Here is a 72,089-nt window from a genome sequence, read left to right as displayed (position 1 = left end):
AATGCCCCTTCCACCTGCCCAGCTCCATTCCCCAAACTAAATCCAAAACCGCCCCTTCTCGTGTTGAACTTGTTACATACGGACTAAAAAGTTCTCTTAAATGCATTTTAAGAATTCCGCACTCTCTATACCCTTCACACTATATTTGTCCCAATTAATATTAAGATAGTTAAGATACTATTACTGCCCTATGGTTTTTGGACTTCACAGAAATTTGTCTACATATTTGCTTTTCTTTCTCCCTCCCACTGTTTGGGGGTCTATAATACACGCCCAGCAGTGTGATCGCTCCAAGTGTCGACCGGAGCTCTTAGCTCATCCGCCTTATTCGTTATACTCCTTTCATTAAAATATATACCATTTAGCACCGGAAGACCTCCTTGATTACTACTTACTAACCCTCGTTTCCTCCGTCTTACAGATTCACTTTCTACATTCTTGCTATCCAATTTCAGCTTTACTTCCTTCCCTATTGAATTTGATCTCGGGTTCCCACCCCCCTGCCAAGCTAGTTTAAACTCTCCCCAACAGCACTAGCAAAACTCCCAGTGAGGATATTGGTCCTGGCACTGTTGAGGTGCAACCCGTCTGGTTTGTACAGGTCCCATCTCCCGCAGAAGCGGTCCCAATGCCTCAGGAATTTAAAGCCCTCCCTCCTACACCAACTCTCCAGCCTCTCTATCCTTCTATTCTTGTACTCATCAGCACGTGGCACCAGTAGTAACCCAGAGACTACCTTTGAGGTCCTACCTTTTTAATTTTCCTCCTGGCTCCCTAAATTCTGCCTGCAGGACCTCAGCCCGCTTTCTACCTAGGTCATTGGTCCGGATATGGACTGCGACCTCGAGCTGTTTACCCTCTCCCCCCAGAATGCCCTGCGTCTGCTCGGTGATATCCCTGACCCTGGCACCAGAGAGGCACCATACCATCCTGGAGTCATGTCTACGGCCACAGAAACGGCTCTCTGTTCTCCTAACTATTAAATCCCCTACCACTACGGCTCTTTTATTCTTTGTCTCTCCCCCCTGTGCAGCTGAGCCACCCATGGTGCCTTGAACTTGGCTCTGGTTGCACTCCCCAGAGGCACCATTGCCTTCACCGGTACTCAAAAGAGAATGGAAAGCGAGATGGACTCAGGGTGGGACTCCTGCACTACCTGCTTAGCGTTCTTCATCCGTCTAAATCTATGATCGCATAGCCAGATATTCCTGAAGGTCCCAGGTTTACTCCTTAGCCAATCTTGGGCTAGGGCAGTATGAAAGTACAATTAACTTCAGTATTACCACACCAGAAAAAGGGATACATTAGTTGCAGTAACCACTAACTTATCCAGTATAGTTCATTTCCTTCACTCTTCCTCTTCAGGCAAATAGCCCGGCACTGTTGAAGCGTTCAAAGTACAACCACAAAAGTTACTGGAGAAGTCCCATGGCACCACATTACAATGTGAATTGGTACCTTCAAGAGTGCTTAATGAGGGAATAATGGGCAAGAGGGGCAAATCCCAGATCGGCCAAGTGCTAGACTGGTGCTGGGTAGAAAGAGTTTATGGACTAAAAATTCGGCAAAAATTTTGGCGAAAAACGGTGAACCGGGAAAGTCTTGTGCAGTGGTTTTTAAATACCACTGGGGAGAAGACCGCCGGCGTGCAAGACTCAAAATAGCACTTGCACCAAAAATTTGGCGCACAATGCACCCGTAGTTAGAGCGAAAAAAATACCCGGAGAAAACCTGCGTTGCAGCCCTTGGAACAGTGGTAGGTATGAAGGACCTGTGAAAAAGGCAAGTTACAGTTTTTATTTTTAATTCTTTTGCAGTGATTCGATAATTAAGTGTCTTGTGATTTTTTGCATTTGTTTTTGGTGTTTGCCCCCTCCCTAGGCCCAACTCGCAGCGATATTGGCCTCGGAGAAAAGTTGTAGAAAATTCACGGTCTGCGCCACAAATCCTTGTGCAATGCTGATTTTTACCGTTGGGCGAACTGAAGCCCGAATTTTAGGTCTCGTAATGGTAGCAGAGTCATAGCGGTATTTCTGGCAAAAAAAATACCGCTATCACCACCAAAAACTGAATTTTTAGCCCCATGTTTTTTCACTTTTTAGGAACATAGGAACAGGAGTTGGTCATTTAGCCCCCCGAGCCTGTTCGACTATTCAATGAGATCATAGCTGATCTGCGACCCAACTCCATATTTATCCCATATCCCTTAATACTTTTGGTTAACAAAAATCTATCAATCTCAGATTTAAAATTGACAATTGATCCAGCATCGATTGCAGTTTGCAGAAGAGTGTTCCAAACACGTTTTTTCTAAATTTTACTCCTGAAAGGTCTGGCTCTAATTTTTAGACTATGACTCCCTGTCCTATCTGTTCCCCTTAATATCTTGAAAGCTTTGATCAAATCACCCCATAACAATCTAAATTCCAGGAAATACAACCCTAACTTGTGTAATCTCTCCTCATAACTTAACCCTTGGATTCCAGGTATCATTTTAGTAAACCTATGTTGCATTTCCTCCAAGTCCAATATATCCATCCTAAGGTGTGGTGCCCAGAACAGCTCACAGTACTCCAGGTATGGTCTAACCAGGGCTTTGTATAACTGCAGAACAACTTCTACCCCCTTGTATTCTAGTCCTCTAGATATAAAGGCTAGCATTCCATTTGCCTTTGATTATTTTCTGTACCTGTTCATGACATTTCAATGATCCATGTATCTGGACTCCCAAGTCTCTTTAGGCTTCTGTTTTTAGCTTTTCACCATTTAGAAAGTACCCTGCTCTATTCTTTTTTGGTCCAAAGTGGATGACCTCACATTTGCCTACATTGAAATCCATTTGCCACATTTTTGCCTATTCACTTAATCTATCAATATCCCGTGGTAATTTTATGCTTTAATCTCCACTGCCTACAATGCCATCTATCTTTTTGTCATCTGCAAATTTGGATCTGTGGCTTTCATTTCATCATCTAAGTTGTTAGTAGATCACTGCAGGACATTACTAGTCACATCCTGCCAATTTGAATACCTGCCCATTATCCCTACTTTCTGTCTCTTGAGGCTCAGCCAATTTCCTAATCGGTCAATAATTTGCCTTCAATTCCATGGACCTCAATCTTAATTAAGTCTCTTACGTGGGATTTTATCAAATGCCTTCTGGAAGTCCATATAAATAACATCCATAGATATTCCCCTGTCCACTACTTTCAAAAAATAGAATCAGGTTTTATTTTACATACAAGTAACTATGCTAGTTATCAGTAAATTACATAGAAAACACACTTTGTTTAATACTGTATTTGCTAGAATGAATTACCCAATGCACATCTCAGTTTTGGTTGAAGCAGCTGGAAGAGCTTCTCCCGGGCATTGTTCAGTATTAATTCTATCTGTGCAAGCATTTTGGGGGGAATCATCCACAAACCATTACCTGCAAATACAAGAATAGTTCAATGAGCCTCCAGAAAGAAAAAGTCCTCAAAACAGGTGGCAATCAAAGGATCTAAAATTAGTGGAATTTTTGCTTCTGTATCAGTGAGAACAAATTGAAGTGGAACTTAATTTAAAACAAAATATGCAGCATGTCACAGGGAATCATCAACATTAACATGTCTGTACAGTGTAGTCTGGCTTCATTTTTTCATCCTTACACATGCACAGATCTGCTGTGGAGATGATTGGGGCGAGTTTTAGAACAATAAGGGCAGTACATAATGTATCATTAGATCTGTCGATTTAGTGCAACTGATTCAGCCAAGTTCAGTTAGATTATATGGTACTTTTACCTGTGTTTTGGAGATAGAATTCAACAATTTTCTGTGAAATGAGTGCCCTTGATTTTATATTCCTTCAGCCATTTAATTAACTTTATCTCCTTCCTTAATGCTCAGAAAAAAACTAAAGCATAACAGGTAAGATGCTTGCAGTTGTAGGTAGGTTTGGGTGATGTGCCACATCAGTGGATAGGAATTGGTGGATCCGGAATTCAAGCAGCGCTTGAGGGCTGTGGGGGTGATGTTGAGGTTGATCAGATGAAGTTGCCAGAACTGGCAGTAGTGTGATCAGGCATTATACTTTTCAGTATGGAAGAGGGGGGGGGGGAAATGAGTGCTGGGATAAGTTAGCAATGTAGGATGGTGAAGCATGCAAATGCTGTCGGTGGAGGTTTGTGGCGGTGTTGCAGTGCGGTACAAGAGGGAGGACTCAAAAATGTTGAAGTATCATGGGGGAGGGGTTGCTGGTACGGGATAGTACCAAGAGAGGGCTTCGGTTATCAGGAAGCACTGGTTAGGTTGCAGTGAATACAGGCCTGGAAGAAGCAGGGGAATGTGTTTGTGGAATATATAAGCATTGGATGAAGTGATTGCTAGGATCTGAGTATTGAGAATGGGGGTCTGTAGGTCAGGAAATATGTCCCAGGTCTGGGATACTGTGTCCTGTGGGATCTGTTAAGAGGTAAAAAAGGGGATTAACGGCATATGAAAGTAGAGTCGAGAGTGTAGATTGCGACTTTATGCAATCGTGTAAGATGGGCGATAGTGAATCGGCAGCTTGTTTTACATATCTCCTGATTCTTATTTCCATTCAAAATCTGCCCCAGGATTGCCAGAAGGACTCTGCCTCGTGAGAGAGGAGTAGTTTGAGTACCAGGTGCAAGAGATGCCTGGGTCTAGGGTTGTGGAATCATGGAAGGTTCAGGAGGGGTACTTTGTAAGTTTGGTAGTGGGGAGCTGGGCCATGAAAGTAGTCCTGTGTATTGAGAGCACTGGGTGTCAGGATCTGAGCAACAGAGGAAGTGATGGGGTTTGGGAGGGAGGTACAAGTGCTGAAGGGATGGTTCTGGGATGCTGGAGTACTGGGGAGGGCTTAAATCAGAGGAGTGCAAAGATTAGGCAAAGGGATCTCCGGGAGACTGAATGAAGAGGACCTAATTCCATTTTGGGGGATGGAGGAGGCAGCAATTCTGGGAAAGAAGAGAAGTGGGGGGGGGGGGGGGGGGGGGAAAAAGAGGAATTTACTACCTTTGGAGGTACCGTTTTTCAATTTAGCACCTTAAAACTCTTCGCAAGATTTCAAAAGTAAAACCAACTTAGTCAATCATTGATTCCAACATGGACCATGACTTTTGGCTGCTTTTCCTTTTATTCACCTTCAACTTGGCACCAGAGAAACTATAAAATATTTGTAAGTCTTGATCATGGTTGTAAAAAAGCACTGGTCACTGACTATAGAATCTATGAGCCTTTCAGTGCACCCGCCCCCTCAAGCCGGCAATCAGTGTAATCAGGGAAATCAGTGAAAGTCAAAAATGGAGGCTTTTCTGCAGTAATATCGCTGCTAAATACCCCATTAAAAGTCAAGTCTTGATAGATTAGGTACAACTGGGGTTTTAACAGCTAAACAAACATTATGGCCCTAAAAAATGAATTTTAATTTTGTGGAGTGTCAAATTTTATACATTATAGAAAAAACAATTTAAGAAACTTAAATTTTTTTTTAAGGTTTGTTCACATTTATTTCAGGTTTACCTTTTCCTCATGCTAGAGCCCCAATCTTTGTTTTGCTCTAACAGTTTTAAAAAGTCAGAATAAAAGCAGCTTGGTTCACTTCCTGGTTCCTGGACTGAGAATTCTGTATTGCGATTGACTGCTTACAGCTTACTGACTTCACAGCAAAGCGCACTAGAAACTCCCAGTATCCTGCACTGATTTCAATTGAACGCCGAAAAGGCCAAACTACAGAGATCGCGAGATCTTTGTGGGCAGCTTTCTTCGAGGCCAGTGGAGAACGTCTTTGCTTTGCTGCTGACCACAAATACGGGCCTATAACTACTGTATCTATTGAGCAGTTTAAGTGACTCAGGGATCCCTGCTGCCGGCTCCAATCTGCAGTCCAGATCAAATTTACCTTAAGGGTCCTCTTAAGCCCGTCCAACGCATTTCCCAGCCCAATTAGAGGAAGCAGGTCTGGTGACATCATTCATGATGCGTCATCAGCCGGTTTCCTTAAAGGGACCATGGACAACCTTCTTTTGACATCCATGCCATCAGTGTTCTACAGCATGGAAGTGCTGCAAACACTGATAATCACTGCACAGAGATGCAGGCTGTACCCAGGTTCGCCCATGACTCCTCCATATGCTCACAGAGGGAGTCAGAGCACGCAAGGAGGTGCTCTTCCCTTCCAATGGGCAGAAGAGACCGCCCCTGGAGACCAAAACAGGCTGGTTGCACATTGCACAGGAGGGCACAAGCAGGGTTGTGGTCAGAAGGACCTGGGTGCAGTGGCGCAAACATTTCAATTATATTAGATCATGAAACGTCAGTGCAAAGCAACACTCAACCTCATCCTACTGTGCCTCTCATCACATTCCCATCACTCTGCCTTCCCTACTACACCAACTTACCGTGTACTTTTACCTAGCTCTCTCTATCACATCCCCATCTCACTAGCCACCCCTCATTCACCCTCATGCAATCATGCCAACTAACAACACACAAGGGTAGACACATGGGTGTTTTATCCAATGTTTATGTAAAGTTTCTACTAATGGGCTATCAAACATTGAAATCTTTATTATCAACACTTTTCGGTCTTGCACAGATTTGTGTGAACCTTTGGAAGTGGCTTAGTGAGTTGCAGTGAATGGTGTGACATAACAGTACCTCCCTCAATAGTGATGTGTGAAAAGAATGGCTTGGTCATTGTAGGGATGCTTTATGGTGCTGGTGTGGGATGATGTCAACCTGACACCTCATGTGGCAGCCAGGGTGTACAGCGTCAAGTGAAGTAAATCTGGTCATGGCGAGGCCATCCCTTGGTTCCCAGGCAGCAATGTGGTTGGGTGCTGACGCCCTCTGTCCTGTGATTACGGAGAAGGTTGGTGCTGCTGGTGTTGAGGCTCATCGTGGTCCAATTCGGAGGACCAAGATGAGACAGTATAAACGGCACCCATATTGGCAGGTGAAATACAGATGACAGAAGCGAACTGTCAATGGTGAGAGAGATAATGAGGTGAGGCTGGATGGAAACTTGTGGAAAGACTTGCAGCATGCTGAATCTGTTGTGGAAATGCAGTGAGGAACAGCTTGTGGCTGAGGAAAGTGATCTCTGTCAGGTGGGAGCTGTCAAGTAATAAGCTGGAGCAATGGCCACTGAACTCCCGCCTCAGGTTGACAGACGTGGTATGCAAACAGTGTGGTTCCCATGGCCATGAAGTTGAAGTTAAAAAGTAAGGTAAAAAAAAGCCTGTTAAGGACCTGGTTAAGTACATTATAATGAGTTTAATTGGGTCCATGACACACTGTTTAAAAAAAACATTCCCACCTGACCCATGACCGATCCCGCCTGCTGACACCCCAGAAAGTTCCGGCCTATGAATCGAGAGTGTCCCACATAATCACACTACATATACATCACAAGGGTTCTCTATTCTGCGATCATTCCAACTTAAACATGGATAGTGCAAACTGCCACTCGTACCAAATTCCTGCAAGATCCACACTCTCCCTTTACACTTTATAGCTGCATTACTTAGTTGCCTAGTCTCTCATGCATTACATAAGAATTTTTAAAAATTTAAAACTAAAATTCTAGTCCTGGCCCTGAGTGCATCATGTCAAATATTGTCAGAATCATTTTTTGGATTGGAATTGGGCAATACTTCCTCCCTGAATTGCACACCTTTGTCGTTCACCAAAAATATATATATATTTTTTTAATTTGGTATTTGTAGGGAAAGGATGGTAATTTTAGTGAGCGGGGAAAAAAAATCACTAACCTGCCCTTGCCTTTCACTGACTCCTTACACAAATCTAGTAATGAGCTGGCACAGACACAATGGGCTAAATGGCTACCTTTTGTTCTGCAAATTTCTATGGTTTTATAGCGTTAGATTAAAAAATCCCAAGATTTATCTCCTCAAATCCTGTCCAACTCAGGAAATATAATTTGCCCACCCACACCAGCTCAAAGTGACTTCTTATGCAAGTGAACATTTATAGTAATCCACATTTATACAGGGCTTTATGTTCCACAGCAAATTAAACAAATCTATTTTTGCAGAAAGGATTGGGAAAACTAGAGAACACTTTTGATAATAATGCAATGGAACTCTAAGTCCACCTGAACATGCATTTGGGACAAATTCAAAATACTGCGGATGCTGAAAATCTGACATAAAAACAAAATGCTGGGAATACTCAGCAAGTCAGGCAGCATATTGGGACTATGGTTTAACATCGTATTTGAAAGATAGCACTTCCAACAATGCAGCAATCTCAGAACAGCACGGAAGTGTTAACCTAGATTATGTACCAAAGCCCCAAAGGGGGCTTTAACACACAATATTCTAACGCAAGACAAGAGCGCTTCATCTTTGTCATCACTTTCCCAAAGACAAAATTCTAAAAAAAACATTTATGAAAATGTACTTTGATAGAAAAATATATCTACAGTTCTATTATACTTAGTTTGTATTCTCAATAGTGTAAGTGACAAAGAATTCTAAGTTTTGTTCAAAATATACCTCTTCTCCCCTCCCCAAAAGGGATGGTCAAGAAGAATTAGGCTTTGCTTGTCATGGGACATAGATAGTGAATGTTTTTTTTTGAATAGTATTATTTTCAAAGCAGGTGGTGACAAGTAAACAGCAACGTAAGATATTGCCTAACATTTAAGGAAATCACAACTGTTCATGTACAAGTAACATAGGACACCAGATATCAGTTCCTACCTTTTCTATGACTTTGGCAGTTCGATACTTGTGCACATGCCTGATCATATTCTGTGCATAGTTTCTTAACTGGAGATTCCATTTCTGTTCCAAGATTAAGTACGACTTTTCTGATTGCTTTCAAGTGAACCAAAGCTGTTAATATGCAGTCTAGCCAGCAGAGAGCATACGTGTTCTTCCACTGAAGAAATAACTGTTCAATATACGATCCCTCATTTGGGACTTCCAATCTAGTCTGACCAGAATTTTCAGATTCAGTTGGGGGCTCCTTTCTCTTGCCACATAATTGACCAGGGACCACAATAATTGGCTTGTCTGGGACAGCCAGGCCATTCGTATCGCTAGAATTAACGGACTTATGATTGCTTCCATTTTTTGAGCAAGGGACAAAATTGTCAATTCTATTTAAGCTATTTTCTAATGGCTGAAATGTAGCTTCCTGGGTTGCACCACTGAAACTATCCCAAGTATCTTTATTATCATTACAATTAAAAGTTTTTTGTCGTTTTATAGTCTGTTTGCACAGCGGAACCAGTGAACCTGATCCAAATGTGTTCTTCGCAGCATAAACTGACGATTGTGGACTCGGCAAGGTAGGTGAAATGAGGATCTCACTCAACGGTTTACATCCCAAAGGAAAGACACACTAAAAAAAGATTAAAGCATTCTTAGTTAAAATCAGAAATTTAATGAATGACTCAACAAATGCAAATAACTGGCTTTGTGTCTAATCTGATACCTAAAAATCTGGCCATGTATAAATTTGTCAGATCAGTCAGCATATTACAATTGTATAGTTGGAAAAACAAGATAATTTTTTTTTTTTTTTAAAACTGCATATCAATGCCAGAGTAAATCATACAAGGGACATGTGAACTCTGTTGTTAGTGTAGATTTAATAAATAACTAATACTGTCTAATAGTGTTGAATAACCACTGAATTTAACAAGTTGACTAATTAACCTTAAATATGGCTAACAGCATTCTAGCAGCTCAATAGTATGGAAAACATTCTAGCCGGATTCCTAAAATTCAAACTAAAAATTTCCAGTACCTGTGGACTTTCACAAAGAAGAATGGATTCCTCTAAGCTTATACAGTATCTGCGTAAAGCTTGCTTTTTTCCTTTTGTTGCACAGACAGGACAGTATTCCTGTAGACTGAGTGAGATGTTTTCAGAAAACTGCGCAGAGAAAAAAATGGGAGCAAGAGAAAAGTTAACAGTTTTGTTTACAATTTTTAGCGTTTAAAAAAAAAAATCTAAATGTTAAAACTGTTCCATGCCATTCATCTGTTCATGACCAGCTAAGAACTTAAACCCATTTTATATAGTATTTTCATCCTCAGACAACTAAAGTGGAAATGCACACTTAAGAGTTTAAGTTGGACAAATATGAAAAAGTATTGTTTATGCTAAGTTTACTTTCATATTCTACTTTTCATTTGAAAGTAAAACTCAGTGTCCTCAGGAGCATTTTTCAACAACTACTCCATACTTAGAGGATTACCATGGTAACCATGTTTTCACTTCAGACAAATCTTTCGCCATAGCACTTTGTGCAAGATTTCCGTGTCACTTTGAGTGAGTTTAGAATGTTCCACATTTCTTGACCTTTTTCAGAAAAGACAATAGATTCAAAATAATTTGAAAATATAATTAAAATTTAGAACTTTGCTCAGTTTAGAGAGGAATAAACAGTTTTACTGACTTTTCCCAAATACCCCACCATGTGGATGGAAGACACATTTATATCACTGTCTGGATCACTCAGTGGCAAACCAGTCTGGGTCTTCTGTTTGTCCGCCATGCTGAGCCATAGGCTAACCTTTACCATCTCACCGGTGATTTGAAGCACACCATCAGGAACTTCTCAGATAATGCTGTTAAAATAAAAGTTGAAAATATCATTAGAGGATATACAAAACCTTTAAAATATTTTCCTAGATTGTAAATAACTAGTAATTAAAACTTTAAGCACCCGCAGTTAATATACTGAAAATATATACACACGCGAAGCACGAATTCAAAGTGACATTTTGGTTTATGTTTTAAATGACAATTCCAGAGCAATCAAAGCCACAGTTAACTACTAATCTACTAGCAGCTCACCAGAATTTTAAGTCAAGACTGATCCCATTGCCATCTTAAGGACAGCTATAGCCAAGTTTTAGTTCACTCAATAACATGATCCAACCCAAGTACCTCCCCAAGAAGCTTTACAAAAGGCTACTAAAATAAATAGCTACAATGCAACTTGCTTCTACCAAAGATTATTCCCAAGATTTCTTTAGAACTACTGCTTCATCCCAAAGACAAACTACAATAATTTGTACTAGTCTGCGTAAGCCTGATGAGTTGATTGACCAAAGAGTTGTTGGGATGGTGGGGTGGGTTAGAAAGAGAAGAGAGAACTAAAATCATCCAAGATTGTTATGCAGTGAATCCTAATGACATGGACACTAGATGAGAATAGGATTATTTTGTAATCAAACCGCCTGACAACACTTGCTGTCTGAGCTCACATACAAGGAATGGCCTCTTCAGTGATGTACCAGAGGACTGCTGGCACCTATTTAACGGTCCTTCTGGATGGAAGTAGAAAATTGGGGTGTGAGGGAAGAGAGACAGAGAAAGAGAAAAATGAATAAATTTGTAACAATGGCTTCTTTGGTTTATTGGAATGTATTAGGAAGCAAACTCTTGGTTTATATAGAATTACAATTAGGACAAATGTGTCCTTTTGGCAATAAATATTTGTGCTCAATGAAAGGGAAATTCTGTACCCTCAGGTCAAATGCAGAGTAAAATGTCCTTCATTCTGACTTACATAACACCAGTGTGAATTTTACATTTCCCACATCAAGCCTCACTTAAATTTAAAAATCTAATGCAATAAAATAAAAATTTGCAATTTATAATGAAGACCATTGACAGCTTTAAAAATGCCTTTCAAAAATTGAAGCATTTTGCTTCAAGTTTGTTAGACAACATCTTGTGCTGAGGATGCAGTTCTAGAACCATTTAAAAAAAATTATATAAAAATACATTGAGTTCAGTGAATTTAACATGTTACAAAATATTTACACAGCATGATGTAGGGATATCCAAAAGTTTGAATTTGCTATGGCACTCACCTAAATTTTGCATCATACCAATAAGGAATCATTTTACAGCACTATGGAATGTAATGTGAAAATATTTTGAGAAGCCAACACAACAGGGGGAAAGAGAGTTAGGCACATCACCCGCAGGGTGCACTTACAAACCTCCGAAAGCATGGCTACACAAACGTTGAAATAGAAACAAGCAGGTCAATGTTCTTGTAGTAAGAGTTGGAGAATATCAAAACAAAGAAATCACATGTTGGCACACTTGCAAAGCACAACACTTTATACAGGGTGAAACTACAATTCATGGATCAAGCAAATACATACCTGAATTTTTAACAAATATTAACAGCTTTTGGTTCAAGCAAAAGTCAGAAAAGAATGTTCGAATGGACTGACATTAGTAACACGTGCAGATCAGAGTGTTTTACAACTGTAATTACCATCACCAAAATAAGAGTTTTAAAAATCACTCACCTTGTTTAAGAAATGCAATAATCTGCCATCTGTATCCTAATTCCATCCAACTGCAGTCAGAGTAACAAGTAGTTCTCCCACTGTTATGCCAGATATCAAGTAACCACTAATCAACCCAACTTTTTAAAACCATAAATCGGTACACTTTTGAGAAAATAAGGTTTCATACTGTATACAGAAATGCCCAGACAATATACCACAATAATTATATTGCACAAGACTTGCAACTTACCAATCTCCACCATTGTTCACATTTGTCCCCCCTATGATTTGCTGTTATATTGAATAGAAAGTGGTCTATTGATACTCATCCACAGCCAGTTTTTTAATATAAAATGATTTGCTTTATTAGCACTCATTTATTTGCAATTTATTTTAGATGGACTAAAAGGACAAAGGCTGTTGAGCCATTTTATATAAAATATTTTAATTTTTCAAAACAGTTTTACCCTCTTGCCTCAGTGGATGCTTCTTCCACCAATAGGGAGCACAGTCTGAAGCGACAGATTTTGCGACCAATACTAATGGTGTAATAAAATTAATAATAATAAACTTTTATTTATATAGCACCTTTAACAGGACTGGCTGACAAATGTTCTCTTTTAACAAGACTACAAGTGTAACATATAAAAAGATTCAGAGACTTGTAAAATAAAGGTAGATACTGAACCACTGGTAAGTTTTATTCAACCATAAGTTCCACAACGACACTAACCTTTTCCTAAAACCTTGGAAAAATTGGTTGACTGTAGACTGACAAAATATTTCCCCCCTAAATCTTTGTGTTATGATTAACCACTCCAGTTTTACCTGCTTTGCATTTCTAAAGAATGAAGGCATTGGTCTCAAAATGATGTACATTGAGATATACTTCCAAACTTTCTACCCATTTGAACTGGTCGTGAAAAGCAGTCATGATGCTATATGATTGCAGAAAATGTTACATTACCACAGGAATATCAACATAATAACAAATTCCAGTGGGCAAAATACTCCCAAACATGCATATGTGCACTGATAAGACCATGAAAAAGTCAAGTAAAATTTAGCTGCAGCAGGATAAACATGGAAGGGGGAATCCATAACTTATCAGCCCACATCATTGCTATCCAGTGAAGCACGTTGGAAAGTTTCATGTGAAAATCGGCACTAGGCTGAGCTGCGATAATCCCACGAGCAAATAGTCCAGGTTCATACATAAAGGTAAGACATGCAAGATACTGAGGGGGGTGGGGTAAGGAAGAGAAAGAGCGCAGGGAGCTCTTAAGCATCCATGTATGAATCACAAACTTCAGGGCAGAGCAGGTATAGGGAGTAAATCAGTAAGGAGTGACAAATAAATGGCTTGAGGGCTCACACACAAATCGGTGGAATTCCTTAATTTCCATATTTTAGGGAGGAGATAGTGAATAGGAGTTAGAGCCCATCACATGGCCTCTGCGCAGAACCCCAGCCCAAATGCATCATTCCGAGTACTCAACCAGGGAGACGTTAGGGGTGAGAGTTGTGCTGAAAGTGGTCGGTGCCAAGGCGAGGTTTCCCAAAAAGACAAGCGATTGGACAGGTCTGGCAGCACCCCGAGCTCACACACGGCACAGCTGAAACTTCTGCCCGCACGTTAGGGGCCTGCGTGCGTAAGCGGGCGCCGCAAGCTCGGCGTCCCTCGCCCCACAGAAAGGTAAACTCACACTCTCCAGCACCCGAAAGTCCGCAATGCGAGTGTCCGCATGCCCAGAATCGGGGCTCTGAACGCAGACATTAATGATTTTACAGGGGATGGGAAGGGGGGCGGGGACCCGCCGCCCCTCGTGCGAAAACACACATGGAAACTTCGCGCGGAACCGAGCCTAACCTGTGGTGCCGCTGCTGCCGCCTTTCTCTCCGCTCCCGGGGTTCTGCTGTTGCCGCTCGCCTTTCGCGAGCCTCGGCTTCCCACCGCTGCAGCTCCGACGTCTGCCCAACGTCTTCAGTTCTCCACTTCCGGCAGTGGCATTCTGTATCCGGTCCAACTGCAACACATGGGGCGGTCGAACTTTCCGCCCGCGGTTTAATACGTGAAAGAAAAGAAAGACGTGCATTTCAGTAGCGCCCATTCACAACCACCGGACGTTCCAAAGCGCTTTACAGCCAATGAAGTAATCTTTTGAAGTGCAGTCACGGTTGCAATGTAAGAAACGCGGCAGCCAATCCGTGCAAAGCAAACTTCCACAAACAGCAATGTGATAATGACCAGACAATCTGTTTTTGTTATGTTGATTGAGGGATAAATATTGGCCAGGACACCAGGGATAACTCCCCTGCTCTTCTTCAAAATAACGCCAGGATTTCTTTACGTCCACCTGAGAGGACAGGTTTAGCGCGGTTTAATGCCTCATCCAAAACACTGCACCTCCGACAGTGCAACACTCTCAGTCCTGCACTGAAGTGTCAGCCTAGATTATTGTGCTCAAGTCTCGAGTGGGTCTTGAACGCACAATCTTTTGACTCAGAGGTGAGGCTGCTACCAACTAAGCCACGGCTGACACGTGAGATGTTTGAGGCCGTTGGCCACAAAAAAAACCAAAACAAATAAAATAAAGCACGGGAGCGAGTTAGGAAAGCCTCCGTCTCTGTGCTTCTATGAAAAGCCTTGAATTAATGGAGGTTCTCAGAACTATTAAACCCTCATTTTCATCTGGGAGACACTCTTTTTTCAGACCATTGTGCGACACAGAGCAAGCGCAATGTGACCAGCATATTCAACAACAACAACCCCTTGGAAGGAAGACAGGCCTGTCCAAATTAAAAACGTGCATAGTACATTTTTTATACCACAGTTTTATGAGTTTGACCAATTGAAATAGTCAAATATATGTCAACTGTGGCTCAGTGAGTAGCACACTCTCCTCTGAATCAGAAGGTTGTGGATTCAAGTCCCACTCCAGAGACTTGGGCACAAAAATCTAGGCTGATACTTCAATACAGTACTGAGAGAGTGCTGCACTATTGGAGGTGCTGTTTTTCGGATGAGATGTTCAACCGAGGCCCTGTCTGCCCTCTCGGGGATGTAAAAATTCCCATGGGAGTTATCCCTGGTATCTTGGCCAATATATATTCCTCAATAAACATAACAAAAACAGATTCTCTGGTCATTATCACATTGTTGTTTGTGGGAACTTGCAAATTGGTTGCTGTGTTTCTCAAATTATAACAGTGATTACACTCCAAAAGTACTTAATTGGCTGTAAAGCGCTTTGAGATGTCCGGCGGTTGTGAAAGGCGCTATATAAATGCAAGTCTTTTTTTCTTTCTTTTCAATTACCACTGGTCATGGAATCTTTCAAGTGAGTCAGTGAGCATCACTTGTTTGTATTCTCTGATCACCCAGACGCGCACCAGAGGTTGAAACATGGGAAGTCGGAGAGATCCTTTCCCACAATCTTATACTTCTGCATCCTGGATCTGCGCACAGATTTCTCCAAGCCCAGATGCAGACTCACCAGTCGATCCTCTGATCTGCTCACCCTGTGCACCAGGTGACCAGAAATAAACACAGTTAGTTAGCGGGAGACATTAGATTGCAGTTACAGCTCCCAGCAAGTACAGGTGCTTGAAATACAATTCACAAAATTAGTTGACACCAAAGACTAACCATTGACAGAGTGCCAAGGCTTGTTTGAAAGCGCCTTGTATCTTTTACTACTTTAAAGGTGCTATATAAATGCAAGTTGTTATTGAAAATCCTGTCTCCTTTGCACTCTTCTGCATTGATGAAAAATTACTATGGATGAAATCCTCCAGAGAAGACATTATTAGAAATAGTTAAAGTAATTTGATTTTGTTTTTCTTTATAAAGCATGAAAAACAAGTTAAAACATGGACTGTTCAAATTTTTGAGTAATATTGAAAACAAAAATAGTGTATACTTTTTATTAGATGATATGTTACAAATACAGTTGGCAAGAATAGTAAGAGAATCAAATACAAACACAGCTGAGGAGAATGAGGAAGGGCAAGTCTATACTTTGTAATAGATTCTCGTTGTTTACAGCAGTTATCTTTTATTTAGGTATAAACTGAGAATTCAAAACATTCCTCATTCTCCTCAGCTGTGTTTGTATTTGATTCTCTTACTATTCTTGCCAACTGTATTTGTAACATATCATCTAATAAAAAGTATACACTATTTTTGTTTTCAAAATTACTCAAAAATTTGAACAGTCCATGTTTTAACTTGTTTTTCATGCTTTATAAAGAAAAACAAAATCAAATTACTTTAACTATTTCTAATAATGTCTTCTCTGGATTTCATCCATAGTAATTTTTCATCAATGCAGAAGAGTGCAAAAGAGACAGGATTTTCAATAACAACTTGCATTTATATAGCACCTTTAAAGTAGTAAAAGATACAAGGCGCTTTCAAACAAGCCTTGGCACTCTGTCAATGGTTAGTCTTTGGTGTCAACTAATTTTGTGAATTGTATTTCAAGCACCTGTACTTGCTGTTGTTTGCCAAGATACTAGGAGAACTCTAGTGCTCTCTTTTGAATAGTGCCACGAGATCTTTTGCATCCACCTGAATGATTAGGCAGGCAGAGCATTGGTTCAACATCTCATTAGAAAAACAGCACTTTCAACACTTCACCAGTTCTGCACTAATCATCTTTGATTATGTGTTCAAGTAACTGGAGTGGGGCTTGAACCCATACTCTTCTGACAGAGACACAGTGCTGCTATTGATCCAAGCTGACATTGATGTCAGTGGCCTGACTGAAGATGGCAGCTATGATCCAAGTTGTGATTGCAGCAGCTTTTCATCCTTGCAACACTCAGTGGCTGTATGTCCCTGGCAAAATCCCCCTCAAGAAGAATTTTCATCCCTCTGTTCACACAGGATATCAGGATTTCTCTTGACAAATTCACACACCTGTGTACGCAAGAAAAGCCAGAGAGAGATGCAGGGAAAATACAAGCAGGAAAGGCATGATCTACAGTAAAAGTCTTATCAGAATGTGTGAGCTTTGTGGTTGTCGTGGCTCAGTTGGTAGCACACTCTGAGTCAGAAGATTGTGGTTCAAGTCCCACTCTAGAGACTTGATTACAAAATCTAAGCTGACATTCCAGTGCAGTACTGAGGGACTGCTGTACTGTCGGAGGTGACACCGTTTGAATGAGGTGTTAAAACAAAACCCCTCTGCCCCTCTCGGGTGGACATATTTCAAAGAAGAGCAGGGACCCTCTCCCCTGTGTCTTGGACAACATGTATTCCTCAAGCAACATCACTAAAACAGATGATCTGGTCATTATCTTATTGCTGTTTGGGGGACTTTGCCCTGCACAAATTGGCTGCTGGTTTTCTTACTTTACAACAGTACTATACTTCAAAAGTACTTAATTGGCAGTAAAGCGCTTTGGGACATCCTGGGGTCATGAAGGTCACTATATAAATGCAAGTCTTTCTTTCTTCAACTGTATTCAAGGCAAGAGTATGTCCCCATCATACACAGATTTGAGTTGCAGAATTTGAATGAGTTTGTCTTGATTTGCAAAGGCCATTAATGACCAATTTGCTGGGCTCCAAATCATAGGCCACCGGCAGAAATTTAACATAATGCTTCTGGTGCATAGCTTCATGTGATGGAAAGTGCCATAATTTCAGAGTGCCCCCAATACCCTTGTGCTATAAAAACAGAAAATGCTGAAAATACTCAGCAGGTCAGGCAGCATCTGTGAATCATAGAAGTTTACAGCACAGAAGGAGGCCATTTCGGCCCATCGTGTCCGTGACAGATTTTTGAGCGATACGGGAATAACGGGTTATGGGGAGCGGGCAGAAAAGGGGAGCTGAGTCCGTGACCAGATCAGTCATGATATTAAATGGCGAAGCAGGCTCGAGGAGCCAAATGGCCTACCCCTGCTCCTATTTCTTATGTTCTTATGTGCCAGCCAACAAGAGGCTATCCAGCCTAATCCCACTTTCTAGCTCTGCAGGTTACGGCACTTCAAGTGCACATCCAAGTACTTTTTAAATGTGGTGAGGGTTTCTGCCTCTACCACCCTTTCAGGCAGTGAGTTCCATACCCCCACAATCCTCTGCATGATGAAATTTCCCCTCAAATCCCCTCTAAATCTTCTACCAAATTACTTTGTATATATATATATGCCCCATGGTTGTTGACCCCTCTGCTAAGGGAAATAGGCCCTTTCTATCCACTATATCTGGGCCCTTCATAATTTTATACACCTCAGCCTCCTCTGTTCCAAGGAAAACAAACCCAGCCTATCCAATCTGTTCTCATAGCTAAGATTCTCCACTCCCGGCAACATCCTTGTAAATCTCCTCTGTACCCTCTCCAGTGCAATCACGACCATCCTGTAATGCGGTGACCAGAACTGCACGCAGTCCTCCAGCTGTGGCTTAACCAATGTTTTTATACAGTTCAAGCATAACCCCCCTGCTCTTATAGTCTATGCCTCGCCTAATAAAGGCAAGCATTCCGTATGCCTTATTAACCACCTTATCTACCTGGTCTGCTACCTTCAGGGATCTGTGGATATGCACTCCAAGGTCTCTTTGTTCCTCTACACTTCTCAGTGCCCTACCATTTGATGTGTATTCCCTTTCCTTGTTAGCCGTCCCCAAATGCATTACCTCACACTCCTCCGGATTGATTTCCATTTGCCACTGTTCTGCCCACCTGACCAGTCGATTGATATCTTTCTGCAGTCCGCAGCTTTCTTCTTCATTATCAACCACACAGCCGATTTTAGTATCATCTGCAAACTTCTTAACCACACCCCCTATATTCAAGTCTAGATCATTGATGTATACCACAAAAAACAAGGGATCTAATACTGAGCCCTGCGAAACTCCACTGGAAACATCCTTCTAGTCACAAAAACACCCATCAACCATTACCCTTTGCTTCCTGCCTCTGAGCCAATTTTGGATCCAACTTGCCACTTTGCCCTCGATCCCATGGGCTTTTACTTTCATGACCAGTCTGCCATGTGGGACCTTATCAAAAGCTTTGCTAAAAATCCATATACACTGCATCGTACGCACTGCCCTCATCGGCCCTTCCCGTTACCTCCTCGGAAAATTCAATCAAGTTAGTCAGACACGACCTTCCCTTAACAAATCCGCGCTGACTGTCCTTGATTAGTCCGCGTCTTTCCAAATGAAGATCTGTGGAGAGAGGAACAGAGTTTGCCCCTATTTTTATTTAGTATATATTTTTTTCTGTTTTTTTTCCCCCTCTCTTTCCCATGACAACTGTTGATGATTTTTCCATTTACACCCTATCTAGACTCATTTTTTGTTTCTTAACTTGCCTCATTACCATCTCATCTTGCCTTGCATCATCATCCCTCTTGTCTCTTAATCTCTTCCGTTTTCCACCCTATCACAGATCTTCCCTTTTGTTCTTTCCTCCCCTTCCTCCTTTCCCTGACCCTACACTTGCTTAAAAACCTGTTACATCTCTGACTTTTTCCAGTTCTGACGAAGGGTCATCAACCTGAAATGTTAACTCTGTTTCTTCACAGATGTTGCCTGATCTGCTGAGTATTTCCAGAATTTTCTGTTTTTATTTTAGATTTCCAGCATGTGCAGTATTTTGCTTTTGTATCCTGTGTGTTATTGTTGGATGGAATAAAGGGAACTTTGCTCTGCATCTGGACTGTGCTATACCTGTCTTGGGAGTGCTCAGTCTTCACACTGGGAAGTAAAATTCCCCAGCACTTAAATCTCTTACTTTACGAAACAAAAAATTAACCGCTTCATCTCGAAAAGTAACTTTAATTTGACGGTACTATCATCATGTGACAGAGAAATTTACTTTTGAAAAGAACATTCATTTGAGTATGGGATATTATACATTATATTCAGCAACATTGCATTACATTTGATTTACAGTGTTTCTACCGGTTGCTCCCCTCCTCTCATGAAAGGGTCAACTCCGGTCAAGGTACAGTTTGACAGGCTCTAACAGTCCTCCAGTACATCTCCCAAGTGGCTATTCATGTGTGAACTTGCCAGTGTGTGTTGGCAAGCTATTTGACCTTGAAAGGGAGCGCATTCAAGCAAAATCGTGTTCTCATAAAGCATTCACATGTATGTACTTTCCACCATGAGTTACTAGATAGCAATAAGGGGATCATTTTCAGTTTTGGCAGGGTTGGAAATCTGGCGGTTGTGAATTATCCGCTCTTTATGCATCTGGTTAAATTTTCCTTTCCACAGTCAATGGAAAGGAAAATCTAGCGAGGTGTATTATTTTTATTCATTCACGGGGTGTGGGCATCGCTGGTAGGGCCAGGATTTATTGCCCATCCCTAATTGCCCTTGCGAAGGTGGTAGTGAGCCAGCGTCTTGAACCGTTGCAGTCCGTGTGGTGAAGGTACTCCCACAGTGCTATTAGGGAGACAGTTCCAGGATTTTGACCCAGCAACGATGAAGGAATGGCGATATAGTTCCAAGTCAGGATAGTGTGACTAGGAGGGGAACTTACAGGTAGTGGTGTTCACATGCGCCTGCTGCCCTTGTCTTTCTTGGTGGTAGATGTCGCAGGTATGGGAGGTGTTGTCGAAGAAGCTTTGATGAATTTGCATCTTGTAGATGGTACACACTGCAGATACAGTGTGCGGTGGTGGATGAAGTAAATTTTTACGGTAGTGGAGGATGAGGTGCTTTGTCCTGGATGGTGTCGAGCTTCTTGAGTGTTGTGGAGCTGCACTCATCCAGGCAAGTGGAGAGTATTACATCACACTTTTTAAAAATTCTTTCATAGGATGTGGGCATCGCTGGCAAGACCAGCTTTTATTGCCCATTTCTAATTGCCCCTGAGAAGGTGGTGGTTAACCGTCTCCCTGAACCACTGCAGTCACCAAGGCAAGTGGAGAGTATTCCATCACACTCCTGACTAGTGTCTTTTAGATGGTGGAAAGGCTTTGGGGAGTCAGGAGACGAGTCACTCACCGCAGAACACCCAGCCTCTAGCCTGTCCTTGTAGCTGCAGTATTTATGTAGCTGGTCCCGTTAAGTTTCTCATCAATGGTGATCCCCAGGATGTTGATGGTGGGGGATTTGACGATGGTAATGTCGCTGAATGTCATGGGGAAGCGGTTGGACTCATTCTGGTTGGAGATAGTCATTGCCTGGCACTTGTTTGCCGCGAATGTTACTTGGCACTTATCAATCCAAGCCTCAATGTTGTCCAGGTGTTGCTGCATGCAGGCACGGACTCCTTCATTATCTGAGAAGTTGCGAATGGAACTAAGCACTGTGCAATCATCAGCGAACATCCTCCCTCTTGACCATATGATGGAGGGAAGGTAATTTATGAAGCAGCTGAAGATGGTTGGACCGAGGACACTACCCTGAAGAACATCCGCAGCAATGTCCTGGGGCTTTGATGATTGGCCTCCAACAACCATAAGTGGATTCTGGGAAGATCCCAGCAGATTGGAAAACTGCAAATTTAACGACCCTATTTAAAAAAGGAGGCAGATTAAAAAGCAAGAAACTAGAGATCAGTTAGCCTAACATCTGTGGTTGGGAAAATGTTGGAGTCCATTATTAAAGAACATTCGGAAAAGCATAATTCGGTCAGGCAGAGTCAGCATGGATTTATGAAGGGGAAGTCATGGCCCTGAAATTCTGATGTCCCGGGTCCATACAAAGATTCTACGGACCAGGGAAGGCATCAGAAAAGCCAGTTTTCAGCGCACAATGCGCATGCGCTGAAAACCGGCTTTTCCAATCTGTCAAGTTTCTGGCTTGACCGATCCAATGCATATTGGGAGCGAGGACATTTGCAGGGCAAGATTTCCGATATTTACGAATATCTTGCCCAGCAAATGTCCTTTAAAATCTTGCGCCTGAAAAAGCAGGCATATAGCCTACTTTTACAGGCGCAAGTGTTTAAAAATACACAAAAACATTTTAAAATAAAGTTATAAAAACACATTTTATTGTTTAAAAATTCTCCCCACTATGGTAAGTTTATTTTAAGGCTTAATTAAAAAAACTTGTAAAAGAGTTGGGAAAATATATTTTTTTATGACAACTTTAATTTAAATGAATGCTAAATATGTAGTTTATTTTCTATTTTTTATTGTGTTTTGAGTGTTTGGACGGGGTTTCTCATTCATAGTAATAGGAGTTCCGGACTTATGGAACTCCTATTACTATGAATGAGAATCTATACTGCACCTGATTGGCTGCTGTCACCAGATCCCGGCCTGCGCATGTCCCCACGAGCACGCGGGGCGACGCGCAGTCACGAGAGGCCTCAGGCTCGGAAGTTCCAACGGGCGCAGCAACAACAGGTAAGTGTGCATCTTTTTTCTCTTTTACTTTCGTTTGCCCGTGGGAAGAGCTCTACCGGAATTTCAGGGCCCATGTTTGACAAATTTGCTGGAATTCTTTGAGGATATAATGAACAGGGTGGATAAAGGGGAACCAGTGGATGTGGTGTATTTGGACTTCCAGAAGGCATTGTGACAAGGTACCACATAAAAGGTTACTGCACAAAATAAAAGTTCACGGAGTTGGGGGTAATATATTAGCATGGATAGAGGATTGGCTAACTAACAGAGAACAGAGAGTTAGGATAAATGGTTCATTCTCAGGCTGGCAATCAGTAATTAGTGGGGTGCCGCAGGGATCAGTGCTGGGACCCCAACTATTTACAATCTATATTAACGACTTGGAGGAAGGGACTGAGTGTAACGTAGCCAAGTTGGCTGACGATACAAAGATGGGAGGAAAAGCAATGTGTGAGGAGGACACAAAAAATCTGCAAAAGGACATAGACAGACTGAGTGGGCAAAAATTTGGCAGATGGAGTATAATGTTGAAAAGTATGAGGCAGAAAAAAAATCAAAGAGCAAGTTATTATTTAAATGGAGAAAAATTGCAAAGTGCTGCAGTACAGTGGGACCTGGGGGTACTTGTGCATGAAACACAAAAGGTTAGTATGCAGGTACAGCAAGTGATCAGAAAAGCCAATGGAATCTTGGCCTTTATTGCAAAGGGGATGGAGTATAAAAGCAGGGAAGTCTTGCTACAGTTATGTAGGGTATTGGTGAGGCCACACTTGGAATACTGCATACAGTTTTGGTTTCCATATTTACGAAAGGATATACTTGCTTTGGAGGTAGTTCAGAAAAGTTCACTAGGTTGATTCCGGAGATGAGGGGATTGACTTATGATGAAAGGTTGAGTAGCTTGGGCCTCTACTCATTGGAATTCAGAAGAATGAGAAGTGATCTTATCAAAACGTATAAGATTATGAGGGGGCTTGACAAGGTGGATGCAGAGAGGATGTTTGCACTGATAGGGGAGACTAGAATTAGTGGGCATAATCACAGAATAACGGGCCACCCATTTAAAACTGAGATAGACAGTTTCTTAACCAATAAAGGAATAAGGGGTTATGGGGAGCAGGCAGGGTCCTGAGTCCATCATCGGATCAGCCATGATCATATTAAATGGCGGAGCAGACTCGAGGGGCCGGATGGCCTACTTCTGCTCCTATTTCTTATGTTTTTATATCATAGGCAGTCCGTCGAAATCGAGGAAGACTTGCTTCCACTCTAAAAGTGAGTTCTCAGGTGACTGTACAGTCCAATATGGGAATTACAGTCTCTGTCACAGGTGGGACAGACAGTGGTTGAAGGAAAGGGTGGGTGAGGATCTGGTTTGCCGCAAGCTCCTTCTTCTGCCTGCGCTGGTTTTCTGCATGCTCTCGGCAACGAGACGCGAGGTGCCCTCCCGGATGCTTTTCCTCCACTTAGGGTGGTCTTTGGCCACGGATTTCCAGGTGTCGATGGGGATGTTGCACTTTATCAACGATGTTTTGAGGGTGTCCTTTCAACATTTCCTCTGCCCACCTGGGGATCGCTTGCCGTGCAGGAGTTCCAAGTAGAGCGCTTGCTTTGGGAGTTTTGTGTCGGGCATGCGGACGACACACACACACACTGTGCTAGGTATGACTTCAGCCAGTAGAGTTTTCCCTCTGATTCCCATTGACATCAATTTTACTACGGCTCCTTTATGCTACACTCGGTCATAAGAAAATAAGAAATAGGAGCAGGAGTAGGCCATCTGGCCCCTCGAGTCTGCTCCACCATTTAATAAGATCATGGCTGATCTGATCTTGGGCTCTGCTCCACTTCTCTGCTGGCTCCCCATAACCCTTCACTCCCTTATCGTTCAAAAATGTGTCTATCTCCACCTTAGATATATTCATTGACCCAGCCTCCACAGCTCTAGAGCAGAGAATTCCACAGATTTACGACCCTCCAAGAAGAAATTCCTTCTCATCTCAATTCTAAATGGGCGACCACTTATTATTAAACTATACTCCCTAATTTTAGATTCCCTCATGAGTGGAAACACCCTTTCTGCATCTACCTTGTCGAGCCCCCTCAGGATCTTGTATGTTTCAATAAGATCACCTCTCATTCCTCTAACCTCCAATGAGTATAGGCCCAACCTGTTCAACCTTTCTTCATAAGTCAACCCCTTCCTGTCAGGAATCAACCGAGTGATTCCTGGTTGATTCCTTCTCTGAACTGCCTTCAATGCAAGTATATCCCTCCTTAAATAAGCAGACCAAAACTGTGCGCAGCAATACCCTGTACAGTTGTAGCAGGACCTCCGAGCTTTTCTACTCCACCCCCTTGCAATAAAAGCCACCATTCCGTTTGCCTTCCTGATTACTTGCTGTACCTGCATACTAACGTTTTTGTGTTTCATGCACAAGGATCCCCAGGTCCCTTTGTAATCTCTCTCCATTTAAATAATAATTAGCTTTTTATTTTTCTGCCAAAATGGATAACCTCACACTTTCCCACATTATACTCCATCTGCCAAATGTTTGCCCACTCACTTAGCCTCTCTATATCCCTTTGCAGATTCTTTGTATCCTCCTCACAACTTGCTTTCCCACCCATATTTGTATCATCAGCAAACTTGGCTACATTACACTCGGTTCCTTCATCCAAGTATTAATATCGTTTGTAAATAGTTGAGGCCCCAGCACCGATCCCTGTGGCACCCCACTAGTTACCATTTGCCAACCGGAAAATGACCCATTTATCCCAACTCTCTGTTTTCTGTTAGTTAACCAATCTTATATCCATGCTAATATATTACCCCCAACCCCATGAGTTTTTATCTTGTTCAGTAACCTTTTATGTGGCACCTTATCTAACGCCTTCTGGAAATCCAAATACATTACATCCATTGGTTCCCCCTGATCCACCCTGCTCATTACATCCTCAAAGTACTCCAGCAAATTTGTCAAACATGAAAATTTCCCTTTCATAAAACCATGCTGATTCTGCTTGACTAAATTATGATTTTCCAAATGTCCCGCTACTGCTTCCTTAATAATGGACTCCAGCATTTTCCTAACGACAGATGTTAGGCTAACTGGTCTATAACTGGTCTACCTGGTCTTGCTGCAATTGTACAGGGCCTTGGGGAGACTACATCTTGAGTATTGTGTGCAGTTTTGGTCTCCTAATCTGAGGAAGGACGTGCTTGCTATTGAGGGAGTGCAGCGAAGGTTCACCAGACTGATTCATAGAAAAACATAGAAAACATAGAAAATAGGTGCAGGAGGAAGCCATTCGGCCCTTCGAGCCTGCACCACCATTCAATAAGATCATGGCTGATCATTCCCTCAGTACCCCGTTCCTGCTTTCTCTCCATACCCCTTGATCCCTTTGGCCGTAAGGGCCATATCTAACTCCCTCTTGAATATATCCAATGAACTGGCATCAACAACTCTCTGCGGTGGGGAATTCCACAGGTTAACAACTCTCTGAATGAAGAAGTTTCTCCTCATCTCAGTCCTAAATAGCCTACCCCTTATCCTAAGACTGTGTCCCCTGGTTCTGAACTTCCCCATCATCGGGAACATTCTTCCCTCATCTAACCTGTCCAGTCCTGTCAGAATCTTGTAAGTTTCTATGAGATCCCCTCTCATCCTTCTAAACTCCAGTGTATAAAGGCCCAGTTGATCCAGTCGCTCCTCATATGTCAGTCCCGCCATCCTGGGAATCAGTCTGGTGAACCTTCGCTGCACTCCCTCAATAGCAAGAACATCCTTCCTCAGATTAGGAGACCAAAACTGCACACAATATTCCAGGTGAGGCCTCACCAAGGCCCTGTACAATTGCAGTAAGACCTTCCTGCTCCTATACTCAAATCTCCTAGCTATGAAGGCCATCATACCATTTGCCTTCTTCACCGCCTGCTGTACCTGCATGCCAACTTTTAATGACTGATGAACCATGACACCCAGGTCTCATTGCATCTCCCTCTTTCCTAATCTGCCGCCATTCAGATAATATTTTGCCTCCTTGTTTTTGCCCCCAAAGTGGATAACCTCACATTTATCCACATTATACTGCATCTACCATGCATTTGCCCACTCACCTAACCTGTCCAAGTCACCCTGCAGCCTTTTAGCGTCCTCCTCACAGCTCACACTGCCACCCAGTTTAGTGTCATCTGCAAACTTGGAGATATTACACTCAATTCCTTCATCTAATGGGATGGCAGGACTGACATATGAAGACAGACTGGATCGGCTAGGCTTATACTCATTAGAATTTAGAAGAATGAGATGGATCTCATAGAAACGTATAAAATTCTGACGGGACTTGTCAGGTTAGATGCAGGAAGAATGTTCCCGATGTTGGGGAACCAGGGGACACAGTCTAAGGATAAGGGGTAAGCCATATAGGATCGAGATGAGGAGAAACTTTTTCACCCAGAGAGTTGTGAACCTTTGGAATTCTCTGCCACAGAAAGTTGTTGAGGCCAGTTCGTTTGACATATTCAAAAGGGAGTTAGATGTGGCACTTACGGCTAAAGGGATCAGGGGGTATGGAGAGAAGGCTGGGGTGGGGTACTGAGCTTGAATGATCAGTCTTGATCATATTGAATGGTGGTGCAGGCTCGAAGGTCCGAATGGCCTACTCCTGTACCTGTTTTCTATGTTTCTATGTTTCCTGCTTTCTGTCTCCCTCCTTTTTTAAAAGGGGCATTATATTTGCTGCTTTTCAATCCTCTGCACACTCCAGGGAATTTTGGTAGATTGCAACCAATGCATCCACTATCGCTGCAGCCACTTCTTTTAAGACCCTAGGTTGCAGGCCATCAGGTCCAGGGGACTTGTCCACCTTTAGTTCCATTATTTTACCAAGTACTTTTTCTTTAGTGATAGTGATTGTTTTTAAAATTCCCCCTTCCGATAGCCCCTTGATAATCTATTATTGGGGTGTTTTTAGTGTCTTCTACCATGAAGACCGATACAAAATATTTGTTCAAAGTCTCTGCCATTTCCATGTTCCCCCATTATTAATACGCCAATCTCATCCTCTAAGGGACCAACATTTACTTTAGCCATTCTCTTCCTTTTTATATACCTATAGAAGCTCTTACTATGTTTTTATATTTCTTCCTAGTTTACTTTCATAATCCATCTCTCTCCTTATTGTTTTAGTCATCCTTTGCTGGTTTAAAAAAAATTCCCAGCCCGCTGGCCTGCCACTAATCTTGGCAACATTGTATGTCATTGTTTTTAATTTCATACCATCCTTTACTTCCTTAGTTAGCCACAGATGGTTCTCCCTTCTCTTAATCTTTCCTTCTCACTGGAATATATTTTTGTTGAGAGTTTTAAAATATCTCCTTAAATGTCTGCTACTGCTCATCAACCGTCTTACACATTTTTATCTATTTTTCCAGTTCACTTTAGCCAACTCTGCCTTCATACTTTTGTAATTGCCTTTATTTAAGATCAGGACACTGGTTTGAGACCCAACTTTCTCACCCTCCAACTGAATTTGAAATTCAACCATGCTATGATCACTCTTTCCTAGAGGATCCTTTACTATGAGATCATTTATTAATCCTGTCTCATTACACAATAATAGCCTGTTCCCTGGTTGGTTCCACAACATACTGTTCAAGGTCAAATGCCACCTTGATGTCAAGGGCAGTCACTCTCACCTCACCTCTGGAACTTAGCTCTTATAAGAACCTGAGAATTAGATCCATGTTTAGACCAAGGCTGTAGTAAGGTCTGGAGCCGAGCGGAGCCCAAAATGAGCATCGGTGAGCAGATTATTGGTAGTTAAGTGCCACTTGATAGCACTGTCGATGACACCTTCCATCACTTTGCTGATGATCGAGAGTAGACTGATTGTGCAGTAATTGGCTGGATTGAATTTGTCCTTTTTTTGAACAGGATATACCTGGGCAATTTACCACTTTGTCGGGTAGATGACAGTGTTGTAGCTGTACTGGAACAGCTTGGCTTGAGGCACGGCTAGTTCTGGACCCCATAGCCTTTGCTGTATCCAGTCCGCCCAGCTGCTTCTTGATATCATATGGAGTGAACCAAATTGGCTGCAGACCATTCAATGATGGTGGGGATGTCAGGAGGAGGCCAAGATTGGTACTTCTAGCTGAAGATGGTTGCAAATGCCTCAGCTTTGTCTTTTGCACTCATGTGCTGGGCTCCACCATCATTGAGGATGGGGATGTTCATGGAGCCTCCTCCTCCCATTAGTTGTTTAATTGTCCATCACCATTCACGACTAGATGTTGCAGGACTGCAAAGCTTTGATCTGATCCATTGGTTGTGGGATTGCTTAGCATGCTGCTTCTGTTGTTTAGCATGTATGTAGTCCTGTGTTGTAGCTTCACCAGGTTGGCACTTCATTTTTAGGTATGCCTGGTGCTGCTCCTGGTATGCTCTTCTACTCTTTTCATTGAACCAGGGTTGGTCCTCTGGCTTGTTGGTAATGCTAGAGTGAGGGATATGGCTGGCCATGAGATTGCAGATTGTGGAGGAATTCAGCTGCTGCTAATGGCCCACAGCGCCTCTTGGATGTCCAGTTTTGAGCTACTTGATCTGTTAAGAACATAAGAATTAGGAACAGGAGTAGGCCCTTCAGCACTTCGAGCCTGCTCTGCCATGCAATAAGATCATGGCTGATCTGCGACCTCAATTCCACTTTTCTGTTCTGATCCCCATATCCCTTGATTCCCTTAGCGTTCAAAAATCTATCTATCTCAGCCTTGGATATACTCAATGACTCAGCATCCACAGCCATTTGGGGTAGAGAATTTGAAAGATTCACCACCCTCTGAGTGAAGAAATTCCTCCTCATCTCAGTCTTAAATGGCTGACCCCTTATCCTGAGACTATGACCCCTAGTTCTGGATGCTCCAGCCAGTGGAAACAACCTCTCTGCATCTACCCTGTCAATCCCCCTCAGTATCATCTGTTTCAATGAGACCACCTCTCATTCTTCTAAACTCCAGATTGTACAGGCCCAATCTACTCAATCTCTCCTCATAGGATAACCTGCTCATCCCGGGTATCTAGTGAACCTTCATTGCACCGCATCTAAGGCATATATGTCCTTCCTCAGATAAAGAGATCAAAACTGTGCACAGTGCTCCAGGTATGGCCTCACCAAAGCCTTCTAGAATTTTAGTAAGACTTCCTTTTTCTTGTACTCCAACCTCCTTGCAATAAAGTCTAACATATCATTTGCCTTCGTAATTGCTTGCTGTACCTGCATGCTAACTTTCTGTGTTTCCTGTATGAGGACACCTAAATCTCTCTGAACACCAACATTTAATAGTTTCTCACCATTTAAAAAATATTCTGTTTTTCTATTCTTCCTACCAAAGTGAATAACCTCACATTTCCCTACATTATACTCCATCTGCCATCTTTTGCCCACTCACTTAATCTATCTATATCCCTTTGCAGGCTCTTTGTGTCCTCACAGCTTACTTTCCCACCTAGCTTTGTATTGCCAGCAAACTTGGATACATTGCACTCAATCCCTTCATCAAAATCATTAATATAGATTGTAAATAGCTGAGGCCCAAGCACTGATCCTTGCGTCACCCCACTAGTTACAGCCTGCCAGCTGGAAAATGAGCCCTATATCCCGGTTTACTGTCCGTTAACTAATCCTCTATCCATGCTAATATATTACCCCTAATCTCATGAGCCCTTGCAAAACCATCTTTGATGTGGCATATTATCGAATGCCTTTTGGAAATCCAAATATACTACAATATGCACAAGTCAGGAGTGTGATGGAATACTGTCCACTTGCCTGGATGAGTGTAGCTCCAACAACACTCAAGAAGCTCGACACCATTCAGGACAAAGCAACCCGCTTGATTGGCACCCTATCCACCACCTTAAACATTCACTCCCTCCATCACCAGCTACAAGATGTATCGCAGCAACTCGCCAAGGCTTCTTTGGCAGCACCTCCCAAACCTGCAACCTCTACCACCTAGAAGGACAAGGGCAGCAGGCACATGGGAACACAACCACCTTCACTTTCCCCTCCAAATCACACACCATCCTGACTTGGACGTATATCACTGTTCCTTCATCGTCGCTGGGTCAAAATCCTGGAACTCCCTCCCCAATAGCACTGTGGGAGTACCTTCACCACACAGACTGCAGCAGTTCAAGACAGCGGCTCACACCATCTTCTTAAGGGCAATTAGGGATGGGCAATAAATGCTGGCCTTGCCAGCGATGCCCACAACCCACGAATCAATAAAAAAAAACAGCCACTGTTCCCCTTTATCTATCCTGCTAGTTGCATCCTCAAAAAACTCTAATAAATTTGTTAAACACGATTTCCGTTTCATAAAGCCATGTTGACTCTGCCTAATTATATTATGATTTTCTAAGTGCCCTGTTTCCACTTCCTTAAAGTATATTCCAGCATTTTCCCGACAACAGATGTCAGGCAAACTGGCCTATATTCCCCCTTTTCTTCTTCCCTCCTTTCTTGAATAGCGGGGTTACTTTTGCTGCCTTCCAAATCCGCTGGGACCGTTCTAGAAGCTAGGGAATTTTGGTAAATCACAACCAATGCATCCACTATCTCTGCAGCCACCTTGTTTAGAACTTGAGGATGTAGTTCATCAGGCCCATGGAATTTTGTCAGCTTTTAGTTCCATTAGTTTCTCAAGTCCATTTTCTCTACTGATATTAATTACTTTAAGTTCCTCACTCTTATTAGCCCCTTGGTTCCCCACTATTTTTGTTATGCTTTTTGTGAAGACAGATACAAAATACTTGTTTAAAGTCTCTGCCATTTCTTTATTCCCCATTATAATTTCTCATGCCTCAGCCTCTAATCGACCAACACTTATTTTTGCTACTCTCTTTTTTACATAGCTATAGAAGCTCTTACAATTTGTTTTTATATTTCTTGCTAGTTTACGCTCATTCTATTTTCTTCCCTTTCTAAATTTTTTGGTCGTCATTTATTGGTTTCTAAAGCTCTCCCAATTCTCAGGCTTACTGCCATTCGCAACATTATAAGTCTCTGTTTTAATTCTAACACTATTCTTAACTTCTTTAGTTAGCCATGGTGTTTTTATTTCTCAATGGAATGTATATTCATTGAGAATTTTGGAATGTTTCTTTAAATATCTGCCACTGCTTATCGACCTTTATACCTATTAATCTAATTTCCCAATCTATCTTAGCCAACTCGCCCTACGTAACTATGTAATTGGCTTTATTTAAGTTTATGCCTCTCGTTTCGGATTTAGGTATTTCACTCTCAAACTCAATGTGAAATTCTATATTATAATCACTATTCCCCAGAGGATTCTTTACTGTGAGATTACTAATTAGCCCTGTCTCATTATACAATAGAAGATCTAAAATAGCCTGTTCCCTGATTGATTCCATGATGTATTGTTCTAGGAAAATATCTCGAATGCTCCATGAACTCGTTCTCCAGACTACCTTTGCCAATTTGATTTGCCCAGTCTATATGAAGATTAAAGTCCCCCATGATTTTTGTATTACCTTTGTTACAAGCTCCTGTTATTTGTTGATTAATACACTGTCCAATGGTATAGCTACTGTTTGGGGGCCTATAGCGGCCCACCAGTGATTTCTGCCGCTGTTATTTCTTGTCTCCACCCATACTGATTCTACTTACTGATCTTCAAAGCCAAGATCCTTTCTCACTACTGTCCTTATGTCATCCTTTATTATCCGGGCTACCCCACCCCGCCGCCCCCCTCCAGCCCTGCCTTTCCATTCTGCCTGTCTTTTCGAAATGTCAATTACCCTGGAATATTTAGTTCCCAACCTCGGTCACCTTGCAACCACATCTCTGTATGGCTATCAGATCAAAGCCATTTATCTCTATTTGTGCCACTAATTTGTCTCTCTTTTTATGAATGCAGCATGCATTCGAATAAAGAACTTTTAATTTAAATGTTTTACCATTATTCCCTGCTTTCAGCATATTCACTGATGCATTATTACCGTTAAACTCTCTGGGATGGAAATTCGGTTTGAGGCTAATCGGGCCGCTAATTGCAGCAGGACGGTAAATTTTGCACTAGAAAATGGTTTGCGCCTCAGTCAGCAAAATTCATCAGCTGAGCCCTGAGTGTGGAGCGGAACGCTAAGGGAGGGGTTCCACACCTTTTAGGGAGTTAGGCCGGCTGAGTAACTGAAAATCCCGAGCTACAGAGCCAGCCTCGGAGCGCCCTAAGAGAGGTGTCCTTGGAAAAAAAAATAATCAAAAACAACACAAAAAACATTCCCAATATCTTGCTCACCCCACATAAACATAAATCGCAAAAATTACAAAAATCAAAACAATCACACTTACCTGATGTGTTCATTCCTTCCCTCACAGCCGCCGGGACAGCTCTAACCGCCTGGTTTGTCAGGCGGTCCCACTAGGACGCATTATGGGGCTCGACAGGGTCAGCATCAAACAAAAATCCTTGCGATGTAGAAACCGGGGACGTTGCACACCGGCTCGATGTCCCCAGGAGGTACTGGTCAGCGCCGCCGGCACCAGCACACTGAATGTGCCGAGTGGCAGGAAGGCTGGCGCTCGCAGCTCCGAACTCCTTTAGTGCCCCTGTTCCGACCCTATCCAGGCGTGCTAAGCTAACGAATTTCTACCCCAAGGTCCCTTCCTGTCACACTTTACCTATTTTTACCCAGATTGCTACACTGCTCCATTGTCTTGACTTTTCTCTTTCGATTTCTAAATTTCCCCATATCTAACCCTTCCCCCCCCCACTTTTACATTTTAAAGCCAGAGATACAGCCCTAGTTATCTATCCCATTTAGCACGGTGGTAGTGCCAAACAACACAATGGAGGATGTTCTCCCTGTGAAGACAGGACTTCGTCTCCACAAGGACTGTGCGGTGGTCACTGCTACCAATGCTGTCATGCACAGATGCATCAACGCCAGGTAGATTGGTGAGGACGAGCCACTCTTGATGATGGACATTGAAGTCCCCCACCCAGTGAATGTTCTGTGCCCTTGCTACACCCAGTGTTTCTTCCAAGTGATGCTCAACATGGAGGAATACGAATTCATCAGCTGAGGGAGGGCGGTAGGTGATAATAGAAAATAGGAGTAGTAGTAGGCCATTTAGCCCTTCGAGTCTGCATCGCCATTCAATATGATCATGGCTGCTGATCCTCTATCTCAACACCATGGGCCCAAGTTTCCACAGGATAAAAAGCAGGCGCCCCTCCGAGCTGGGCGCCCGTTTTTCGCGCCTAAAACGGCGGCAGAAAAAAAACGCGCTATTCTCGAACGCTTTGCAGCTCCTTGTCTGTTTGGCGCGGCGCCCAGGGGGGCGGAGCCTACACTCGCGCCGGTTTTGCAAGTGGGAGGGGGCGGGTACTATTTAAATTAGTTTTTTTCCTGCCGGCAACGCTGCGCGTGTGCGTTGCAGCGTTCGCGCACGCGCAGTGTGAAGGAAACATTGCCACTCGGCCATTTTTGTAGTTCTTTGTAGCTGTTTAATTTTTGAACATTTTTTAATAAAAGCACATTGCCATCAGCACTGAGGCTACCCTTCTCACTGTCTCCTTCCCCTCCCTCCCCTCTACGGCAACAAACGGCGGTTTCCTCCCCCTCCCTCCCCTCCACGGCAACAAACCGCTGTCTCCTTCCCCTCCCTCCCCTCCACGGCAACAAACGGCGGTTTCCTCCCCCTCCCTCCCCTCCACGGCAACAAACGGCGGTTTCCTCCCCCTCCCTCCCCTCCACGGCAACAAGCCGCTGTCTCCTTCCCCTCCCTCCCCTCCACGGCGGCAACAAACCACTGTCTCCTCCCCCTCCCTCCCCTCCACGGCAACAAACCGCTGTCTCCTTCCCCTCCCTCCCCTCCGCGGCAACAAATGGCGGTTTCCTTCCCCACCCCCCACGGGAACGAACGATGGCTGAAGCACTTTCACACAGGTAGGAAGATGGTTTATTTAATCTTTTCTTTGCTTATAAATGTTTATTCAGGTTGGATTTATTTGTATAATATTTGTAGAAGTATAAATAAGGATTTATTATAGAATTTAATGACTTCCCTTCCCCCTCCCCTCCCCCCTCGTTCTGGATGCCTAATTTGTAACCTGCGCCTGATTTTTTAATGTGTAGAACAGGTTTTTTCAGTTCTACAAAAATCTTCACTTGCTCCATTCTACTTTTAGTTTGGAGTACGTTTTCACTGTGGAAACTTTGAAATCAGGCGTCAGTGGCTGGACACACCCCCTTTTGAAGAAAAAATTCTGTTCCAAAGTAGAACTGTTCTACCTCACTAGAACTGCAGAAAAAAAAAGTGGAGAATTGCGATTTCTAACATAGTCCATACTCCACCAGTTGCTCCTAAAAATCAGGCACAAATCATGTGGAAACTTAGGCCCCATATTCCCGCTTTCTCCCCATACTCCTTGATGCCTTTTGTTTCTACTATTCAGTGACTTGGCCTCCACAGCCTTCTGTGGTAGAGAATTCCACAGGTTCACCATCCTCTGAGTAAAAAAATGTCTCCTCATCTCGGTCCTAAATTTCCTATCCTGTATCCTGAGACTGTGACCCCTTGTTCTAGACTTCCCAGCCAGGTGAAACATCCTCCCCACATCCAGTCTCTCCAACCCAGTCAGAATTTTATATGTTTCAATGAGATCCCCTCTCATTCTTCTAAACTCTAGTGAATACAGGCCTAGTCGACCCAATCTCTCCTCATACGACATTCCTGCCATCCCAGGAATCAGTCTGGTGAACCTTCACTGCACTCCCTCTATGGTAAATATATCCTTTCTTAGGTAAGGAGACCAAAACTGCATACAATACTCCAGGTGCGGTCTCACCAAGGCTCTGTATAACTGTAGTAAGACATCCTTGCTCCTGTACTCAAATCCTCTTGCAGTGAAGGCCAACATATCATTTGCCTTCCTAACTGCTTGCTGCACCTGCATGTTTGCTTTCTATGACTGGTGTACAAGGATACCTAGGTCCCTCTGTACATCAACACTTCCCAAGCCATCACCATTTAAATAATACTTTGTCCTTATGTCTTTCCTACAAAAGTGGATATCTCTTGGTAGCCTGTCGTATCCAACAAAGACTTTGATGTGCTAATCATCAATGGCATGTGTCTTCAAGTGGCTGTATAGGCCAATTCTGAATGCACATAGTCTCTTGCACGTTGGACAAGGGAAGTTCGATGTGCCTGATGCTGACAGTACTGCCACCTGATGTCGTCTATGTCTAGTGTCCCGCAGGCGTTGACACCGGCTTTCTTCGAAGGTCTGGCAGGCAGTCCTCATGAGGGTTCGCCACTGGATTTTATTAGCTGCTGTATTCTCGAGGTCCTTTGGTTGGATGCCACAGTACTGGAGGTTAGCCTTGATGCAATCTTTGTAGCGTTTGCGGGGGCGCCCCTGGTGTCTTCGACCTTCACAGAGCTCGCCGTGAAGAAGCTGACGAGGGATCCTTGACTCATCCATGCGGATGACATGCCCAGCCCACTGGAACTGGGCTCGCATGATCATCACCTCGATGCTAGTTGATTGTGCTCTCTCCAAAACCTCACAGTTTGACACCTGGTCTTGCCAGCGTATGTGGAGTATAGATCTGAGACTGCACATATGGAAAGCTTCCAACTTTTTGATGTGACGCCTGTAGGGTGTCCAGGTCTCACATCCATAAAGGAGAGATGAGAGAACGACTGCTCTATACACCAACAGTTTAGTTTACAGTCGGATGTGGTGGTGACTCAACACCTTAGTGTGCAAGCGACCAAGTGCCTGGCTGGCTTTACACATCCTTGCATCAATCTCCTTGTCCAAGGACCCATCACTTGATATGGTGCTGCCAAGGTACTTGAAGCTGTCCACTGACTTTAGTTGTATACTGCCGATGAAGACTGTGGGAGCAGGTGCTGTGGTGCCAGGGGCAGTCTGATAGAGAACCTCGGTTTTACTAAGGCTGATGGTTAGGCTAATCAATTCTGTTGCCTCAGCAAATTTGCTGAATATGAATTGTAGGTCACTCTCCTTGTGTGCCAGAAGGGCGCAGTCGTCAGCAAAGAGTGCCTCTAGGATGAGTCGTTTCCATACTTTGGTCTTTGCAGCAAGGTGGCGGAGGTCGAACAGTGAACCATCTAATCGATATTTCAGGTAGACCCCAAACGCAGTGAAGACTTCTCTTATGCAACAGTTTCCAAATCTGCCTGAAGGGATTAACGAAAGACTTATGAAACTGCATTTCCCCCTGAATGCCAAGCGCCACATCACCATTATAAGTGCTTATGCACCCACCCTTCCAAGCCCCGATGAGATGAAAGAGAGGTTCTATGAAGATCTAGACAGACTGGTTAGGTCCACACCTGCTGGGGACAAGTTGATCATCCTGGGTGATTTCAACGCATGAGTTGGAAAAGACGGCAAGCACTGGAAGGGAGTCATTGGACAGCACGGCACAGGAAAATTAAACAGTAATGGCCTCCTCCTCTTGAGTATGTGCGCGGAGAACGACTTGACTATCACAAATACTCTATTCAGGCAGGCCGACAAGTACAAAACAACTTGGATGCACCCCAGGTCTAAGCAATGGCACATGATATACCATGTTATTGTAAGAAGGCGAGACATCAAGGATGTAAAAATCACAAGAGCCATGCGGGGAGCAGAATGCTGGACAGATCACCATCTAGTCAGATCCATTCTCCAGCTGTACATTGCTCCACTTCAGTGCAAGGGTCCAAAACCGAGCAGAAGTGCCTTTAACACAGCTAAGCTGAAACATCAGTGCTACCGTGAGCAGTTCCAGGATGACCTCGATAACCGGCTGATGTCTCACGGACCGCTCATCGGCAACACCACACAGAAGTGGACAAAGCTCAAACAGATGGTGACAGACTTAGCAAAGACAACTCTTGGACTTAACCAAAGTGGATAACTTCACATTTATCCACGTTATACTGCATCTGCCATGTGTTTGCCCACTTACTCAACCTATCTAAATCGCCTTACAGCACCTTTGCATCCTCCTCACACCTCACAATCCCACCTAGTTTTGTGTCATCAGAAAACTTGGAAATATTACATTTGGTTCCCTCATCCAAATCATTTATATATATTGTGAATTGCTGGGGTCAAAGGGACACTGTGATACCCCACTGATGGCGCAAGCACTGATCCCTGTGGTACTCCACTAGTCACTGCCCGCCACCCTGAAAAAAAACCATTTATTCCTACTCTCTGTTTCGTGTCAGTTAACCAATTTTCAATCCATGTCAATACATTACCCCCAATCCTATGTGCTTTAATTTTGCACACTAACCTCTTATGAGGGACTTTATCAAAGGCCTTCTGAAAATCCAAATAAACTACATCCACTGGTTCTCCCTTTATCTATTCTATCAGTTACATCCTCAAAAAACTCCAGTAGGTTTGTCAAACATGATTTTCCTTTCTTCAATCCATCTTGACTTTGTTTAATCCCGTTGGTATTATCTAAGTGTGCTGTTATCACATCCTTTGTAATAGACTCGAGCATTTTCCCGACTACTGATGTTAGGCTAACCAGTCTGTAGTTCCCTGTTTTCTCCCTCCCTCCTTTTTTAAATAGTGGGGTTACATTTGCCACCCTCCAATCTGCAGGAACTGGTCCATAATCTGCAGAATTTTGGAAGATGACAACCTACTATTTCCATGGCTACCTCTTTTAGTACTCTGGGATGCAGATCATCAGGCCCTGGGGATTTATCAGTCTTCAGTCCCATTAGTTTCTCCAGTACTATTTTCTTACTAATAATCATTTCCTTTAATTCCTCTTGCTCACTAGACCCTTGGTTCCCTCGCATTTCTGGGATGTTAATTGTGTCCTCTTCCGTGAAGACAGAACCGAAGTATTTAATCGTTCTGCCATTTCCTTGTTTCCCATTACAAATTCTCCCATTTCTGTCTGTAAAGGAACTACATTTGTCTTCACTGATCTTTTTCTTTTTACGTACTTGGAGAAACTTTTGCAGTCGGTTTTTATGTTCCTTGCAAGTTTACTCTCATACTCTATTTTTCCCCTCTTAAATCAATCTCTTGGTCTTTTTTTGCTGAATTCTGATCTGCTCCCAATCCTCAGGCTTGCTACTTTTTCTGACAACTTTGTATTAACTCCCCTTTGGATCTAATACTATCAAATCGCATGGGGTAGCCTGGAGGAGGAATTCAAATCGCACGGGATAGCCTGGAGGAGGAATTCATAGAATGCATACGGGATTGTTTCTTAGAACAGTATGTTACAGAACCTACAAGGGAGCAAGCTATCTGAGATCTGGTCCTGTGTAATGAGACAGGAATAATAAATGATCTCCTAGTAAAAGATCCTCTCGGAATGAGTGATCACAGTATGGTTGAATTTGTAATACAGATTGAGGGTGAGGAAGTAGTGTCTCAAACGAGCGTACTATGCTTAAACAAAGGGGACTACAGTGGGATGAGGGCAGAGTTGGCTAAAGTAGACTGGAAACACAGACTAAACGGTGGCACAATTGAGGAACAGTGGAGGACTTTTAAAGAGCTCTTTCATAGTGCTCAACAAAAATATATTCCAGTGAAAAAAAAGGGCGGTAAGAGAAGGGATAACCAGCCGTGGATAACCAAGGAAATAAAGGAGAGTATCAAATTAAAAACCAATGCGTATAAGGTGGCCAAGGTTAGTGGGAAAATAGAAGATTGGGAAAATTTTAAACGACAGCAAAGAATGACAAATAAAGCAATAAAGAAAGGAAAGATGGATTATGAAGGTAAACTTGTGCAAAACATAAAAACGGATAGTAAAAGCTTTTACAGATATATAAAACGGAAAAGTGTGACTAAAGTAAATGTTGGTCCCTTAGAAGATGAGAAGGGGGATTTAATAATGGGAAATGTGGAAATGGCTGAGACCTTAAACAATTATTTTGCTTCGGTCTTCACAGTGGAAGACACAGAAACCATGCCAGAAATTGCTGGTCACAGGAATGTGGGAAAGGAGGACCTTGAGACAATCACTATCACTATGGGGGTAGTGCTGGACTGGCTAATGGGACTCAAGGTAGACAAGTCCCCTGGTCCTGATGAAATGCATCCCAGGGTATTAAAAGAGATGGCGGAAGTTATAGCAGATGCATTCGTTATAATCTACCAAAATTCTCTGGCCTCTGGGGAGGTACCAGCGGATTGGAAAGCAGCTAATGTAACGCCTCTGTTTAAAAAAGGGGGCAGACAAAAGGCAGGTAACTATAGGCTGGTTAGTTTAACATCTGTAGTGGGGAAAATGCTTGAAACTATCATTAAGGAAGAAATAGCGGGACATCTAGATAGGAATAGTGCAATCAAGCAGACGCAGCATGGATTCATGAAGGGGAAATCATGTTTAACTAATTTACTGGAATTGTTTGAGGATATAACGAGCATGGTGGATAGAGGTGTACCGATGGATGTGGTGTATTTAGATTTCCAAAAGGCATTCGATAAGATGCCACACAAAAGGTTACTGCAGAAGATAAAGGTACGCGGAGTCAGTGGAAATGTATTAGCATGGATAGAGAATTGGCTGGAGAACAGAAAGCAGAGAGTCGGGATAAATGGGTCCTTTTCGGGTTGGAAATCGGTGGTTAGTGGTGTGCCACAGGGATCGGTGCTGGGACCACAACTGTTTACAATATACATAGATGACCTGGAAGAGGGGACAGAGTGTAGTGTAACAAAATTTGCAGATGACACAAAGATTAGTGGGAAAGCGGGTTGTGTAGAGGACACAGAGAGGCTGCAAAGAGATTTAGATAGGTTAAGCGAATGGGCTAAGGTTTGGCAGATGGAATACAATGTCGGAAAGTGTGAGGTCATCCACCTTGGGGGAAAAAAACAGTAAAAGGGAATATTATTTGAATAGGGAGAAATTACAACATGCTGCAGTGCAGACGGACCTGGGGGTCCTTGTGCATGAAACTCTTTTTGGAGCAAACAAAAAAACATTAAAACGTGCCCCCCGATCTGGGGGAAACACCAAACATTTACAGGCCCTTTTATTTTTGGGGGGGTTTTTTTGGGGCACAAAAACATATTTTTTCTCCAAGTGCCCCCGATAAAAGGGGAGGGGGACACTAACAGCACCGGCAATGAAAACAAATGAACTTAAAAACATAAAATCAAATTAAAATTTGGTTGCCGGACGTGATGATGCACTTCAGTCCCTCCAGTGCCCACCTCTCGTGGAAGGCCGCGAGCGTACCGGTGGACACCGCGTGCTCCATCTGCAAGGACACCCTGGACCGGATGTATGCGCGGAAGAGAGGCAGGCAGTCCGGCTGAATGACCCCTCGACCGCCCGCTGCCTGGACCGGCTGATGGCCCCCTTGGCCGTGCCCAGGAGCAGTCCCACGAGGAGGCCCTCGGACCTACCCGCTCCCCCCCGCACAGGGTGCCCGAAGATCAGGAGTGTGGGACTGAAGTGAAGCCAGAATTTCAGGAGCAGCCCCTTTAAATAACAAAACAGGGGCTGCAACCTCGTGCACTCAATAAAAACATGGAACACGGACTCCTCCAGACCGCAGAAATTGCAGGCGGCCTGGGAGCCCGTGAACCGGCTTAAAAATGTATTGCACGGCACTGCTCCGTGCACCACCCTCCAGGCCAAGTCCCCGACAAATAGTGGGAGGACCTCTGCGTAGAGTGCCCTCCATCGGGGACCCCCGCCTCCTCCGGATGGCAAGATGGTATGCCATGGCGTGTCCGGACGGCAGGCGAGAATGGCAAAGTTGAGAGTGTGCAGGAGCAGCCCGTACAGCCCGCGCGGAACTGAAAGGCACGGAGGGGATTTCCCCGAGGCGGCTCAAGTTGTGAGGCGCCGGCCCCCGAGGGAGGTTCCGGGGTTTGGCGCCGATGAGGAATTCCGTCCGGACGGGGGTCAGTTCGGACGGGATCTCCCCACGTGCTTGAGCCTCCTCGATGCACCTAACGGAGTCGGGGCCCAGAGCTCTTTTTAGCGACTCGATGGCATCGGCCGCGTGGCGGACGTTGGTAGAATTTAGGCGCCGCGCCAGCGTGTCTGGCGCCATCCAGCCCGCTCCTCCGCCATCGAGCAGGTCCCTGACTCTGGTCACCTCACCAGCCACAGCCCTCTCGTCCGACCGCCACAAAAAACCTCGGTCGTGGAGGTACGGATTCCCGAGCAGCGGCGCCTGCAGTACGGCCGCCACTCCAGCCGGTGGAGAGCTGCGCTTGGTGGAGACTTTGTTCCAGACCCTGATGAGTTCCTTGGACAAGACAGGCAACTCCCGGAGGGCGGTCCTGACGCCCCCCACACTCACAAACAGGAGCTGCGTGTCGTAGTTGAGGCCGTGCTGCTGGCGGAAGAAAAAAATCGCCAGAGCACGCCACCGAGGAGGGGGCTCGACGTAAAGGTATCTCTGCAGGGTCTGAAGACGGAAAGTCGCGAGCTGGGCGCTGACGCACACCAACGACTGACCGCCCTCCCCAAGCGGGAGACTCAAGACCGCGGCAGAGACCCAGTGCTTCCTGTTGTTCCAGAAGAAGTCCACCAGCTTCTTCTGTATCTTGGCGACAAACGCAGGGGGAGGGGTCAAAGTGACCAGCCGGTACCACAACATGGCGGCCACAAGCTGGTTTATGACTAGCGCTCGACCCCTGTAGGACAGCACTCGGAGCAGTCCTGTTCAGCGCCCTAGGCGAGCGGCGACCTTGGCCTCCAGCTCCTGCCAGTTCGCCGGCCAGGCTTCCTCGTCGGGGCTAAGGTAGACTCCCAGATAGAGGAGATGGGTCGTGCTCCAGGCAAAAGGCCTGAGCTCCTCCGGCAGGGAGTCCACCCGCCACTGACCCACCAGGAGTCCGGAACATTTCTCCCAGTTGATTCTGGTGGAGGATGCGGCCGAGTAAATCTCCTGGCACTCGCGCATCCTCCACAGGTCAGCGGGATCCTCTACCGCGAGGAGCACGTCATCGGCGAAAGCCGAGAGGACGACCTCCATGCCCGGCCCTTGCAGAGCCAGTCCCGTCAACCTCGTCCGCAGGAGGCGCAGGAAAGGCTCCACGCAGACGGCGTATAACTGGCCGGACATGGGGCATCCCTGGCGCACCCCTCTCCCAAAGCGAAGGGGCGACGTCAAGGACCCGTTAACCTTAATCAGACACTCCGCGGCGGCGTACAAAAGTCGGATCCGGGCGACTAAATGCGTCCTGAACCCGAAAGCGCGCAGAGTTCCGAGCAGATAGTCGTGATCCACCCTGTCGAACGCCTTCTCTTGGTCGAGGAATAGGAAGGCGACCGACAGACCAGCCTCCTGGGAGTAATGGATGAGGTCCCGGACCAGATGGATGTTATCGTGGATTGTCCGGCCCGGGACCGTGTAGGACTGGTCAGGGTGGATCATGTGGTCCAGCACGGCACCAAGGCGAGCAGACATCGCCCTGGCGAAGATTTTGTAGTCCGTGCTGAGGAGGGAGACCGGGCGCCAGTTCTTAAGGAGGCGGAGATCGCCCTTCTTAGGCAGCAGGACGATGACTGCCCTGCGCCAAGAGAGGGGCATCTTCCCGGTCGCCAGACTTTCCCCCAAGACCCGCGCGTAGTCGCCCCCCAGGACGTCCCAGAATGCCCTGTGGAACTCCACGGTCAGCCCGTCCAGCCCCGGGGATTTTCCCCTCGAGAGCCGGTCGAGGGCGCCGGTCAGCTCCGCCAGGCTTAGCGGAGCTTCCAGATTTTCGGCGCCCTCCGGGCTGACCTTCGGCAGGTCCACCCACAAAACTCTACACGCTTCCTCGCTGGACGGCTCCGGAGAGAACAGGGCCCCGTAATATTCACGGGCCCTGTTGTTGACGCACTCTGGATCCGAGACGAGAGCGCCGTCGTCGGCAGCAGCGTCAAGAGCTGCTTACGGACACTCTGTCTTTTTTCCAGCGAGTAGAAGAAGGGGGAGCCGCGGTCCAGATCCCGCAGGAACCGGATCCGCGACCTCACGAACACGCCTCGGGACCCGACGAGCTGCAGGTCCTTCAGCGCGGCCTTCTTCGCTTCGTACACCGTCCGCAGGGCCGGGTCCCCGACGACTTGACCGAGACGGGATTCCAGGTCGAGCACCTCTTTTTCTAGGCGCCCGACCCTGGCCGCCCATCTCTTGGTCGACCCCCTCGCGTACTCTTGACAGAAGACGCGGACGTGAGCCTTGCCCACGTCCCACCATAGCCTCAAGGAGGGGAAGCCCCCCTGCTTCCTTCTCCAGTCGGCCCAGAAACGACGGAACGAGTCCTGGAACCGCACGTCCTCCAGCAGCCGGTTGTTAAAGTGCCAGTACGCGGACCCCGTCCTCGCGCGGAGCGAAGCGAGCTCCGCCCACACCAGGTGGTGGTCCGAACACGGCACCGGGCGCATGGAGGCCGCCGGGACGCAGGAAACGTACGCCCGAGACATGTAAAGGCGGTCGACTCTGGACCATCCTACTCCAGGCCTCACCCAAGTAAAGGCGCTGGAGTCGGGATGGAGATTTCGGCAGACGTCCACCAAGTCGAAGGACCCGACCAGGTCCCTCAACTTCTCCATCGCCATCATGCTCTGCGGGGCACCGGAGCGGTCCCTCGCCTCGAGGATGCAGTTAAAATCCCCCCCGAGGACAATGCAGTCGCCGACGTCGACGGAGCCAAGAAGAGCGGACACCTCTTCGAAGAAGCGGGTTTTCTGCGGGCCGGGCTGAGGGGCGTACACGTTCACGAGATGGAGCGGCACGTCCCCCAGGCGAACCGTTACATGCAGCAAGCGGCCTGGCACGGGCTCCTCGACCCCCAAGATCTCCGGCTGAAAATGCGGGGCCAGCAAGATGGCCACCCCACTAGAAGTGGCTGTGAGGTGGCTCATGCGGACCTCTCCTTGCCATTCCAGGAGCCACGTGGCTTCGTCTCCCAGAACAGTGTGGGTTTCTTGCAGGAAGCACACCGCATATTTCCCCTCCCGCAGGAGCGAAAAATTGTCGAATCTACGGCGTGCCCCTCTGCCGCCGTTGATGTTGAGGCTGGCTATGGTTATCTTCATGGCAAAAGCATAGTGCAACCTCTACCTAACCTATTGTGGGGGAGGGAGCGGAGTCTTTTGTTGAACTCCGCTCCTTCAGCAGCCCAGCGAGGAACTTTTTGAGCCGGCGCAGCTCAACGCCTTGCGCCTTTGGTAAGGGCCCGCCCGCGGCCATGGTTTTAGCGGCGGCGCGGACGGACGCGACGAGCAGCCCCGGCTCGGACCATCATTCCCGGGCCAGATGGGTTCTGTTGCGGCGACCCCGGCTCTGGACCAAAAAGTCCGGAGTTCCTCTACGGGAATGAGGGGGGACTCAGCGGAGGGCACGAGGAGATCCACCGCCTCACTGGCGATGGACTCGAGATCTTCACCCGCGTCCTCCACCGAGTCCCCGTCCCCCTCCGGGAGGTCGCCGCCAGCAGTTGGCCCATCGACCGCACGAGGTATGGCAAACGGCCCGGCCGCTCCATCTGGCCCTGGCTCTGCCCCGATCCCACCCCCAGGATCGTCGGCAGAGGAGTCCCCACTGGGCTCTTTTAGAATTGGTGCTGGGTCGGGAAGCGACAGCGGAAGGGGTTCCTCCTCCGCCCCAGGAACCGGGGAACACGGAGAGACCTGGTCAAAGTAATGTTCCAGGTCCACCAAGTCCCTCAGCTCCAAAGTAGGGGGCGAGGGTTGTTGTTCTCCCTCCCCGCCGCCACCCCCCGGCCCAGCGTGTACAGAATCTTTAAAATTATTCATAATTTCGGTTTCTGCCGGGCCGAGCGACTCCCGGGGGAAGTTGGTTAATAGCTGGGCGGGCTCAGGTTCGGTCTTTTCGGCCCCGCCCGCCTCAGTCCCCGGGACGCTCGGTCCGGCGGCAATGCATTCCTCCGCTGGCCCCACGCCCCCCACGACAGGCAGATCTTCCACGCCATCCCCGGGAGGCAGCGGCTGGGCAGCCTCGACTGTCTCACCCTCCCCGGGGACAGATTCCTCCTGCCTACGGCGCAGTTTGGGGGCGCTGGTGGGGGCCGCGGGACACGCGGCGGGCACCGACTCCTCCGCGGAGGGATGTTGTTCCCCCTCCGCCTCATTGGAGCGGCGCCTCCTTTTCTTCCTGGGGGGGGGGGGGCGGAGGCAGGGAGACCTCCATGTCTGCCGAGGCCTCCCGCTCCGCCCCCCCCCTTTTTCTTTTCTTGCCCGCGCCCGAGCCCCTCTGTGATACTGGTCAAGGGCTCGGGCACGGGCTCAGGGCACTCCGCACTCGCCGGTGACGGGGTTGGGCCGAGCGCGGTAAACAGATTTTCTGGCGCACCGAGGGGACCCGCTTCTAGATGTCTCGTCTTCTTCCGCGCCTTCTTTCCGGTCGGACGCTCTCCCTCCCCCCCGCCGGAGGCCGTGAAAACAAAGGCCTCCGACGATGCCCGCGCACCCATGGCTCCCGGCACGCGGACGCAACTCGGGGGAGGGGTGGCGGTGGTGCCAGCCTTGGCCGCCTTCGGTGGTTTGGCGGCTTTGGAGGCGGGGCAGTTCTTACGAACATGCCCCACCTCCCTACAGGCATGGCACCGCACGCCGTCCGACGTCCAGAAGACGCGGTAGGCAGTCCCCTCATGCACCACATTAAAATTGCCCTCTGTTGTCTCCTCCCGCGCCAGCCGGACAAAGAGCTGGCGGCGGAAGGAGAACACGTGGCGCAGGCTGTTCTCCCTGAGGCCGAGCGGTATGGGGTTGATCCCCCAGTTGGTGTAGGTGAGGGAGGAGGAGCTCAGCGGGAACAAAGGGCGGGACGTTCGATATGATGACCCTCTGCGCGGTGGCCTCGAGAGGGTCCACCGGCAGGAACGCCCCGCCCACCGTGAGCCCCTTTTCAATGGCCAGGGACACCGCTCGCTCCGACCCCAGGAAGAACACCACCTTCCCAGACATCTTGGAGACCGCGACAATGGCCGAGGGGCCGACTACCCCAGCCATCGCCCGCACGCACTCCTCGATGCTCATTGTGGGGTGAGTGTAGCTCTTGACCCCGTGTTTCTTGGTAATTAGTCTGAATGGTGGCAGGGCAGCAGGAGGCGCAGGAGGTGCCGTGGATGTGGACGCCGCCTGCGCATAAGTCTTAGCTGGCCCTGCCACCGGCGTGGATGGGGTCGCCATCACGGGTTCCCGTTAAGGGCTACACCCACCCCAAAGTCACAGGCCTTCATGGTCTTAAATTGGCCTCGTTTGAATGTATGAGCAGAGGAGCTCTGAAAGAGGCACACCTTTCCCCTTGTTGGCAATTGGGGAGGGGCCTTGCTCCCTCTGCTCAGTTGTCTTGATTGATTTTTTTTTTAAAGAAATTAGGAGGAAAGGGCTCTCAGAGAGAGAGGGGAGAGACAGAGAGAGAGAGATAGAGAGAGGGGTTGGGAAGGAGGGAAGCTGCGAGGGCAGGTCTCCCCTCACAGCGGTGGGTGGGTGTTTCTTGGGGTGCACTCCCCAGATGGCAAAAAACACAGTCTTTGTAGAGTGGTCTTTGGGTGGGGGGAGAAGATGTCTTCACCTGAGGTAGCTGGAGCCACCCAGGCACACACTCCCAACGATGTTTAATGAGGTAATTAGTACTTCTTCAGCCAGGTAGCTCCAGCTATCCCAGGCTAGGCAGTGGGGGAGGGGTGCTTCAGTGGTGTAGGCAAGACCCCCACACACACTTCCACACACACACACCCCCCGCGATGTTCCGGCCCTCGAATGGTCTTCTTTCCTCCCCCCACCGATACAACAAAGTCTTTTGGGGAATGCACCAAAACACACCCACCTGTCAAAAATTGTAGAAACGACTCTCCCTCCTTCCACACTGGATGGTGTTTCCTCAGGTTTTTTTTTTTTCCCCCCTCTCTCCAATTCTCTGTAGTTGTAGTAAATAATAAATGTTCAGCTCTCCACCTCTCCCTCTGGACGTTGAATGGGTAGTAAGCCAGCCCTTCCCTCCTCTTCCTGGGCTGGTCTCAGGGCTCTCACAGGCCTTCCAGACAGGAGCTTCAGCAGGGAGTTCCTTCTCTCTCAGCAGCCAGGCTCCAACTGATTAGGCCACGCCTCCAAAGCTCCACCATTGGTCCTTGTGCATGAAACTCTTTTAGGATTTTTTACCTGTCCATCTGTCTCATGCGATGCCTCCGCCTCCTGCGTTTGTGTCTCCTCATGAGTCGAGAGGAAGCGCTCTGCTCCATCGAGCTACTTAACCTGCTAGTGTTGTCATCATCGGAGTCGATAAAGCTGCTCGAGTCCAGCTCGCTGCTCATCACCGTGGAGGCACTCTCGTAACCGCCTGCATTGCGATGCCGATCTGGTTTCGTGTGTCCATTTACTCGTGGAACATCGTCGTGCGCCTCTCGCTCTCTGTTCCTCCGCCGATGTCGGTCCCGCTCCCGCCTGATGCTCAGGATTGATTCCGTCCCCGTTTCATTGTCTAGTCCGTCCCGGCTGCCGGCAGTGTTAGTGTGGAAGGATGGTGGCTTGGAGTCGCCGATGCCTCCGGTCCTCTCGATGGGGGGCGGTAACTCTGACTGACTGTCCGCACACTGTGAGCCCCCATCAGATAGCGAGCCTTCGGCCAGGACCAGCCATGAGACCACTGTCCCATTGAAACATGGTAACTTGACATTGTCATCTGAAATTTCTTCCTTCACAACCTCGAAGTCAAGGTCCATGGACTTGAAGAAGAATTTGAAGCTGCTGCTCGGCCTGTTGTTGAGAACCTGCTTGAAGTGACCGAGAGTGACCCGGTCCGGCGGCACCGCCACTTTCACCAAGTACGGTGTCTCCTCCTCATCCATGTGGTAAATTATTTTCTTCTCCGCCATCGGGGGTCAGAAACCCGGCGGCAAACCCGCTGCCGCCCGCCTTCCTTCTCCGTCTCACCAGCTCATAGATGCATGAAACTCTTTTTGGCATGAATCCCAAAAAGTTAGTTTGCAGGTGCAGCAGGTAATCAGGAAGGCAAATGGAATGTTGGCCTTCATTGCGAGAGGGATGGAGTACAAAAGCAGGGAGGTCCCTCTGCAAATGTATAGGGTATTGGTGAGGCCGCACCTGGAGTACTGCATGCAGTTTTGGTCACCTGACCTAAGGAAGGATATACTGGCTTTGGAGGGGGTACAGAGACGATTCACTAGGCTGATTCCGGAGATGAGGGGGTTACCTTATGATGATAGATTGAGTAGACTGGGTCTTTACTCCTTGGAGTTCAGAAGGATGAGGGGTGATCTTATAGAAACATTTAAAATAATGAAAGGGATAGACAAGATAGAGGCAGAGAGGTTGTTTCCACTGGTCGGGGAAACTAGAACTAGGGGGCACAGCCTCAAAATATGGGGGAGCCAATTTAAAACCAAGTTGAGAAGGAATTTCTTCTCCCAAAAGATTGTGAATCTGTGGAATTCTCTGCCCAAGGAAGCAGTTGGGGCTAGCTCATTGAATGTATTCAAGTCACAGATAGATAGATTTTTAACCAATAAGGGAATTAAGGGTTATGGGAAGCGGTTATCCGTGTACGGATAATCGAGAGTTGCCTGTATTTTAAATAAAGCAAAAACACTGTACAAAACAATTAAAGATCTAAACGTACCTGGAGACACTTCCTGCGATCCAATGTTAGCAGTCTCTGGTCTCTGGACTGCTCTTCCCGGGGAGGGAGGGGGGCGGGAGAGAGACGGACGGAGGTCAAAGGAAGAGTGCGCGTGCGCAGAATTCGGGAATCACAGAGTACCGAGTCCCAGACAACTTACCCTGCACTGCCGGAGCAGATCGCACCGCTTCGGACCGCCCGGACCAATGTTGCCAGCACTCTGCCCCATGGCACTTCTTTGGCAATGCAACTCATTTTTTTAAAAACATATATTCATGCTGCTAAGTGTTGTTGAAAAATTTATGGAATCTTGTTCACTCAGTGTTAACATTTTAGCACCAATTCCTGGCACGCAAATGTTTTTGTGACAGTTAATTCCAATTTTGCGAAGCAGGTTGTGCATCATGAGTATACTTTGATATTACGTGTAAAACCAGAGATGCTGCTCCTTTATCTATCATTTATATACTGAAATGTAAAGATTTTAATGATTGTTTTTGTGGGGTACTGCTTCTTTAATAACTGCAGTTAATTCTATTGCAAGTAACAAAGGGCACATCATCTGAAGAGCTTCGTGTCTAAACTTGTAATTAGAGTTTCACATTTTATTTCATGTTGATACATTTGATTGCATTCGCTATAGAAAAGTAAACGTTCCAAAATATTTTGTTGATGTCTCATGCTTATTTCTGAAAGCAATACATAAATGTAGAATATGTCAAGTTCAGGCATTGCCAGTTACAAGCTGGCTTCTTATATTTCAAAGTAGTATTTAATATTTAAACATATCTTGACGAAAATACAGGTTCTTATTCAGCTTTTCTCATCAGTGATACTGCATTATCCAAAGCATGACATTAAATAAATTGCCTATAAACACAAATAGTACTCAACTGAAGAAGCTACAAATCCCTCTTCATGTTCAATATAATATAACATGGTGTTCTGCGAGCCTTGCCAATTTCACCCGAACCCTTGAAGCACAGGCGAGTGATTTCTATGCGTGTCTATTTTTGTTACTCACTGAAAGGGTGTTCTTTATGCTGCTACCTCTTTGGTAGATAAATCCTATGTCAGAACACCAAAATATATTAATACCCATGGTTTCAAACATATTTAAATTAATGGGGACATTGATTTGATCTTTATATTGGCCCCGAAGGCCCCTGGCTTGCATCTAAGTGGCCATTGAAAAGAAACGGCTTTGATATTCCTGCAGTATAACACACTAATTGGCTAGCTCCCAAATAATGCATTTCAGTAAGGTTAAATTGCTTCATTTTCAATGGTAATTGAGATCTTATGAAAAAAATATAAAATTTTAACAAATTAGTCAGCAAAGTTAGCATGTGCGTACCATTCTGTTCAAACGGAATTGCTAATACTTGATGAGTGAATTACAACAGCGGAGAACATGGAAAGACTTACATTTATTTGGCGCCTTTCACGACCACCGGATGTCCCAAAGCTCTTAACAGTCAATGAAGTACATTTTGAAGTGTAACCATTATTGCAATGTAGGAAGCGCAGCTGCCAATTTGCACACAGGAAGCTCCTACAAACAGCAATGTGATGATGACCAGATAATCTGTTGTAGTGATGTTGATTGATGAATAAATATTGGCCAGGACACTGGGGATACGTCCCCTGCTCTTTTTCAAAATAGTGCCATAGCATCCTTTGTGTCCATCTGAGAGGGCAGAAAGGGCCTTGGTTTAACGTCTCAGTACTGCACTGGAGTGTCAGCCTAGATTTCTGTGCTCAAGTCTTTGGAGTGGGACTTGATCCCGCAACCTTCTGATTCAGAAACGAGTATGCTACCAACTGAGCCACACGGAAATAACACTTACCACAGATCTGATTCGGATTTTCAGTCAGCTAATCGCAGCCAATGAAGCAGTTGGGATGTAACAATTGGCTTTAGCATCCCAGGGAGGAGGAAAAAAATCAGACAGGATTCTCACTGATCGATATTATTGTGGATGGAGAAAGAGTCAGACTGAACACTGTGAGCTCAAAGTAAACTGTGACCTTAGTCTTTTATTGCAGGTCTCCAGGATGCCTCTCCAACCTGTGAAGACTCCTTAAATATGTGCTCCCAAGGGATTATGGGATCCCTTGGGACTCCAGGGGATGAGCCCTCTGGTGGCTGTACAGAGTAAATACAAGTTTACATTTCTAACAACACTCACCCCACAAAGTCAATAGTGTAACTATTTACAATGTGAGTCGATCTGGGGCCTTTCTTGCCCTGGTTGATTGTCTCGGTGTGAAAGCTGGCATTGTTGAATCATTTGTTGGGCTCTTGCTGGGCTGCCTGGTGTGTTGGGCCCTGCTGGGCTGCTGTGGATGATGGGTTCTGCTTCGTGGTCAACCGTGCTGCCGGTTGCCACTGGTGTGTATGTTGGGGGATCAGAAAAGGTAGGGTCCAAGGTGGGTTGCTCAGGATAGTCCATAAATCTGAGTTTGATTTGGTCCAAGAGTTTCTGGTGAATGAGTCCATTTGAAAGTTTGACGCGAAACACCCTGCTCCCTTCTTTGGCCATGACAATGCCGGGAAGCCACTTGGGACCTTGTCCATAATTTAATACAAATACAGGATCATTGATTTCAATCTCGCGTGACACATTTGCGCTATCATGGCATGCACTTTGTTGAAGCCGCCTGCTCTCTAACCGTTCATGTAGATCAGAGTGAACGAACGAGAGCCTTGCCTTAAGTGCTCTTTTCATGAGCAGTTCAGCAGGTGGGATTCCCAGTGAGTGAGTGGGGTCTCGTGCGGTAGCTAAACAGGACTCGGGATAGGCGAGTATGCAGTGAGCCGTCAATTAGCCTCTTCAAGCCTTGCTTGATGGTTTGCACTGCTCTCTCTGCCTGACCATTGGACGCTGGTTTAAACGGGGCAGATGTGACATGTTTGATCCTGTTACGGGTCAAGAATTCTTTGAACTCAGCACTGGTAAAACATGGCCCAGTCACTCAGCAGGACATCAGGTAAGCCGTGAGTGGCAAACATGGCCCGCAGGCTTTCAGTAGTGGCAGCGGACGTGCTCGCCGACATTATCTCACATTCAATCCACTTGGAGTACGCGTTTACAGCCACAAGGAACATTTTACCCAAGAACGGGCCTGCATAGTCGATGTGTACCCTAGACCTCGGTTTGGAGGGCCAAGACCATAAACTTAGTGGCGCCTCCCTGGGTACATTGCTTAACTGTGAGCATGTATTACATCTGTGAACGCAGGACTCTAAGTCCGCATCGATACCGGGCCACCACACGTGGGATCTGGCTATCGCTTTCATCATTACGAGGCCTGGGTGGGTACTGTGGAGGTCACTAATAAAGGTGTCTCTGCCCTTCTTGGGGACCACTACTCGATTGCGCTACAGAAGGCAGTCTATCTGTATAAACATTTCAGCTTTGCGCCACTGGAACAGCTTTATCTCTTCCTGCATTTCCACTGGAACACTGGACCAACTTCCGTGAAGCACACAGCTTTTGACTAGAGATAATAAGGGGTCCTGGCTTGTCCAGGTTTTGATCTGTCGGGTGATTGCTCACTCTCAAATGCTTCCATAACCATGGCTAGATCTGCAGGCTGCACCATTTCCACCACCGTGCTGGGCAATGGCAGCCTACTGAGAGCATCGGCACAGTTTTCTGTGCCTGGCCTGTGGCAGATATCGTAGATGTATGTGGACAACGTGAGCGCCCATCCCTGGATGTGGGCCGATGCATTGGTATTTATCCCTTTACTCTCGGAAAACAGGATATAAGTGGCTTATGTCAGTTTCCAATTCGAATTTTAGCCCAAACAGGTATTGATGCATTTTCTTTACCCCATAGACACACACTAGCGCTTCTTTCTCAATCATGCTGTAGGCACTCTCAGCCTTAGACAGACTCCTGGATGCATCAGCAACCGGTTGCAGTTTCTCAAAATCATTAGCATGTTGCAATACACACCCGACGCCATATGTCGACGCTAATACCAAACGCTTATATGGATCATACAACACAAGCAAATTGTTTGAGCATAACAATTTTCTCGCTTTTACAAAGGCATTTTCTTAGCTTATGCCCCAAACCCATTCACCCCCTTTTCATAATAAGACATGCAATGGTTCTAACAGTGTGCTGAAACCCGGTAAGAAGTTACCAAAGTAGTTCAAGAGTCCCAGAAATGACCGCAGCTCCGTCATGTTCTGTGGCCTCGCTGCGTTCTCGATTGCCTCCACCTTCGCGTTGGTGGGCCTGATGCCGTCCGTCGCAATCCTCCTTCCCAAGAACTCCACTTAAGACGCCAGGAAAACGCACTTCGAGCGTTTTAACCTGAGCCCCACGCAGTTGTGTCGACTAAGAACCTCCTCCAGGTTCTGCAAATGCTTGACTGTGTTCCGACCTGTGACCAAGATGTCGTCCAGGAAGACCACGGTGTGCGGGACCGACTTCAGTAAACCTTCCCTAGACTAGGTGTTGTGTAATGAGAGAGGACTAATTAGCAATCTTGTTGTGCGAGGCCCCCTGGGGAAGAGTGACCATAATATGATAGAATTCTTTATTAAGATGGAGAGTGACAGTGTTAATTCAGAAACTAGGGTCCTGAACTTAAGGAAAGGTAACTTCGATGGTATGAGACATGAATGGGCTTGGATAGACAGGCAAATGATAAATAAAGGGTTGACAGTGGATAGGCAATGGCAGTCATTTATAGATTACATGGATGAACTTCAACAATTGTACATCCTTGTCTGGAGCAAAAATAAAGGGGAAGGTAGCTCAACCATGGCTAACAAGGGAAAATAGGGATAGTGTTAAGTCCAAGGAAGAGGCATATATATTGGCCAGAAAAAGCAGCAAACCTGAGAACTGGGAGAAATTTAGAATTCAGCAGAGGAGGACAAAGAATCTCATTAGGAGGGGGAAAATAAAGTATGCGAGGAAGCTTGCAGGGAACATAAAAACTGACTGCAAAAGCTTCTATAGATAAGTGAAGAGAAAAAAATTTGTGAAGACCAATGTAGGTCCTTTGCAGTCAGAATCAGGTGAATTTATAATGGGGAACAAAGAAATGGCAGACTAATTGAATAAATACTTTGGATCTGTCTTCACTAAGGAAGTCACAAATAACCTTCCGGAAATACTAGGGGTTCAAGGGTCTAGCGAAAAGGAGGAACTGAAGGAAGACCGATAAATCCCCAGGGCCTGATAGGTTGCATCCTAGAGTACTTAAGGAAATGGTCCTAGAAATAGTGGATGCATTAGTGATCATTTTCCAACATTCTATTGGCTCTGGATCAGTTCCTGTGGACTGGAGGGTAGCTAATGTAACATTACTTTTTTAAAAAAGGAGGAAGGGAGAAAACAGGGAATTATAGACCAATTAGCCTTACATCGATGGTGGGGAAAATGTTGGAATCAATTATTAAAGATGAAATAGCAGCGTATTTGGAAAGCAGTGACAGGATCGGTCCATGTCAGCATGCATTTATGAAAGGGAAATCATGCTTGACAAATCTTCTGGAATGTTTTGGGGATGTAACTAGTAGAGTGGACAAGGGAGAACCAGTGGATGGGGTGTATTTGGACTTTCAAAAGGCTTTTGACAAGGCCCCACTCAAGAGATTAGTGTGCAAAATTAAAGCACATGGTATTGGGGGTAATGTATTGATGTGGATAGAGAACTGGTTGGCAGACAGGAAGCAGAGAGTCGGGATAAACAGGTCCTTTTCAGAATGGCAAGCAGTGACTAGTGGGGTGCCGCAGGGCTCAGTGCTGGGACCCGAGCTATTTACAATATACATCAATGATTTAGATGAAGGAATTGAATGTAATATCTCCAAGTTTGCAGATGACACTAAGCTGGGTGGCGGTGTGAGCTGTGAGGAGGATGCTAAGAGGCTGCAGGATGACTTGGACAGGTTAGGTGAGTGGGCAAATTCATGGCAGATGCAGTATAATGTGGATAAATGTGAGGTTATCCACTTTGGTGGCAAAAACAGGATGAGAGAATATTATCTGAATGGTGACAGATTAGGAAAGGGGGAGGTGTAATGAGACCTGGGTGTCATGGTACATCAGTCATTGAAGTTTGGCATGCAGGTACAGCAGGCGGTGAAGAAGGCAAATGGCATGTTGGCTTTCATAGCTAGAGGATTTGAGTATAGGAGCAGGGAGGTCTTACTGCAGTTGTACAGAGCCTTGGTGAGGCCACACCTGGAATATTGTATTCAGTTTTGGTCTCCTAATCTGAGGAAGGACGTTCTTGCTATTGAGGGAGTACAGCGAAGGTTCACCAGATTGATTGCCGGGATGGCAGGACTGACATATGAGGAGAGACTGGATCAACTGGGCTTGTATCCACTGGAGTTTAGAAGAATGAGAGGAAATCTCATAGAAACATATAAAATTCTGACGGGATTGGACAGGTTAGAGGCAGGAAGAATGTTCCGGTTGCTGGGGAGTTCCAGAACCAGGGGTCACAGTCTAATAAGGGGTAAGCCATTTAGGACCGAGATGAGGAGAAACTTCTTCACTCAGAGTGGATAACCTGTGGAATTCTCTACTGCAGAAAGGTGTTGAGGCCAGTTCGTTAGATATATTCAAAAGGGAGTTAGATATGGCCCTTATGGCCAAAGGGATCAAGGGGTATGGAGAGAAAACAGGAAAGGGGTACTGAGGTTGAATGATCAGCCATGATCTTATTGAATGGCGGTGCAGGCTCAAAGGGCCGAAAGGCCTGCTCCTGCACCTAATTTCTATGTTTCTATGTTTCTCTGTAATATCGCCACCGCTAATCAGATTCCAAACAGGCATCTGTTATAAACAAAAATACCTTTGTGCGTGTTGGTGCAGGTGAGGCCCTTCAATGATTCCTCCAGTTCCTGCATCATGTAGGCTGAAATCAGATCCAGCTTAGTGAACGTCTTTCCTCCCGCCAGCGTTGCAAAGAAGTCGTCGGCCTTTGGTAGTGGGTATTGATCCTGCAGAAACTTTGTAATCACCACAGATTCTGACAGTGCCATCTTCCTTGAGGACTGGGATGATAGGACTGGCCCACTCGTTGAACTCGATCGGTGAAATGACGCCTTCTCTTTGCAGCCAGTCTAGCTCGATCTCTCCCCTTTTTCTCATCATGTACGATACTACTCTCGCCTTGTGATGGATGGGTCGCGCCTCCGGAATTAGGTGGATCTGCACTTTTGCTGCTTGGAATTTCCCGATGCCTGGTTCGAACAATGAAGGAAATTTGTTTTAAGACGTGGGCACACGAAGTGTCGTCAGCAGGCGATAGCGCTCAGACATCGTACCAGTTCCAGTGTATCTTTCCCAGTCAGCTCCTGCCGAGCAGCATGGGACCATCGCCCAGTACCATCCAAAGTGGTAGCTTGTGCATCGCTCCATCATAGGAGACCTTTACGGTAGCACTGCCAATTACAGGAATCAGTTCTTTTGTGTAAGTTCTTAGTTTTGTGCAAATTGGAGTTAAGACTTGAGCCTTGAGCCTTGTTGCACCATAACCTTTCGAAAGTTTTTTTGCCCATGATGGACTGGCTCGCACCCGTGTCCAGCTCCATTGACACCGGCAGTCCAATAACTTCAACATTCAGCATTATCGGGGGACAATTCGTGGTGTGCACCCCATGTACCTCTGCCTCCTCGATCTGAGGCTCTGGTTCGTCGTGATCCTCCATGGATCTGTCCTCCTCTGCAACGTGGTGGTTCGCATGTTTAACAGGCTTTGCAGCTCGCCTGCACACTCGTTGGAGGTGTCCCATTGTTCCACAGCCCTTGCAAACATACTCTTTGAATCAGCATGAATGGAAACGATGATCAACCCCGCATCGCCAACAAGGTGTTAATGGCCTTGCATTCATCACCCTTGATGGTGGACTCAGACATCTGCGGACGTGCAGCTGCAGGCATGTGTGATCTGCCCTGTACGTTACGATTCGAAAACAACATCACTTTGTTCACAGTAGTTGTAGCAGCACTTGTGTGCTGAGAAATTTGCTTTATATTGTCACTGGTGGCAATGAATGCCTGGGCTTACTCGAGGTTGGGGTCTCTACAGTCAAAAGTTTGCGAAGTATGGTTTCGTAGCCAATGCCAAGTATGAAAAAGTCTCTGTGCATGTGCTCCAAATGTCCTTCAAATTCGCAATATCCTGCAAGGCGTCTTAGCTCGGCGACATCACTCGCCAGTTCCTGGCCTTCAGACCTTTTGTAGGTGTAGAACCGGTACCTCGCCATCAGAACGCTTTCCTTCGGGTTCAAATGCTCCCGGACCAGTGTGCACAAATTGTCATACGATTTCTCCATGGGTTTCGATGGAGTGAGCAGATTCTTCATGAGACCATACGTTGGTGCCCCACAGACGGTGAGGAGGATCGCCCTTCATTTGGCAGCGCTCTCTTCCCCATATAGCTCGTTGGCCACGAAGTATTGCTCCACAAAAGTTTCCCAATCATCTCCCTCCAAGAATTTCTCCAGGATGCCCACTATTCTCTGAATCTTTGGGTTCGCTATCTGTATCTCGTCGCCAGTTGTTGTGTATGGAGAAAGAGTCAGACTGAACACTGTGAGCTCAAAGTAAACTGTGACCGTAGTCTTTTATTGCAGGTCTCCAGAGTGCCTCTCCAACCTGTGAAGCCTCCTTAAATACCTGTGCTCCCATGGGATTATGGGATCCCTTGGGACTCCCGGAGATGAGCCCTCTGGTGGCTGTACAGAGTAAATACAAGTTTACATATATAACAGATATCACTTGCAGCTGAAGCGGAAAACTGGCAGTAGCGGATTGGCCACCCGTTATGTCCTATCCCACCTGCAGGACAGACCCACCAGGGATGGCGGCATAGGGAGTGGCCCTGGGAATTCTCAACACTGACTCTGGACCCCATGAAGTCTCATGGCTTCAGGCCAAATATGGCAAGGAAATCTGATGATCTAAGTAAAATTAACAGTTAAATATTTAGGATTCTTTCAGGCTGAAGTAGAGACAAACTAGCTAGCTAGCTTGCTAGTTCTCCAGCAGTTACCTAAATAGCTAGTTGGTTAAAACTAGTTAAAACCGGTTCTTTGAACAGCTGACCAGTGGTGACTCATCTGAGGCACAAGCAGTTTAAAAACCGAGAGCTAGTGCTGCTAACTCAGAGTGCATCGGCTCAGAGTGAGAAATCAAGAGTTTGGTAAGTTCGCTAACTTTTTCCGCAGAGCGGCGGCGTACCTGAGTGGGAGCAGACCGAGGCCCAAGAGTGGGGATAAAAGCCACAGCAGACCACAGCATACGGCCAGTGTGATCTCCTGGACTAGTTTCGATTGCCTGGTTGGGTCGGAGAGGAGTTTTCCCAGTTTTTTCCCCAATTGGCCTGAGTTTTTATCTAGTTTTTTGCCTTCCAGGAGATCGCAAGGCTTCGGGTGAGGAGAACTCTGCTGTGTGACATCACAGCTTTGGCAGGTTAGTGATTGGTAGTGATTGTGGGTTAAGTTTTTCTTTTTTCTTTTAAATTAACATATAGCATATTACGAAATACTAAAAACTAACCTTTGTTTGTTTAACTAATTTAATAAACTATATAGGGTAAATACTTGATTAACGCTAAACTAATTAATTAAATCAAATAATGGGAAAACAGGAGATGTGTTGCTGCTGCAATATATGGGAGCTTCTGGACTTTTTGGTCCAGGGCGACTACATCTGCGGTAAGTGTCTGTGGCTCAACGAACTTCGGCTCAGAGTTGCGGAGCTGGAGTCCGAGCTACGGACATTGCAAGACATCAGGGAGGGAGAAAGTTACCTGGACCTTTTCCTCCAGGAGGCAGCCACACCCTCTAGATTAAATACTTTAGAATTGACCTTTGGTCAGGGACAGGAGGGTGTGACTGCGAGTGAGGCAGGTATGGGGATCCAGGAGGTAGTATTGCAAGAGCTTCAGTCCCTGCACTTGTCCAATAGATTTGAGGTTCTTGCAACCTTTGAGGACAAGTGTGCAGACTGCAGGGTGGATGAGCAGACTGACCAAGGCACCGTGGTGCAGAAAGCCATTCAAGTGCAGGGAGTAAAGAGGCAGGTGGTTGTAGTAGGGGACAGTATAGTGAGGGGGATAGATAGGGTTCTCTGCAGCCCAGTGTGTGTCCCAAAGGCTGTTTTGCCTACCTGGTGCCAGGGTAAAGGATATCTCCTCCGGGCTGGAGAAGAACTTGGAGTGGGAGGGGGAGGGGGAGGAACCAGTTGTCGTGGTACATGTAGGTACCAGTGACATAGGGTAGGACTAAGAAATAGGGTCTGCTGAGAGGGTTTGAACAGCTAGGGACTAAATTGAAAAGCAGATCCACAAAGGTAATAATCTCTGCATTATTACCTGAGCCACGAGCAAATTGGCATAGGGTCAACAGAATCAGGGAGATGAATGCGTGGCTCAGAGGTTGGTGTGGGAGAAGTGGGTTTCGATTTGTGGGACACTGGCACCAATACTCGAGAAAGAGAGGGCTGTTCCGTGGGGACGGACTACACCTGAACTGTGCTGGGACCAGAGTTCTAATGAACCGAATAACTAGGGAGGTAGATAGGGCTTTAACTTAAATGGGGGGGGGGTGAGGGGGCGCGGGGGGAAGAGAGTCGCAGTAGAAAGCAATCTAGAATGCTAAAGAGAAAAGAAAAGGAAGTAACGCAGCAAAGTGATTGTGGTAAGATTATATTAGGAAGGGACAGAGCATACAAACAAAAGAGTGCACTTGTGAGGGATAATATTGGCTCCAATAAACAAAATGTTGAATCATTGTGGGTGGAGATTAGAGATAGTAAGGGGAAAAAGTCACTGGTCCGCGTAGTTTATAGGCCCCCAAATAATAACTTCACGGTGGGGCGGGAATAATGGAGGCATGTGAAAAAGGAACGGCAGTAGTCATGGGGGATTTTAACCAACATATCGATTGGTCAAATCAAATCGCACGGGGTAGCCTGGAGGAGGAATTCATACAATGCATACGGGATTGTTTCTTAGAACAGTATGTAACAGAACCTACAAGGGAGCAAGCCATCTTAGATCTGATCCTGTGTAATGAGACAGGAAAAATAAACGATCTCCTAGTAAAAGATCCTCTCGGAATGAGTGATCACAATATGGTTGAATTTGTAATACAGATTGAGGATGAGGAAGTTGTGTCAGAAACGAGCGTACTATGCTTAAACAAAGGAGACTACAGTGGGATGAGGGCAGAGTTGGCTAAAGTAGACTGGAAACAAGGACTAAATGGTGGCACAATTGAGGAACAGTGGAGGACTTTTAAGGAGCTCTTTCATAGTGCGCAACAAAAATATATTCCAGTGAAAAAGGGCGGCAAGAGAAGGGATAACCAGCCGTGGATAACCAAGGAAATAAAGGAAAGTATCAAATCAAAGACCAATGCGTATAAGGTGGCCAAGGTTAGTGGGAAACTAGAGGATTGGGAAAATTTTAAGCAACAGCAAAGAATGACTAAAAAAGCAATAAAGAAAGGGAAGATAGATTACGAAGGTAAACTTGCGCAAAACATAAAAACAGATAGTAAAAGCTTTTATACATATATAAAACGGAAAAGAGTGACTAAAGTAAATGTTGGTCCCTGAGAAGATGAAAAAGGGGATTTAATAATGGGAAATGTGGAAATGGCTGAGACCTTAAACAATTATTTTGCTTCCGTCTTCACAGTGGAAGACACAGAAACCATGCCAAAATTTGCAGGCCACAAGAATGTGGGAAGGGAGGACCTTGAGACAATCACTATCACTAGGGGGGTAGTGCTGGACAGGCTAATGGGACTGAAGGTAGAGAAGTCCCCTGGTCCTGATGAAATGCATCCCAGGGTATTAAAAGAGATGGCGGAAGTTATAGCAGATGCATTCGTTATAATCTACCAAAATTCTCTGGACTCTGGGGAGGTACCAGTGGATTGGAAAGCAGCTAATGTAATGCCTCTGTTTAAAAAAGGGGGCAGGCAAAAGGCAGGTAACTATAGGCCGGTTAGTTTAACATCTGTAGTGGGGAAAATGCTTGAAACTATCATAAAGGAAGAAATAGCGGGACATCTAGATAGGAATAGTGCAATCAAGCAGACGCAGCATGGATTCATGCAAGGGAAATCATGTTTAACTAACTTACTGGAATTCTTTGAGGATATAACGAGCATGGTGGATAGAGGTGTACCGATGGATGTGGTGTATTTAGATTTCCAAAAGGCATTCGATATGGTGCCACACAAAAGGTTACTGCAAAAGATAAAGATACGCGGAGTCAGAGGAAATGTATTAGCATGGATAGAGAATTGGCTGGCGAACTGGCGAAACATAAGAATTAGGAACAGGAGTAGGCCATCTAGCCCCTCGAGCCTGCTCCGCCATTCAACAAGATCATGGCTGATCTGGCCGTGGACTCAGCTCCACTTACCCGCCCGCTCCCCATAACCCTTAATTCCCTTATTGGTTAAAAATCTATCTATCTGTGATTTGAATACATTCAATGCGCTAGCCTCAACTGCTTCCTTGGGCAGAGAATTCCACAGATTCACAAACCTCTGGGAGAAGAAATTCCTTCTCAACTCGGTTTTAAATTGGCTCCCCCATATTTTGAGGCTGTGCCCCCTAGTTCTAGTCTCCCCGACCAGTGGAAACAACCTCTCTGCCTCTATCTTGTCTATCCCTTTCATTATTTTAAATGTTTCTATAAGATCACCCCTCATCCTTCTGAACTGCAAAGAGTAAAGACCCAGTCTACTCAATCTATCATCATAAGGTAACCCCCTCATCTCCGGAATCAGCCTAGTGAATCGTCTCTGTACTCCCTCCAAAGCTAGTATATCCTTCCCAAACGGCACGCAGTACTCCAGGTGTGGCCTTACCAATACCCTATACAGTTGCAGCAGGACCTCCCTGCTTTTGTACTCCATCCCTCTCACAATGAAGGCCAACATTCCATTTGCCTTCCTGATTACCTGCTGCACCTGCAAACTAACTTTTTGGGATTCATGCACAAGGACCCCCAGGTCCCTCTGCACCACAGCATGTTGTAATTTCTCCCCATTCAAATAATATTCCCTTTTACTGTTTTTTTCCCCAAGGTGGATGACCTCACACTTTCCGACATTGTATTCCATCTGCCAAACCTTAGCCCATTCGCTTAACCTATCTAAATCTCTTTGCAGCCTCTTTGTGTCCTCTACACAACCCGCTTTCCCACTAATCTTTGTGTCATCTGCAAATTTTGTTACACTACACTCTGTCCCCTCTTCCAGGTCATCTATGTATATTGTAAACAGTTGTGGTCCCAGCACCGATCCCTGTGGCACACCACTAACCACCGATTTCCAACCCGAAAAGGACCCATTTATCCCGACTCTCTGCTTTCTGTTCGCCAGCCAATTCTCTATCCATGCTAATACATTTCCACTGACTCCGCGTACCTTTATCTTCTGCAGTAATCTTTTGTGTGGCACCTTATCGTATGCCTTTTGAAAATCTAAATGCACCAAATCCATCGGTGCACCTCTATCCACCATGCTCGTTATATCCTCAAAGAATTCCAGTAAATTAGTTAAACATGATTTCTCCTTCATGAATCCATGCTGCGTCTGCTTGATTGCACTATTCCTATCTAGATGTCCCGCTATTTCTTCCTTAATGATAGTTTCAAGCATTTTCCCCACTACAGATGTTAAACTAACCGGCCTATAGTTACCTGCCTTTTGTCTGCCCCCTTTTTTAAACAGAGGCGTTACATTAGCTGCTTTCCAATCCGCTGGTACCTCCCCAGAGGCCAGAGAATTTTGGTAGATTATAACGAATGCATCTGCTATAACTTCCGCCATCTCTTTTAATACCCTGGGATGCATTTCATCAGGACCAGGGGACTTGTCTACCTTGAGTCCCATTAGCCAGTAAAGCACCACCCCCCTAGTGATAGTGATTGGCTCAAGGTCCTCCCTTCCCACATTCCTGTGACCAGCAATTTCTGGCATGGTTTCTGTGTCTTCCACTGTGAAGACCGAAGCAAAATAATTGTTTAAGATCTCAGCCATTTCCACATTTCCCATTATTAAATCCCCCTTCTCATCTTCTAAGGGACCAACATTTACTTTAGTCACGCTTTTCCGTTTTATGTATCTGTAAAAGCTTTTACTATCCGTTTTTATGTTTTGCGCAAGTTTACCTTCGTAATCCATCTTTCCTTTCTTTATTGCTTTATTCGTCATGCTTTGCTGTCGTTTAAAATTTTCCCAATCTTCTATTTTCCCACTAACCTTGGCCACCTTATACGCATTGGTTTTTAATTTGATACTCTCCTTTATTTCCTTGGTTATCCACGGCTGGTTATCCCTTCTCTTACCGCCGTTCTTTTTCACTGGAATATATTTTTGTTCAGCATTATGAAAGAGCTCTTTAAAAGTCCTCCACTGTTCCTCAATTGTGCCACCGTTTAGTCTGTGTTTCCAGTCTACTTTAGCCAACTCTGCCCTCATCGCACTGTAGTCCCCTTTGTTTAAGCATAGTACGCTCGTTTGAGACACTACTTCCTCACCCTCAATCTGTATTACAAATTCAACCATACTGTGATCACTCATTCCGAGAGGATCTTTTACTAGGAGATAATTTATTATTCCTGTCTCATTACACAGGACCAGATCTCAGATAGCTTGCTCCCTTGTAGGTTCTGTAACATACTGTTCTAAGAATCAATCCTGTATGCATTCTATGAATTCCTCCTCCAGGCTACCCCGTGCGATTTGAATTCCTCCTCCAGGCTACCCCGTGCGATTTGATAGTATTAGATCCAAAGGGGAGTTAATACAAAGTTGTCAGAAAAAGTAGCAAGCCTGAGGATTGGGAGCAGATCAGAATTCAGCAAAAAAAGACCAAGGGATTGATTTAAGAGGGGAAAAATAGAGTATGAGAGTAAACTTGCAAGGAACATAAAAACCGACTGCAAACGTTTCTCCAAGTACGTAAAAAGAAAAAGATCAGTGAAGACAAATGTAGGTCCTTTACAGACAGAAATGGGAGAATTTGTAATGGGGAACAAGGAAATGGCAGAACGATTAAATACTTCGGTTCTGTCTTCACGGAAGAGGACACAATTAACGTCCCAGAAATGCGAGGGAACCAAGGGTCTAGTGAGCAAGAGGAATTAAAGGAAATGATTATTAGTAAGAAAATAGTACTGGAGAAACTAATGGGACTGAAGACTGATAAATCCCCAGGGCCTGATGATCTGCATCCCAGAGTACTAAAAGAGGTAGCCATGGAAATAGTAGGTTGTCATCTTCCAAAATTCTGCAGATTATGGACCAGTTCCTGCAGATTGGAGGGTGGCAAATGTAACCCCACTATTTAAAAAAGGAGGGAGGGAGAAAACAGGGAACTATAGACTGGTTAGCCTAACATCAGTAGTCGGGAAAATGCTCGAGTCTATTACAAAGGATGTGATTACAGCACACTTAGATAATACCAACGGGATTAAACAAAGTCAAGATGGATTGAAGAAAGGAAAATCATGTTTGACAAACCTACTGGAGTTTTTTGAGGATGTAACTGATAGAATAGATAAAGGGAGAACCAGTGGATGTAGTTTATTTGGATTTTCAGAAGGCCTTTGATAAAGTCCCTCATAAGAGGTTAGTGTGCAAAATTAAAGCACATAGGATTGGGGGTAATGTATTGACATGGATTGAAAATTGGTTAATTGACAGGAAACAGAGTGTAGGAATAAACGGGTCTTTTTCGGGGTGGCGGGCAGTGACTAGTGGAGTACCACAGGGATCAGTGCTTGGGCCATCAGTGAGATATCACAGTGTCCCTTTGACCCCAGCAATTCACAATATATATAAATGATTTGGATGAGGGAACCAAATGTAATATTTCCAAGTTTTCTGATGACACAAAACTAGGTGGGATTGTGAGTTGTGAGGAGGATGCAAAGGTGCTGTAAGGCGATTTAGATAGGTTGAGTAAGTGGGCAAACACATGGCAGATGCAGTATAACGTGGATAAATGTGAAGTTATCCACTTTGGTTATGTCCAAGAGTTGTCTTTGCTAAGTCTGTCACCATCTGTTTGAGCTTTGTCCACTTCTGTGTGGTGTTGCCGATGAGCGGTCCGTGAGACATCAGCCGGTTATCGAGGTCATCCTGGAACTGCTCACGGTAGCACTGATGTTTCAGCTTAGCTGTTTTAAAGGCACTTCTGCTCGGTTTTGGACGCTTGCACTGAAGTGGAGCAATGTACAGCTGGAGAATGGATCTGACTAGATGGTGATCTGTCCAGCATTCTGCTCCCCGCATGGCTCTTGTGATTTTTACATCCTTGATGTCTCGCCTTCTTACAATGACATGGTATATCATGTGCCATTGCTTAGACCTGGGGTGCATCCAAGTTGTTTTGTACTTGTCGGCCTGCCTGAATAGAGTATTTGTGATAGTCAAGTCGTTCTCCGCGCACATACTCAAGAGGAGGAGGCCATTACTGTTTAATTTTCCTGTGCCGTGCTGTCCAATGACTCCCTTCCAGTGCTTGCCGTCTTTTCCAACTCATGCGTTGAAATCACCCAGGATGATCAACTTGTCCCCAGCAGGTGTGGACCTGACCAGTCTGTCTAGATCTTCATAGAACCTTTCTTTCATCTCATCGGGGCTTGGAAGGGTGGGTGCATAAGCACTTATAATGGTGATGTGGCGCTTGGCATTCAGGGGGAAACGCAGTTTCATAAGTCTTTCGTTAATCCCTTCAGGCAGATTTGGAAACTGTTGCATAAGAGAAGTCTTCACTGCGTTTGGGGTCTACCTGAAATATCGATTAGATGGTTCACTGTTCGACCTCCGCCGCCTTGCTGCAAAGACCAAAGTATGGAAACGACTCATCCTAGAGGCACTCTTTGCTGACGACTGCGCCCTTCTGGCACACAAGGAGAGTGACCTACAATTCATATTCAGCAAATTTGCTGAGGCAACAGAATTGATTAGCCTAACCATCAGCCTTAGTAAAACCGAGGTTCTCTATCAGTCTGCCCCTGGCACCACAGCACCTGCTCCCACAGTCTCCATCGGCAGTATACAACTAAAGTCAGTGGACAGCTTCAAGTACCTTGGCAGCACCATATCAAGTGATGGGTCCTTGGACAAGGAGATTGATGCAAGGATCTGTAAAGCCAGCCAGGCACTTGGTCGCTTGCACACTAAGGTGTTGAGTCACCACCACATCCGACTGTAAACTAAACTGTTGGTGTATAGAGCAGTCGTTCTCTCATCTCTCCTTTATGGATGTGAGACCTGGACACCCTACAGGCGTCACATCAAAAAGTTGGAAGCTTTCCATATGTGCAGTCTCAGATCTATACTCGACATACACTGGCAAGACCGGGTATCAAACTTTGAGGTTTTGGAGAGAGCACAATCAACTAGCATCGAGGTGATGATCATGCGAGCCCAGTTCCGGTGGGCTGGACATGTCATCCGCATGGATGAGTCAAGGATCCTCGTCAGCTTCTTCACGGCGAGCTCTGTGAAGGTCGAAGACACCAGGGGCGCCCCCGCAAACGCTACAAAGATTGCATCAAGGCTAACCTCCAGTACTGTGGCATCCGACCAAAGGACCTCGAGAATACAGCAGCTAATAAAATCCAGTGGCGAACCCTCACGAGGACTGCCTGCCAGACCTTCGAAGAAAGCCGGTGTCAACGCCTGCGGGACACTAGACATAGACGACATCAGGTGGCAGTACTGTCAGCATCAGGCACATCGAACTTCCCTTGTCCGACGTGCAAGAGACTATGTGCATCCAGAATTGGCCTATACAGCCACTTGAAGACACATGCCATTGATGATTGTTGAGCGCTATGAAAGAGCTCCTTAAAAGTCCTCCACTGTTCCTCAATTGTGCCACCGTTTAATCTGTGTTTCCAGTCAACTTTAGCCAACTCTTCCCTCATCCCACTGTAGTCCCCTTTGTTTAAGCATCGTACACTCGTTTGAGACACTACTTCCTCACCCTCAATCTGTATTACAAATTCAACCAACCATACTGTGATCACTCATTCCGAGAGGATCTTTTACTCAGAGATAATTTATTATTCATGTCTCATTACACAGGAGCAGATCTAAGATAGCTTGCTCCCTTGTAGGTTCTGTAACATACTGTTCTAAGAAACAATCCTGTATGCATTCTATGAATTCCTCCTCCAGGCTACCCCGTGCTCGCAACCCCGCTCTTTTAGGGCACTGTCCAGGTCATCGTGCTGGAAGGAAGTTCAGAGGGGCAAAAGATTTATCCAACTCTTCCTCCCTTCCCTGCCGTCTTTCCGTTTTCTGACACCTCTGCAACTCTATTCATAGGCAATCAGATCAGAAGACTGTCACTTTATATTTAAATGAATAGATGGACAATCCCATCCTGGAGTGCACAGAAGCAGAAAAGCATTAAAGTATAAATTTGGGACCCAAACCTTCTCGGCAAGTACGTGCACTCGCCCAAGCGGCAAAATCGTTTACCAGGAATTGCCCGATCTCCGAGGAACCCAGATAATCGAGAGTTGCCTGTACTTATATTGCTATTTATTTATTTATTTATTTATTTAAGTTTGCTTTTTGGGGGGGAATAGATCTCTGGTGGGTGAGGACTATATCTCGGGGGGCGGGGGGTGGGGGGAGAGAAATAGATCGCTGAGGGGAAGTCGGGGGGGGAGGAACATTGTAGTTTACATACCGCTGACATACCATCGGCATAAAACTACCTTTTTTCAGACAGTCTGCAGCTCCGGTGGTATGTCAGCGGTATGGTACCAATGTTGGACTTTTGGGCGGTCTGTCGGGTGCTCCGTGTGGGCGGACGGTATGCATACTGCCCGGCGGTATCTTGCTGATGAATTTCCCGCTGGGCGGTATGTAGGTATTTTTTGATGAATTTTGCGATTTTGGGCGGTATGTCGGCAGTCCGCGGGTGGTACGTCCACCAATTTCTGCCTCCATGTCTGTTCCTCCTTTCCTGCTCCATTATAACTCACAGCATTTTCTTGCACAATTATAGGATAAACTGGGAAGGTTACCTTGTTTTTTTTAGTATTTTCTTAACTGCTCTGAGGAGACTGCTTGAGGAGACGAATTCTGGTGTCTTCTCTAGCTTAGAGAGTGGGCAATATCCTGTTCCTATGCATCAATGCATTAGCCACTAGATGTAACATTCACAACTCACCCTCACTTGATCTTCATTCTGTGCCTCCCTCGAACGACACAATTGAGATTGAAAAGATACCCCAAAAACATGGATAAAGAAATGACCATTTCTCCCCATCAAGGCTGCCTCTACTCTCACACACCATGATTATCGACTCTATTACAGAATTCATCACATCCCCAATTGAGGGAAAGTTCTATATAATCTCTCCCTAGCCCCCAAAAGCAATTGGGAAAAACCTCAGGACATTTATCTATTCCCACAGTTCCACTGTTCAACCCTGGCTAGTTGTCGTCACAGATGTTGTTCCTTTGTAGAGAACTACATGAAAAAAACACACATTCTGCTACTGTTTGGCACAGTGGCAATATACGAATTGTACTGCACCATCTATAAAAGCCAAAGTCAGATTTTGTGACTGTGCCCCACCCTCAGGATGCAAAAAAAGCCATTAAGGATTGGTAACAGGAAAGGCTCACTGGAAACAAAAGCAAAATACTGTGGATGCTGGAAATTTGAAATAGAAACAGAAAATGCTGGAAATACTCAGATGGTCAGGCAGCATCTATAGAGAGAGAAACCGAGATAACGGCCAGTATTTTACTGGCGCTGAGAGGGCAGGTTTGGAGGCGGGTCAGCTGTCAAAATGGAAATGATTAACAGCGGGTCGGGAGCCCACTGTCAACCCGCCTGCATGCTAATCTCTCAGGGATTGGGTCTGTCAACGGTTCACAGACCCGACACCAAGTGGCGGGGGAAGCAATTTACATCATTAAAAGGTAGTTAAGAGACCATTTTATTCTCTACTTACCATTTATCCAGCTTTTTGAGGAGGTTCACGTCACTCAGGGATCAAGTAGGTTGGGTTTTCAATGTGTATACATTCTTCTGAATAGTTGAAAGCTGCAAAAGTGGTATAAAAGCTACCATTTCACAACTGTTCACTTTCCAATCTTAGAAGCTAGAGCCTTCAGGATTTAGAAGACACATTTAAGCTTTATGTAGATTGGAAGTGTTTGGAGTAAACTCTTTGTCCACTGTCACCTCCTTGGAACAACCTCTCTCACCACTGATAGGTCACTTCTGTCATCTCAACTTCAGCTGCCATCTATTCTAGCAGCATTGCTGCCTTTGAAAAAATCTCACCTTGGTCCTCAGAATCCCACCACAATCAGCCCCAACACCAGCAGCACCAGGCACACCAGCAGCACCAACAATAACACCAACCTTCTCCGCAATTACCTGATGCTGCACAGGGCATCAGCACCTGACCACATTGTTATCCGGGAGGCCAGATTTACTTTAGTTGACACTGTACATCCTGGCTGCGACATGATGCGCTAGGTTGGCACCACCCCACACCAGCACCATAAAGCATTCCTGCAATGCCCAAGCCATTCCTTTCAAACTCATCACCATTGCAGGGGATACTGTTATGTCTCACCATTCACTGCAACTCACTCAGCCACTTCCAAAGGTGCACTCAAATCTGTCCAAGAACGCAGAGTGTTGAAAATAAAAATTTCAATGTTTGACAACATATTAACAGAAACTTCACATGAACATTGGCTAAAAGACCCAAGTCCCTAATTGTTTGTTGTTAGTTGCTATGATTGGACGAGGGTGAGTATGAGCGGTGGCTAGTGGGATGGGGAAGTGATAATGTAGATGGAGAGAGAGGGATGGGTGGAGGTGCAAGTTAAGTTGATGTGAGTAAAGATGTGTAGGAGTAGGATAGGGAAAGCAGATGTGATGAGTAGCACAACAGGATGAGGTTGAGTGTGGCTTTGCAGTAATGTTTTGTGATCTACTGAGATCATTGAAAGGTTTGCGCCACTGCAGCCTGGTCCTCTTGATGATGTCCTGCTTGTGCCCTCCTGTACAATGTGCAACCAGGCTGCATTGGTCTCCTGGGGAGGTCTCTTCCATCCATTACATATAGAGGGAGTCATGGGAGAGCCTGGGTGCAGCCTTGCACCTTTGTGCAGTGCTTGTCAGTGTTTGCAGCATCTCAATGCTGTACGACACTGATAACACAACTATCAAAATGAATGTGGCCATGGTCCATTTAAGGAAACCAGCTGATGATTTCATCAGACCCACATCCTTTTAATTGGCCAGGAACCTTGTTGGGTGGGTTTAACAAGCCCTATCATCATAAAATTACTTAGAAAGAGCGGGCTATAGCCAACGTCGGGCTGGAACCTTGCTAAAGACCCCGGTCGTCCCGTACTCGCCACAATTGGCGAAATCGCGGCCATCGTTTCAGGTCGATGACTTTTCATCAGAACTGAAACGTCAAGGCTCACCGGATGTTTGTTACATCACTTGGGTTGGAAATATAATTGCAGCTTTAACAAAAATATTAAGGACTGGATTTTCGTTTTTTGAGATTTCGGGGCAGTAATGACAACGAGGCGGTCCTCATATCACCTGGAGAAAGTTTGTGCCCACATCTGCAAAATTCAGCAGTAAGTGAGGTTCTATGATCGGGGGCACAAAATCAGGCATTACACCAGGGAGTTTTACTGCTGTAGTTGAAAATCACGGTGTTAAAAAAGATCTAAATTTCGCGCAATCTTCCTGGGCCCAGGCAAAACTTTAGGGCGTGGCGATTTCCTTTGTGCATGCGCAGATGCACCAGCCTACTTCCATCACAGCTGGAGAGATGGCACAGCAGGAGGGAAGGTAAAGGGCACAACACCTCTCTGCAGTGGCTGCTGAGGCTTTAGTGCAGGCCATAGAGAGGAGGTGGCCTGCACTGCATCTAGTGGGTGGGAGGATGTCCGTGCCCAGTGTATTTAAAAGAATATGGAGGGACATAGTCCAGGAGGTATCACGACAGACACAGTGGTTAGAACTGCCACCCAATGCTGCAAGAAGTTCAACGACCTCACGAGGGTTGTCAGCGTGAGTACCCTTTACATTTATGCACCCCTGCAATGGTTTCAAGATCACAGTCTCACATCACTGTCTTTGATGGAGCTGGCCCTTCTCTATGTGTTCCAGGCCACCTGAAAGCTGGAGGCTCACTTCTGCAGCCATGCCCTCTGCATTCAGGCAGCGCGAACCCTCTTGTCCCCTAATCATTGTCAACCCTCCTCGCACTCCCCTTCCACTGTTGTTATGCGTTGTCCAAAGGTCACCCTGAGCCGCTATGCTACCTGGCTCTCACCTCCTCCCACTGTTCCAACATGGTCAGTCACCAGCCACATAGATGGAACGGAACACATTTGCACTGCCGCACAATGGCAGCTATTCAACTATGGAACATGTGGCACAAGAGGTACTGCACACTTACTCAATCCATATTGCTTTTATTGCAGGCAAAGTTATTAGTGTGTTCCTAACACAGATGAGGCTGCACACAGGGAGGTTAAAGTAACAGTGACCTCAGTCTTTAATAACACTCCAGAGTGAGGAACAGGCCTGAGGGGCTGGCTTATATACAGTGCTCCCAAGGGATCCCAGCATCCCTTGGGACTTCAGGGGATGCGCTCCCTGGTGGCGGAACATGGGAGTGCATGCTTTACAGATACACAACATCACTCCCCCGCTGCCCCCAAAGTCAAAGTGAAAACTATTTATAA

At 45.7% G+C, this 72,089-nt stretch overlaps 2 protein-coding genes across 5 annotated transcripts in view; both read right to left on the bottom strand.

Annotated features, from left to right (window-relative positions):
- uspl1 (ubiquitin specific peptidase like 1) overlaps positions 1 to 14,293 on the bottom strand; it is a 42,459-nt gene extending 28,166 nt beyond the window's left edge. Inside the window, exons 1-5 of one of the 4 annotated variants that reach the window (XM_070892315.1) lie at positions 14,175 to 14,293; positions 10,447 to 10,618; positions 9,792 to 9,920; positions 8,738 to 9,383; positions 3,320 to 3,433 (exon numbers count right to left, since the gene is read on the bottom strand). In XM_070892315.1, coding sequence (XP_070748416.1) covers positions 3,320 to 3,433; positions 8,738 to 9,383; positions 9,792 to 9,920; positions 10,447 to 10,572 — 1,015 coding nt within the window. In that variant the 5' untranslated portion in view covers positions 10,573 to 10,618; positions 14,175 to 14,293. The other 3 variants (XM_070892316.1, XM_070892318.1, XM_070892317.1) reach the window with 3 other exon arrangements.
- A 7,005-nt stretch (positions 14,294 to 21,298) lies between these two features.
- On the bottom strand, positions 21,299 to 48,536 carry LOC139274641 (segment polarity protein dishevelled homolog DVL-1-like). The gene is made up of 3 exons (XM_070891320.1): positions 47,824 to 48,536; positions 32,830 to 32,909; positions 21,299 to 21,558 (listed from the first exon to the last, which is right to left on the bottom strand). The coding sequence occupies exons 1-3, from the start codon at positions 48,534 to 48,536 to the stop codon at positions 21,299 to 21,301; spliced, it is 1,053 nt and encodes a 350-aa protein (XP_070747421.1).
- Between the last annotated feature and the right edge of the window lie 23,553 nt (positions 48,537 to 72,089).

The sequence above is a fragment of the Pristiophorus japonicus genome, chromosome 10 (assembly GCF_044704955.1).
Source record: "Pristiophorus japonicus isolate sPriJap1 chromosome 10, sPriJap1.hap1, whole genome shotgun sequence".
In the NCBI taxonomy this organism is placed as follows: domain Eukaryota; kingdom Metazoa; phylum Chordata; class Chondrichthyes; family Pristiophoridae; genus Pristiophorus; species Pristiophorus japonicus.
Note: the sequence above shows the minus strand (reverse complement) of the source record. Positions and strands in the feature narration are given on the sequence as shown.

Coding starts and splice junctions, on each gene's coding strand:
- LOC139274641 (XM_070891320.1), bottom strand. CDS start 48,536: ATGGCGGAGAAGAAAATAATTTACCACATGGATGAGGAGGAGACACCG. Junction 32,910..47,823: donor CGCATGAGACAGATGGACAG/GTAAAAAATCCT, acceptor TTTTTTTCCAAG/GACACCTCTCTTAGGGCGCT. Junction 21,559..32,829: donor CCGGCCTAACTCCCTAAAAG/GTGTGGAACCCC, acceptor GCAACTTCTCAG/ATAATGAAGGAGTCCGTGCC.